At 37.0% G+C, this 72,089-nt stretch overlaps 4 protein-coding genes across 5 annotated transcripts; all 4 read left to right on the forward strand.

The window, feature by feature from the left end:
* The first annotated feature begins 25,201 nt into the window (after positions 1–25,201).
* On the forward strand, positions 25,202–27,534 carry LOC127097431 (cysteine synthase). Its single transcript, XM_051035926.1, has 11 exons — positions 25,202–25,355; positions 25,475–25,532; positions 25,626–25,735; positions 25,839–25,896; positions 26,001–26,264; positions 26,347–26,484; positions 26,579–26,630; positions 26,796–26,875; positions 26,982–27,041; positions 27,115–27,195; positions 27,337–27,534. The coding sequence occupies exons 2-11, from the start codon at positions 25,494–25,496 to the stop codon at positions 27,424–27,426; spliced, it is 972 nt and encodes a 323-aa protein (XP_050891883.1). The 5' UTR covers positions 25,202–25,355; positions 25,475–25,493; the 3' UTR covers positions 27,427–27,534.
* Positions 27,535–41,137: 13,603 nt separating this feature from the next.
* On the forward strand, positions 41,138–47,982 carry LOC127097433 (uncharacterized). Its single transcript, XM_051035927.1, has 3 exons — positions 41,138–46,591; positions 46,676–46,766; positions 46,851–47,982. The coding sequence occupies exon 1, from the start codon at positions 41,406–41,408 to the stop codon at positions 42,375–42,377; it is 972 nt and encodes a 323-aa protein (XP_050891884.1). The 5' UTR covers positions 41,138–41,405; the 3' UTR covers positions 42,378–46,591; positions 46,676–46,766; positions 46,851–47,982.
* Positions 47,983–48,652: 670 nt separating this feature from the next.
* LOC127097430 (cysteine synthase) lies at positions 48,653–50,853 on the forward strand. Its single transcript, XM_051035925.1, has 10 exons — positions 48,653–48,834; positions 48,926–49,035; positions 49,137–49,194; positions 49,299–49,562; positions 49,644–49,781; positions 49,876–49,927; positions 50,092–50,171; positions 50,276–50,335; positions 50,415–50,495; positions 50,620–50,853. The coding sequence occupies exons 1-10, from the start codon at positions 48,796–48,798 to the stop codon at positions 50,707–50,709; spliced, it is 972 nt and encodes a 323-aa protein (XP_050891882.1). The 5' UTR covers positions 48,653–48,795; the 3' UTR covers positions 50,710–50,853.
* Positions 50,854–53,732: 2,879 nt separating this feature from the next.
* Positions 53,733–58,316, forward strand: LOC127097434 (disease resistance protein RPP13). 2 transcript variants are annotated; one of them, XM_051035928.1, is made up of 2 exons: positions 53,733–57,958; positions 58,057–58,316. In XM_051035928.1, the coding sequence occupies exon 1, from the start codon at positions 53,914–53,916 to the stop codon at positions 57,922–57,924; it is 4,011 nt and encodes a 1,336-aa protein (XP_050891885.1). In that variant the 5' UTR covers positions 53,733–53,913; the 3' UTR covers positions 57,925–57,958; positions 58,057–58,316. The 2 variants fall into 2 exon arrangements, with proteins under 2 accessions (XP_050891885.1, XP_050891886.1); XM_051035929.1 differs by having other exon boundaries at positions 58,062–58,316.
* Positions 58,317–72,089: the final 13,773 nt, after the last annotated feature.

Consider the following 72,089-nt stretch of genomic DNA (forward strand, 5'->3'; position numbering starts at 1 on the left):
AGATTTTCACTTTGATGGTCTTCTATCCAACATTCTATAGATGTAATTCCTACTTTTTGTTCAGTTGGTTTATCCTTGATATGTTCATCTTAACCAATGACGGGTATCCTCCTTGGCAATCCCAGGCAAGTTTATCCTTGATATGTTCATCTTAACCGATGACTGATTTTCTTCCCTGTTGAGTTTATCCTTGATATGTTCATCCTAACCGATGACGGATATTCTCACCTTTGGTCTTCTTCCCAGTAACCGGTAGTTGTAAATCATATTTTTCTGCAGTTTTCCCCAGCAAGGCTATTCTTACCCAATAACCGATAATGAATACTCTCTCCTAGCATTTCTTAGCGAGTCATCCTTGATATGTTCATCCTAATCGATGACAGGTGTCCTCTCTGTCAGATCTTTATTATCTCCTCACCCGGTAACAGGTAGTAGATAATATATTTCTGCTCCTCCTGTGTTGAAGTTTATTTCTCCCCAGTTGAGTTGAGTGCGCATTTCCTTAGTGAAATTGCTTTTCCTGCATGATTCGAGTACTTCAGTGTTATCCTGATATACTCGGTTTCCCTGCAGATATTTTGTTTCCCCGACTGAGTCTTTCCATTTTATATGGAATTCCTCGAGTCCCTTAGCAGTTCTAAGTCGTAGCCTGGCCAACGCATAATTCCTTTTTTTCCCCAGAGTCTCTGTCTCCCCAGTGAGTTTTCCTTACGAAATGCATTATACTCCTGCGGACTTTCGGTCTCTGATTTCTTTTCCTTTGTGGCAATATTTCCCCACAAAGAATTTACTTTTGCATTCATATCATATGCATCATAAGCTCTATTAGGACCAAAATTTGTTTCTATGTTGTTATTTAAGCCAGTTCTACTGAGTCGACATGAAGATTCAAACCTTCGCCTCCTCAGTTAGAATGTCCTTAAATAGGGGCAGCTGTAAGACCCTAATTTTGACCCTAAGATCTCTCATGCAATTTCATCATAAGCATTAGCATTGGGATCATACCTTGACATCCTCCTTACCCCTCTTTCATTGGGTTTGTTTTGGGAGAGATCACCAAAAAATTTGTGATTGTATCATACTTGTATATCATCATTTTACTAACCAAAATACAAAAATATGTCTTTGCATTTGCCTAACTCTTTTGTAGGTAGGGCATGATCTCCATTGATCTATCAAGTTCATATCTAGGGTTTGAGACCCTCATGACAAATAACACAACCATGAATTGATCCAAGAATGGTTATGAGCATCATATATGAGTTCCATTGATTACTACATGTTATATTGATCAAGTTTTCTTCAAGAGTTTGAGGGTGATTTGCCTTGGAAACCCTACTTTGACTGGGTATCTTGAGTAACTTCTCCAACAAGCTATCTTACCAATTGATCAAATTTCTCAAGGGACACTTCAAAATTCCTCATCTTATTCCTATATGATTTACCATGAGCCAAGAAAGTCTAAAGAATTGAAGGTTAGCAAGTTGGTCGATGGTGGTTGTCCAAATGAATTCATCTGATCAAAACAGGGTCTCCCTAGACCCTGTCTCCTACAGTTTTCACCATATGAAAATGATTCCAAGATCAAAGCTACTCTAAATGACATTCCAAACAACTTTCATGTTGAGACCTAGAGCTAGTTTTGCTTGGAAAATCATTTTCTATGTTGAAACATTACAGGTCATTTTGTCTAAACCCTAATTTGAAAGTCGACTTCCCAAGACCATAACTTACTCAATTTTTATGAGATGAAAGATTTCCAAGTTGCACAATCAAGTTCAAGATGTCTACTTCAACTTTGATGTTTGGAGTGAGAGTTAATTCAACTTTTATGAGCATGTGATATGAGGTTACATTATAGGTCATTTTTGACCTATACCATTGAACAAGTGATTTTCCTCAACTTCAAAAAAGCCTAACTCTATCATTCTAAATCCAAATGACATGAAATCGATTACCATTTTGAAGGTATTTGAAAGAGATACAACTTTGATGAAGACACTTTTCTCATTTGAAGCTCACATAAAACGTTAAGCAAGGTGGAATATTGAGATATATGGCTTGACACTTAGAAAAAATTTCAACATGTTGAAATTTCCAAAGTTCCACCTTAAAATTCTCCATGTTCCAATCTCTAAATGAAAAAGTGTTAAACATCAAACTTGTTCCCCTTGATCCAAGCTTTCCAAAGAACCCAAGTTCATGCATTTTGGATGAGGTTTGCTAGGTCTACGCGTGGCTTTGACAGAGCTGCATAATTGGAAAGAATCAAACTTCAAAACTTCAGTTCACAATGCCTTGCAATTCAAGCTTCATTCAGACCTTAATTGGAATCATTTTGGACCTTTTTGCATTGCATCATGGGCCTGTACATGCCCATGCACTCGTGCCATCAACATTGCTAATTTTGGACAGATTTTGAAGTGTGCAAATGTCATTCATTCATGCAATAAATACATGATCTTTGTGCTCATTTGAATGACACTCTGCGCGCCAGCTTTTTCCCCCCATTGAAACCCTCACATTCTAAAGGAAAATCTGAGAAATTTCAATTTGAAATTTGAGTTTGAATCTCAACTGTTGGAGATTCAAGAACTCCAGGATCCAAAGCCTTGCAACCTCTCTAATCACTTCCTATTAGCTTCTCAAGTGTGATCAGATCGTGTTTGGAGCAAGCAACATCAAGAACTGCATATCATTGAAGGTAATTTTCAGAAAACTTCATCTCTTCGATTCTCACTCAATTCTACTCAATTCTCTTGGATCTTTGGTTGTCTGAAGTCCTACCAATGTAGGCAAGAAGATTGAGTTGCTTAAAGGTCAAATCGAAGCAACTCAGTTGACACACCTCAAATTTCAACTCCTCATATATTTCTATATATGTTGAGTTAGCTAAAATTGAGGTCAGATTCGTGCTCTACGCCATTTTTTCTTTCAGATCATGTCCTCCTTTTTTATTTTAGTGATGGTTGAGGGTGGACCAGTCCGGTGAGGTCCACCAGAAAAGAAGACCGGAGCTACAGCTCTGGCCGTGCGTTGGCACGTCTCCCAACCACATGATCTTGCCATTTTGTTTTAATCTGAGGCGTTGGTTTTGATTACCACGCGTGTGCATGCTGACTAGGTTCCAACATGGAACGCGCGTTGTAGTCCACTTGATCTGTCACCTCAATTAATGAGGGAGACCAAGTGGCTCACATTTTTTCATATTTTCTGATTTTTGTTTTATTCCTTTTATTTTCATTAATTCATATTAATTTTAATATTGGTCCTTAAAATATGAGAGTTTCACCAAAAAAATTCAAATAATTTCCTCTTTCATATTCTGAATTAAAATTATTTTTTGGATCATTATTAATATTTTTCATGATTTAATTGATTTTGTGATTATTTTTAATTGTTTAAAAATACTTTTAAGTCTTTAAAAATTCTAAAAAAAATTCTCCAAAGTCCTTTGACCTTGTTTGACCTATGATAAATCTCATGGCCATTTCTTTGGTGTTTTGATGAGGTTTTAGGAATTTGACAAATCATATTTAATTTAAATGTATTATTTTAGTTTTTTTAATTTGAATAAATGCCAAATAATTTTGTTGACCAATTGTAATGACTTGTTTGAGTTTGACTCTTATTGTTGGGTCTTGGTCAAGGTTGATTTGACTTTGTCAAGTTAATATCATTGGATTTAGGGGATTGATGGAATGTACATTCCATCTCCCAAAATGAATGGATGATATTAATTTGATAAAAGTCCTCCTTTGACCAATTTGAGTTTTGATCCATTCCCCCCCCCCCCCCCCCTCTTCATCTCATTCCCTTTCTTTATGAATTCCTATCATTTGGCCTATGATATCTCAATGTCCTAAGGCTAGTTGATTGAAAAATCAACATAAGTATGGATGAGATTAGGCCACCTCTTTTGCATATTCTTTTTGTGTGTGGTATGTTTCATGAGCATAGTCCATTATATTATGTCTCTAACATGCATTAACACCAAAATTCTATTGCCCGACCTCAAATAGTTGTGACTTCTACATAAGTCCAATTACGATTGCTTAACATAGCGCTAAATTTTTGACACAAAAGGCATATCATTCTAGTTAGTGAGATTGTAAGTCTCCCCTCTTTCATGATATTATGTGGAAACTTGGCATTTTTTCCTTTCTTTGGAAGATGTCTTGGCTCAAGGATCCATGCTTGTGATGAGTGGGTTGAGTGTTCTCCAAAGAATGACTAAAAAATGAAAAGCAAAAGCAAAACCATACTAAATTCTAACTCATTAACAACTAACTTTTAATTTCAAGCCATTTACTTTAATGTCATTCAATTTTAGCCTTTATTCATACCATTCTAATTGTTTATGTTTATGCAATTTTCACTTAATCCACTTGGACCATATTGTGTGATATATCTTGTTTGTGTATACTTTGCTTGTTTGTGTGGTCTTTGACCATTAATGTACATAATAACAACAAAAACCCTAAAAAAAATTGTGTGGACTGTTGGCTTGATCTTGGACAAATTGACTTAGAACTTAGGCAACATTCTTATGCTAAAGGACTTGGCCAATGCCAACTTTCTATGAAACCAAGTTCTTGCAATTTAAAAATTCATCTGATACATCATTCAAGATCCCTCTGAGTTCATCTGCAACATGATCATTGTGAAGTTGTTATTTTGAAACTGTGACTTGTGGAGTTCATCTGTTACATGGGCTAATTTGAAGAAGATCATGGAGTGGCTAAAGCTTGGATGTGGCTATCTTTATTTGATGCCCTTGCTCTTCAAGATAATATAATTGTGCATTTGTGTGTTGATTGATTCTAAATGTCCAAGGGAATTCTGGGTTTCTATTGACATTGTTGTCTATTGGATTGCTACCCATTTGGTCAGATCTTTTCAACTCTTAACTTTTAGTTTTATGCATAGGATTAGTCTCTTCATCTCCTCCCCATTTCTTTAATTTCAAAATCTCTCCCTCCCTTTTCAAAATCTTCTTTGATTGAACTTATTTTGTTCTAAACTTTAACCGCTTTTCAAAAAGATAGAAACTTTGGCCTTATGCCATTATATTTTCAAATTTCTTTTCTTAAATCAAACTTGTAAGTAAACTTAACTATACTTGACTTAAACTTTCAAAAAAGCCAAAAAGAACTAACTCATTCAAACCATTTTTATATATTCGTGCATTTCAAACTTAACTTTTGATAAAAGCAATGCATCCACTTTGAAATTTGTATCACGAACTACGAGATTTTGATCTCTCATTTTTATGTTGGTATGTAAGCACAAGTCCGAAGGTCTTGTCAAACACAAAAATATAATTAATAAATTCTTTTCTCATCCCCTCATTATATTTGTTTGTAAACATCATTTTTGTACCAAATACATATTCACACAAAAAAGGGCTCCCTAGGACACTTTGGGTGTTAACACCATCCCTCTGTGTAACCAACCCCCTTACCTGTAATCTCTGACATTTTATTAGTTTTGATTTGAAAACTTCTTACTTCTAGGTTTTGTTCGTACTTTTTCCATTTTCCCTTGGAAACAATAAAAGCACGGTGGCGACTCTTGTTATTTGATGTCTAGCTTATCCATAGCTTGATGATCATAAATTTACCGCTACAGGTGTAACATGAAATGTAGCACCACTGTCAAATATCCACATGCTCTCGTCTGATACAAGATTAACAGACTCATGATCACATAGAATAACAAGACCATGATTAGTAGTAGTAGTAGTAGTAGTAGCACGATCATCATGATCTTCATGGTATCTTTATTTAGACTTACATTTTTTGCCTTTGTTATCTCTTTTCCCTTTATAGTAATACTTATGTATGTGTCATGTTTTGTAACAATAATGACACTCTAGATTCTTGTATTGCGACTTGGACTTGCTTATGTTATTTGTAACACCCCGATAATAATATGTATTTATTTAAATTAAATTAATAATATGTTTATTAATTTAATTAGAATATTTGAATTATTATTATTATTTTGGAATAATAATTATTGGGATAATTATTTAGTGGAATAATATTATTGGAGTATATAAGTTGGAATAATAAAAAGTCCCAATTTTTTGGAAAAAGGTTTTCACGTGAAAGGGGAAAAGAGGCAGAAAGGGCAAAAAGAGAACCAGAGAACGAAGGTTGAAGGAAGGAGAAGCTTGGAGCTCAGAGGCTGCCGGATTAACTCAGGTAAGGGGGGTTTATCATCGGTTAAAGGGTATTATATGATAATATGTACTGGGTAGTAATAACCATTGGTTGTATCTCTGATTTGATTGATGCATGATGAATCTGTGAAATATTGGATGAATGAAATTGGATGATAATTGAAAAGAATTCGTAGGAATTAGAAGAGATAATGTTAGGATTGGTGAAGAGGAATAGGATATGGTTCGTGTAGATGATATGGACGATTATTTTGTGTAATTTGGACTGTGGAAGGTTGGATCGGATAGGTTTCGTAGCAGAGAAAGCCATTGCAGATCTGAGAGCTCTGGTCTCTGGTCATACGCGTATGGCAACAGGCAATACGCGTATGAGATGTTGGTACGCGTATGGGGGGAAGCCTTACGCGTATGGGTGGAAAAGATGGCATTTTGAACGTGAATTGGTCTCTGTTGGTACGCGTAATGGGAAGTTGTTACGCGTAGCGTACGCGTATGGGATAGGTGGTACGCGTACGAGTTGGGCGAGGAAATGCGCAATACGCGTATGAGAGTGGGCAATACGCGTATGGAGTTGGCCAGGTTTGGGCAATACGCGTATGGCATGGACAGTACGCGTATGGGCAGAGTTGGGATTTTCCTGAACTGTTGTTGTGCAGTTTTTGGTTGTTTAGGCTGAGTGATGTACTTAGCTGAGATATGATGTTGTAGGGATCATTTCCCGTTGTTTTGAGTGGTATAGGTATTAGTAGAGCGGGCTAATACTGAGGTTGATTATGTGGCATAATATGATGTGCTTTTGTGATTAATTATGTTGATAATGTGTGATGGTATACATGAGGATGTGAATGTATACGTTTGTGAATAGACTGTATTATGGCTTAGAGTGTGAACATGTGTCTATTCTTGATTATTGTTGATGTTGCATTGCTAGGTGATTAGCATGCATGTTGTGGCCCATTGGGGTGGTAGCTAATTCCCATGGTGAGGAATTAGTGAGTATATCATTTGATTGTTGTTGTTGATGTTTGCATGCTAGGTGATTAGCGTGCATTTCATGGCCCATTTGGGGTGGTAGCTAATTCCCATGGTGAGGAATTAGTGAGTGAGTCACTATGTCTCAAATGAGTGGGACTAGTGAGCTTGGTAGCCGTGCCTGGATTTGGACGGTGAGGTTGAACTATATGTTCACAAATAGTCGGTACCGCATGCATAGAGTCTCATTGCATAATGAATGTATGGCATCTGATATGAATGGATGTATTCCAGTATCATATGTGTGTTGTGTGTTGTGTTGTTAATGATTGAATATGATGGAGATTTGTACTGTTGAGTATGATGTTTGAATGGATATTACTGTTGCGGAATGCGTAGTCTAATTAGGGTGAATTAATGTGTTAATTACTTGGCATTACATGTTGTTCTATAATGCTTATTATATTGATTGAGGAACTCACCCTTACGCCTATTTTTCAGGTAACGAGAAATGAGTTGAGTAGAAGCTAATGCTTGGAGTCTAGAGTAGTTCTTATGGGTCATGCTCTGATAGATGTAACATCGGGAGGGGATGTCTTAATTGATTTGATATTGGTTGTTGATGATTTACATGTATTGTGTTACATGTTTTACATTGAGTTGAATTTTATTCCGCTGCGAATTATGCAAAAGAATCTTATTTTTGATTAAATAAATGAGCATGACAGGACATTTTGATAATTTTGTGAAATGATTGTGTGACACCCTTCGGGGCATAATTACTCTGATGAATATATGTGTATTTTAATTATAATAATTTGGGGTATTTAGAAGGGTGTTACATTATTCTCTCTACCACCCTTCGGTTTTGTTTTACAACTTCTCCCCATATTTTCAGTGACAAGTACCTCAAATTGAGATGAAGAACCACATGCCTTCCTTCTCATCTCCTTATTAAGAATACCACCCACTGTTGGTTCATCATGAGGAGCATCCACATTGGATCTAGAGCAACACACAAGTGAGAAAGACACCACATATTCACCCAAAATCTTAATGTGATAGGTTTATGGGTCCTCTCACTTATAAAATGCTCAACCTCTATTTTTCTAAGCAATGTGGAACTTGAAGGCAGAGAAAAACAAGAAAGGGGGTTTGAATTGTTTTCAGTGACAATAAAAACTTTTGCAAACACCACACGCACAAAAATCAAAGTAATCAACACATAAGTTTATCCTGGTTCGCTTGAAACTCAAAGTTACTCCAGTCCACCTGGCCAAGTTGATCTCGCCTTCAATAAGGACTTAATCCAATAATCTAGAAAGATTATAACAAAGTCTAAGAGTACAGTGATCTCTTAGCCCTCTCAAGTCTATAGACTTCACAAGTCACTTGAGTAAATATACAACAACTATTTTAGAAATGCAAGAAGGTGTTAAGTGCTTCTAAGTAAGCAATATGAACACAGTAAGAACTATATAATTTCATACTAAGAGCAACAACTCATGTAAAAAAATATAGAACAAGAATTAGTGAATAATTTAATTTGATGTGCAGTATTCTTGTGTAATAGCTTCGTATTTTATAAGATGATAGTTTGACCTTTTTATAGTGCTTGGAGATGATACCGTTGGATGAAGCATAGATGCTGATATATTTTCAATGATGGGACTTAAATGACATTAAGTTTATTGTCCTTTCCATAACAATTTAGGAGAGTATTCAATTTTATCCATATATAGATTAGTACCATATTTGGAATACTTCGTTGTCAAGTCTTGATCTGATCTGTTAGGCGTGACTCAGAGTGTGCGGAATTCAGATACTTCTCTTAGACCTTGTATTCTTCAGATAGTTGTCTGATGTATTTTTCTTTAGAGGTTCTTGATTGGTCTCCAGTTAGACCTTTGTCAGATGTAAGGATTATCAGAGTAATCATGTGTGGGATCCTTCAGATGCAGAATATTAGAGTCTTTAGATGTCAGATGTTGTGGACATCGTTGTCTTCAGAATTAGAACGAATTCCTTTGACTCTAAGTCAGTTGTTCTAGACTATTGTTATCATCTAAACTTAGAGATAAATTGTAGACCCAAAATCTTGTTCTAACAATCTCCCCCTTTTCGGTGATGACAAAACTTCAGACTGTTGATGAAACAATGATACTTCATAATAATTAAAGGAGAATAATTTCAAAGTCAAATATATTATGACTCCCTATGAGATTAACAATCTCCCCTTAAATCTGTTCTTTAGAAGGTTTAGAGGTTCTTACCAGATCTTCTTATGTTGCTTAGCTTGTTTCTTAGTTGTTTTACTCAGAAACTTCCTGCAAGAACTTAGACTGCGTAATATTTTTAGAATGTAAGCAGTGCATTATGAGGCTTAGATATTAATTTAATCAGAAGGTTGTTTAATTATTTCTCCCCCTTTTTATCAGACTTAAAAAGACATAATCAAGAAACAAATATAGCAAGATAAAACTTCATTGGATAATGAAAACAGGTACAGAGAAGGAAAAAAACATAGAAGCTAAAATCACTTAGAAGAACAAAAACACAACATAAATTCTAAGGTGCCTAAGGGTTTGGAGGAGGCGGCATCCTCTGAAGCAGCTGAGTTAGTAGATTCTGAATACTGGAGTTGATAGAGTCCTGTTGATCCAGTCTGGCTCTTACAATCTGTTGTTCCTTCTGGAGTTTCTCCAGAGTCTTGAGCACCAACAGATCAAGGTCAGAGTAAGATGACTCATCCTGAGTCAAAGCCACTTCCTTTGCTTTGGAAGCTTCTTCTGCAGTAATGCATGTTGCTTCTTCAGCGCCAACCTTGGCTTTGCCTTTAGCTTCAACAGCAACAGCAGCCTCAACGGAGATTTTTTCTTCGACTTCTTTTCTTGCTTTCTCTTCAGCTTCTTTGGCCAGACGAGCCTCTAGCCTCTCCTCAGCTTCTATGATGTAGTCATTTCTGACTTGTTCAGAGATGCCTTTCAACTTGAATACCTCATATGTCATCCATATGAGAAATCTATTATAGTGATTCCTCATTTCATAGGGAATATCACTTAGTTTGGACTATTCAGACAGTGATCTGAGCTTCACAGCTGAGGACTCAGAAAATAAAGCAACTGACTCTTCCAGGGTGGGGAAGGTTGGTTCGGGTTCAGAAGATGGATTGATGGGTTCTAGTGAGGTGTGGGTGGTTTCAGTGGGAGGTTCAGAGGGTTGTCCAGTTAGGGGTTTAGATGGTTGTTCAGTTTGGGGTTCAGATGAAGTTTTAGAGGGTAGTTCTATATGGGGTTCAGGGAGTGATTCTGTTTGAGGTACAGAAGGAGAAGGTTCATTGGTATCTAGGATAGACGGAGGTGGGTTAGGTAATTCAATGGCTTGTAGTTGGGCCAGAGTTAGGGATGAGGGATCGGGGTTAGATGGTTGTTCGAAGTCGGAGGATATATCGTAGTATGGTGGTGAAGAGGGATTTGGTGAGAGAGATGAAAGGGATTCACTCATAGTTGAAAGGTCAGATGTGGGGAGTGTTGTGGTAGTGAGGTTGATTTGTCATGGAGAGGGTGAGGAAGGGTTATAGTTGTAATGTTCAAAGTTAGGTGGATTCCATATAGTAGGTTTGGAGTGGGTATACGTGGAAGAAGGTTGAGGTAAAGAGGAAGATATTTGCTTTAAATTCGAAGTAGAAGGAGTTTCATATGGATGAGACTTACTTGAGATAGAAGATTCCAGAGGCGCAGGCGATCTGGCTGTAGACAGTTCTCCCAGCTTCAAAGTTTTTGACTTCTTGGACTTCTCAGAAGGCTCTCTTTTCCTCTTCATAAAGTTTGGTGGTTGATCTTCCACTAAGAACTCTGAGATATCCACCCCTTGAGATATCAGGTCCTGAAGATAATGGGTGATGACCTTTGGAGGATCTATCTTGCAGAACAGATAGAGACCATTAGGTATCTTTCTCTGATCCTTCAGAGCTTCCCAGGAGGTGTCTAGAGTTATCTTGACCAGGACTGTTTCAATGATTCCAATACTTTTCATATTTCTTGCGTTTATAGGCTTTCCAATATCTACCGTCACATCTTCCATCAGATTGTAGGATATCAATTGATCCACCAACCCGTTTTTGCTCAGAACATCAGAGATGAATCTTCCCAGAGGAGTGTAGTTTCTGGGCTTCATGTGATTTTTGGTATCCCGGATTGAATCCCTCAGATACTTGAACAGTAGTGCTGGCAGATTCATCTTGAGTCCTTTGTGGAGGCAGTACAAAATACACTTCTGATCTATGTTGATGTAGTCAGAAGATTTTGAGGTTGGACAGTGGTGGATGGTACCCAAAATGATCTTCAACCAGACTCTCAGATTCTGGTGAAGTTCCTTGTTCTTAGAGGATCTGCCTTCAGCGCTTTGTTTGAAGATAGTGGAGATAATCTCCTGGGACATGTATCTTGCCCTAGGGTTTATGTTGTAAATCCTTTTGCCCCCAGTTTTCTCCATGTTCAGAAGTTTGGCAATAGATTTTTCAGTGATGACCATCTTCACACCCAGAACATATAAGACAATACAATGCTCATCGTAGTTTGTGAATCTCCAGAACTCGTTGAGGAGGAAAGTGTAGATGGGACCATAGAGTCTCTGAAAGTAGTTTTCCCATCCTTGTTTCTTTAGTTCCTCAGTGAGATCAACATCATTGCATTTCATGTTCTCGAAATCCACGAGAGACTCACAAAGAACTTCCAGTTTCTCAAAGGGTGTTGCAAGGTCGATGTGAGTTGGACGATCAAGGACGTGGGGTTCCTTGTAGACAGCGGTTGATGTTGTACTAGTTTAAGTAGTGGTTTGCTAGGAAGAATTAGCAAGTTGTTCAGTTGCTTCCATCTGTTGGAAGTAGTTGTATACTTATTGTTATTGGGAGTCCATTTGAAGAAGATGAAAATTTTGTTGAATGTTGATGAAGATTTGAAGAAAGTTGATGAACTTGAAGATCGTTGAAGAACTTGGAGAGAGTTTGTGCACAAATGGTTTGTGTAGGTTTATGAGCGAAAGTGTGAAAGTAAGAATTGTGAAAAGTATATATACATAACATGTAACATGCAAAACGACAACGTTATAGGGAATAGGAAATAACAAAATTAATTAGCATAGAATCTGAGTTGACACGCTAGAGAGAGAGTTAATTGTTGCTAATGATGGATGTCTAATCCCAAAATTATGCACACTACTCGAGGAGATCACAATGGTCTAGCTCTTGAGTTCTATGCTAGACAACTATCTAGAAGATTCAAGGTCATATGCTAGAGAGGCCACGTGTTGATGTTACTGACATCAAGAATACCAAGAGATTTTTGATTAAGAGGGTTTCTAATTTAGATTACATCTAATTGGTAGAAGCATCAAAATCAAAACCCGATGCCAGAGATAGATTTAAGTTAGAGGCTATTTTAACACGTCAAAGGAGAAACACAAGTTCATAATCATTTTGCGCAATCTGTCATGTTTAAATGTTTCTGAATGAGGGAGAATCTATCTTCGACTAAGGGTTTGGTGAAGATATCAACCCATTGGTGGTCTGTATCTATGAATTTTAAAGTTATTACCCCTTTCTGAACATAGTCTGTGATAAAATGATGTTTAATTTCTATGTGTTTCGCTCTGGAATGCAAAATAGGGTTCTTACTTAAACATATGGCAACAATATTGTCACAAAAGATAGGGATGTTACTCTCATATGTTTGAAAGTCCTCTAGTTGATTCTTCACCCAAAGCATCTGAGTGTTGCATAGTGAAGCTGAAATATATTCTGCTTTTGTAGTTGAGAGTGCAATGGTTGATTGTCTTTTGCTAGCCCATGAGATGAGGTTTCCTCCCAGAAATTGACACTTTACAAATGTACTTTTGCGATCAAGTCTATCTCCAGCGTAATTTGCATCACAATAACCAGAAAGCCTATACTCTGATGTTTTCTTATACATCATGCCAAGGTTAGGTGTTCCCCTCAGATACCTTGGGATTCTCTTAATAGCAGTTAAGTGAGATTCCCTTGGATCTGATTGAAATCTGGCGCAAAGACACACGCTGAATAGAATGTCTGGACGCATAGTAGTCAGATAGAGAAGAGAGTCTATCATACCACGATAGAGTTTCTGACAAACCTTTTGACTTACCTCTTCTTTCTCTAGAAGGCAGGTAGAATGCATGAGAGTCCTTCCTGGTTTACTTTCTAACATTTCAAATTTTTTCAGAATGTCTTTTATGTAATTGCTTTGATATACATAGGTAGCATCTGAAGCTTGATTGATTTCAATTCCTAGAAAGAATTTTAGTTCTTGCATCAGACTCATTTCAAATTCTGACTGTATTAACTCAGAAAACTCTTGACAAACAGATGGGTTAGCAGAACCAAAAATTATATCATCAACGTATATCTCACAGATCATAAGTTCGTTTCTGATGTTTTTATAGAAGAGAGTGGAATCGACTTTGCCTCTGGTAAAATTGTTTTCCAAAAGGAAAGAACTTAGTCTTTCATACCAAGCTCTAGCTCTAAGAGCTTGTTTCAGACCATAAAGAGATTTTTTCAGTTTAAACACATATTCTGGACATTTTGAGTTTTCAAAAACAGGAGGCTGATGAACATACACCTCTTCAGAAATGTATCCATTCAAAAATGCACTTTTGACATCCATCTAATATAGTTTGATAGAGTAATTTACAACAAAAGGTACAAGTAAGCGAATAGATTCTAACCTGGCGACTGGAGCAAAGGTTTCATTGTAGTCAATACCTTCTAGTTGACTGTAACCTTGTGCCACCAGTCGTGCTTTGTTTCTGACCACTTCGCCTTTCTCACTGAGTTTATTTCTGTACACCCATTTGGTTCTAATCACATGAGTTCCCTTGGGTCTCAGTACAAGATCCCAGACATCATTCTTTACAAATTGATCAATTTCTTTCTTCATTGCCATAATCCATTCTTTGTCTTGAAGAGCTTCTTCACAGGATGTTGGTTCTATCAGAGATACTAGTCCCAAAGGTGTTTCCTCAGAGATCTTGAATGTAGATCTTGTTCTGACAGGTTCAACCTTGTTTCCCAGAATCAATTCTTCAGAAACATTTTGTCTATTTCTTGATTTCTTCTGATTGATTGACTTTCCAGGTGCATCTGACGTTTCTTTTTCTGCTTCTTCAGGTTCTTTAGTTCTTTCGTCAGAACCTACAAGTGTTATCTCCAAATATGCAAATTTCTCAACTAGCTTTGACTTTTCAGAGTCAAGCTTATTATCAAATCTGATATGTATTGATTCTTCCACAATTAATGTTTATGTATTATATACTCTATAGCCTTTAGAGTGTCCTGAGTATCCCAACATAATACATTTTTGTGCTTTATAATCAAACTTGTTCATATTATCTTTAGTATTTAGGATAAACCAAGAACATCCAAAAGGATGAAAATAGGAAATGTTGGGTATTCTTCCCTTACACAGTTCATTAGGAGTCTTCTCCATAATAGGTCTTATAGAGATTCTATTTTGAATATAACATGTTGTATTCACTGCTTCATCCTAGAAGTGTTTAACTACATTTGTTTCATTGACCATGGTTCTGGCGATTTCTTGGAGAGTCTTATTCTTCCTTTCTACAACTTCATTTTGTTGTGGAGTTCTAGGACAAGAGAAATCATGGGATATTCCATTAGAATCAAAAATTTCTTCAAAAAGTCTGTTTTCAAATTCACCACCATGATCACTTCTGACTCTGATGATTTTAGAGTCAAATTCATTTTGCACTTTTGAGCAGAAACTAGTAAACACAGAGTATGACTCATTCTTGTGTCTTAGAAATTTTACCCATGTCCAACGACTATAATCATCAACAATGACAAGTTCATACTTCTTACCATTGACTGAAGTTGTCTTAACAGGTCCAAACAAGCCAATATGAAGAAGTTCCAGAGGCTTAGAGGTAGATACACCATTTTATTTTTGAAAGTTGTTTTAGAAAAATTTCCTTTCTGACATGCCTCACAAAGAGCATATGAAGAAAACTTCAGCTTAGGTAGGCATCTAACTAACTCAAGTTTATTTAGCTGAGAAATCCTCTTCAGGCTAATGTGACTCAAGCGTCTATGCCACACCCATTGCTCTTCATTTATAGACATTAAACATTTTACATTTTGATCTTTTAGATCTGAAAGATTAATTTTGTAAATGTTGTTCTTCCTCTTACCAATGAAAAGAATTGTCCCATTATTCTGATTGATGGCTTTGCACGTTCTTTGATTGAAGATTATATCATAATCGTTGTCACTTAATTGACTTATGGATAACAGGTTATGCATTAATCCGTCTACGTAGAGAACATCAGAAATAGAGGGAAGAAATCCATTACCAATCGTTCCACATCCTATGATTCTTCCTTTCTGATTTCCTCTAAAGCCTACGAAGCCAGCGTCTTTAAGTTCCAGGCTTTGGAACATATGCTTTCTTCCCGTCATGTGTTGCGAGCATCCAGAGTCCAGGTACCATGATTGGTGTCTTAATTCTGTTGCACAAGATATCTATAACATATACTATTTTATCTTTTGGTACCCAGAATCTTTTGGGTCCTTTATGATTAGTTCTCCCAAAGTTTCTGGAAATTTTGGGTTTTTTAGCATTATTAAAACTTTGTGTTTGTGCATGTGTGTAATGATAAGAAAAAGGAGATTTAGGTTTATCATATGCAGAAGGTATTTGCTCATCTTCATCAAAGTCATATCCAATTCCTCTTTTCTTATTGTGACTAACACCATAAATCATAGAAGCCATTTTACTTCTTTCAAGTCCATTTTTTCAGAAATTTTTGAAAAGCTTTTTCATATTTATATATGATGGTATCAGAAGTTTGTGGAGCTTTGGAAATAGTTTCTTCAAGTTTTAAGCATTTTTTGGTTGAAAATTCATTTTATTTTTCTAAGACAAAAATGTTTCCTTCAAGTTCAGAAACTTTTGTTTCAAGATTATCACATTCTTCAACAGTTTCTTCATGGACACTTTTTAGGATCTTGAATTTCTGCCGAAGCTTCTGATAGGAGCTTAGAGATTATGATAAACAAGCTTCTAAGTCATAGCGAGAGAGATCAGAAAATACCTCTTCAGAGTTAGATTCTCTTTCGGATGTACTTCTAGATGTGGTAGCCATGAATGCAACATTTGCCTGTTCCTCTTCAGAATCTGATTCTGAGGTGTCAGGTTCATAGTCGTCCCAGGTAGCCACCAGTGCCTTCTTGGTTTTGAAGGAGTTTTTCTTGAATCCTTCTTTTCTGGAACTATCTTTCTTGAGCTTTGGACATTCGTTTCTGTAGTGTCCTGGTTCTTTGCATTCATACCAGGTTACCTCTTTGTTTTGTTTGCTTCTGGAAGTTGACTCTGAATGATATCCCTTATGTATGGGTCTTCTAAAGTTGTTGTTCCTTTTTCTCCAAAGTTGTTTAACTCTTCTAGTTAGAAGAGATAAATCTTCTTCATCATCAGAATCATCCTTTTCAGAGTCATCATCGTCTTCTTCAGCTTGAAAGGCTTTGTCCATTTTTGGCTTTCGTCTTCCTCTAGCTCTATCTCATGACTCCTGAGGGAGCTGATGAGCTCTTCCAGGCTTATGTTATTCAAATCTTTTGATAGCTTTAAGGCAGTGACCATAGGTTCCCACTTCTTTGGAAGACTTCTGATAATCTTTTTGACATGATATGTAGTTGTGTAGCCTTTGTCCAGAACCTTGAGTCATGTAATTAAAGTTTGAAATCTAGAAAACATTACCTCTACAGCTTCATCATCCTCCATTTTGAAGGCTTCATATTTTTGGATTAGGGTCAGAGCCTTAGTCTCTTTGACTTGATTGTTGCCTTCGTGAGTCATCTTTAGGGAATCAAGTATTTCTTTAGTTGTTTCCCTGTTGGTGATCTTTTCATATTCATTGTAGGATATTGCATTCAACAAAGTTGTTTTGGCTTTGTGGTGATTTTTGAAATCACACTTCTGATCATCGGTCATTTTACTTCTGGTAATAACGATACCAGCATCAGATACAGGTGGTTCATAGGCATTTGTAACTATGTCCCATAGGTCAGCCTCATAGCCTAGGAAGAAACTTTCGATTATGTCATTCCAATAATCAAATTTCTCTCCATCAAAAACTAGAGATTTAGCGTTGTATCTATCTCTTTCATTTATGTTAGTCATTATGTTTTTATCACACTAGATCTCTCTACATTGATAAGTGTTTGATTTGAAAATCAATAACAAAGCCGAAGTTCTCCTACCAGTTAAAGGTAGAGAAAAATAAGAAATGGGGGTTTGAATTGTTTTCACTGACAATACAAACTTTTTCAAACACACACACACAAAAATCAAAGCAATCGACGCAGAAGTTTATCTTGGTTCGCTTGAAATTCAAAGCTACTCTAGTCCACCCGACCAAGGTGATTTCGCCTTCAATAAGGACTTAATCTAATAATCTAGAAAGATTACAACAAACGTCTAAGAGTATAGTGATCTCTTAGCCATCTCAAGTCTACAGACTTCACAAGTCACTTGAGAAAATATACATCAACTATTTTAGAAATACAAGAAGGTGTTTAGTGCTTCTAAGTAAGCAATATGAACATAGTAAGAACAATAGAATTTCACACTAAGAGCAACAACTCGTGTGAAAAATATAGAACAAGAATTAGTGAATGATTGAATTTGATGTGCAGTATTCTTGTCTAATAACTTCGTATTTCGTAAGATGATAGTTAGGCCTTTTTATAGTGCTTGGAGATGATACAGTTGGATGAAGCATTGATGCTGATATCTTGCCAATGATGGGACTTAAATGACATTAAGTTTATTGTCCTTTCCATAGCAGTTTAAGAGAGTATTCAATTTTCTCCATATATAGATTCATACCATATTTGGAATACTTTGTTCTCAAGTCTTGATCTGATCTCTTAGGCGTGACTCAGAGTGAGCAAAATTCAGACACTTCTCTTAGATCTTGTATTCTTTAGATAGTTGCCTGATGTATTTTTCTTTAGAGGTTCTTGATTGATCTCCAGTTAGACCTTCGTCAGATGTAAGGATCATCAGAGTAATCATGTATGGGATCCTTCAGATGCAGAATATCAGAGTCTTCAGATGTCAAATGATGTGGACATCGTTGTCTTTAGAGTCAGAACGAATGCCTTTGACTCTAAGTCAGTTGTTCTAGACTATTGTGACGTTAGATGTTGTTTTGTAAGATTCATTTACCGTTAGAGTCCTTCACACTTAGATAATTTCATTAGGGTACTAAGATGTTTCATCCTTTGTTATCATCAAAACTTAAGAGATAAACTATAGACCCAAAATCTTGTTCTAACAGGACTTCCAACTCACACTTGTACACGACAGTTTTATTATGAACTACATGTTTCAAGTGAATAAGCTATAGAAACTACTAAGTTACTTGCTTTGAAAGAAGGTTTATCGGTAATGACATTATAACTTATGCTTCTTATTATTTGGTTATGCAAATATGATGATATTATGAATGTATCTTTCAAATGGTAATTTCATCAGGTGTTGCTGCTGCAGTTGCAATAGAGTTAGAGAAGAGTCCAGAAAATGCAGGAAAGCTCATCGTTATAAGCTTACAATCTTAAATAAGTTTTTTCGATGCAAAATTATAAGATGATTATGGTTTATATTGACTTATACCAATATAACTACTTAATTTTTGATGTGAATAACAAGTTATTATTTGTTAATAAATAATTCTTAGTCGCTGTTGTGCAGGTGGTTTTTCCTAGTTTTGGATAACATTACTTATCTTCACCACTTTTTGAATCTATAAGGCATGAAGTTGAACAAATAACATTTGATTGAAGTGCATAAATCGCTAAAATAAATTGTCATATTCTCATTCAAACTATTATATAATAAGTTGAATATCATTTTGATAAACACTTTGTCGAATAATATTTCGGTGAGGAATAGAAGATCGGTGACATGTAGACACAAAGATCTTTCGGTTCAGTGGTGCAGGCATCTGATGTGATGAAACAAAAGTATATCTGCAAAGTTAACACTCCAATGCCAAAGTCATTAAGGTAAGAGAGGTGTAACTTTACAAGAGTGAATGAAAAATACTTGTTATGACATACAAAAGAGATTTTATATGATAGGCGATTAAAACCGCTTCCGCTTGGCCAGATGTAAAAGTTGGGAAATTGTATGATTAGATCCAACGACCGATGATTGGAAAGCAACCCCGTTCTAATGTGCGGTCCTCTAGGTGGGTCTACCTGTCTTCCAGTCTGCACGAGAGTATTATTGATTGGACCTTCGGTATTGGACCGTTTGGTCGTCCCAAAATAATTCCCCCCAAGTTTTTGCTATCATTTATGATGTTAAATGTGTGGTGAAAATTTTGAGACTGGGCTCTACACCAGCTATCTTACTCGACTTAATGCACCTATGAGGATCCCCACCTTAGAACCAGGAACGGAGACGTGTCGAATGGGAGTATGTGGTCTCGGGAACACACGCCTTAAATGTCTGTCTTGTATCCAAAATGTTTCGTAGTTCAACATTTCCACGTGGCCCTAGGATTCAAGGGGTGGAAGTGATACTTTTTGGAGTGCTCTAGTGTAGTGATAATATTGAGGCCAAATCTAAATTGTTATTTTTGTGATAGTACATTTTCCTAGATCTATGGTTATAGATCATGGGGATGTCTATTGCCAATATATAAAGGTTAAAGGGCGAATTTGATTTCCTTTTTACTCTTATCGCTTGTTAACCCCTAAGGATCTTTGTTTTCCTTTTATTCTGCTCGACCTCACGTCTCCCTGTTATTCTTCTTCCCAGTCTTTCTTTCTTTTGTCCCAATAACATACTTAACGTTCAGTCGATTGAACCTCATTGCAGATTAGACATTGTCCCTCTTGAAGACAATGATTTTGACTTTCTTTGTAGTGCTCTGTTTGTCATTTTCTAGGATTCTTGGGGCAATTGTCACGAAAGGCTCAAAGGATAACGTTGTTGTCCAAGGATAATGTTTTATTGGTGACATTAGTCTCAAGGAAGTCGCTATGGGCTTTGCTTTTCCAACTCTTTCTTTAACCAACCTAGAGTTCACGGAGGTTGGATCACATGGAAACCATCAGACCGACATGGAATTGTCCCTTCACAACTACATCATGTGAGTTGGACTTATGTCAAAGTATTTCAATATTGGTGTGAATATAAAAGGGGAGTGTCGACTATGACGCTCTTATTTCACCTTTTCAATATCCAACGTACCTCGGGTGATTCGAAACAGGATCAAAGTTTGCCCTCCCTTAGGCAAGGTAAAAAGATGTTTGACATGTTTATTGATAATATAAATTTTTTTAAGTGTCGATACTATCTAGTTACGCCTCTTATTGAGGCTTCCCATGTGAGTATATATGAGGATAAATCCAACCTTCCCCCAAGATATATTTATAAATTTCTCAAGTTTTACCGCCAAAACCATTTCTTGGCTAGACTAGAAACCTATAAATACCCACACGATGATTTGCCTCAAGAGGAGACATATTTAAAGAATAAGTTTACAATTTTCTAGGAATGTGTCGACTTTGTTGACGGTGTTAAATCATTTACTATTGTGTATGGGAAGTGGAATAAGTGGTATATGGAGACCTGTTTGTTAGTGCATAAGGCTACTATAATGCATATGAGTAACATATTTGGTAAAGGTCCAAAGAACTTCATATTTTTTTCATTGTTCATTCAAAAAGGCTAGACGGTTAGTGTTCTTATATTTTTAATTTCCCCCTTTCACATGCAAATATGATGAGTTGCCCTAAGACGATGCTCCAAATGGGGAGGGTGTTGAGACATAAATCCTCGTCATTCGATGCTAGGACCCCTCTAATTTCAAAAGAGACTCGTCACTTAGGCTACTTGGTTGCTCTGGCTTATCCAACTTGTCCTCGTCAATAATGGGCTAAAATAATAGGTTTTCCCTTGCTCGAAGTTATTCCAACTTCGACACGACGGTCTTTTAGCTAATTGATGTGTGAGATTGTTCCTAGGTTATTGCGAAGAGTAACTAGTGAGGGTTCCCAAATGAGGAGTGATGTCGGTGGTTCTTTACTTTGAGAACTTGTCTTCAAGAGGCCTTGAGACAAAGATCCAAGTTCTGGGGAGGTTGGATCACATGGAAAGTTTGTTGTTATGCTCGACAAACATGTTTTCGTCGTTTCTTGCTCGTCCTGGTCCCAAAACAGTTAAAGAGCTTCGATCTTTTAATTTCAAAGAAGACTGCAAAAATTTTACGAGCAAGAATACGTTAAAAAGAGATGACATAAATTTCGTACCATATGCGTAACGCCTATACTATCTTGGCTTTAGAGCCGCATGTAAGAGTGAAGTCTTGGTGTCATGGTGCTTCTGAAAAGAAAAAGAGAAACTCAAAGAGTGTTTTGCCTCACTTATTATCAAGGGGGAAAGCTTCTTCGTGAACTTACATGGTCGACCACCCTCTTGAGGGAAATGGGTGATGAGGTGGAAGCATTTGGGTAAGGGTGGAAAAGGGGCATGCTTGCCCTACAAAATCCCCAAAAATAGGACAGGTTGGACATTGTAAAGGATGTGGGCCTGGAACCTTGGTCTGCCTTACAAGAAATGAGGATGGAGCGGGGCATGCCTTACACCCATAAAACTTGAAAGTTACACCACCACTACAAAAGCCCTCCAAAAAATGGGGCGAGGGCGGGCCTAAAACCTTGACTCGACTCGTGAAAAATGCAACAAAAAAATGACCATCCCTATAGAGTCGACCATGTTTTTCCACCCCTACATTTGGGTACCCTCATTTGTTTGATGAGAAGGTGGAAGTGTTGAGTCTAAGGATAAAGACGAGGGATACCACCTTAATGTTGGAATATAAATTGCACAAATATAAAAAGAGAAGAGTTAGTGATAAAAATTAGAGTTAGATCAATCACACTAGGGTTCTTGGAGTTGTTGAGGTTTGAAAGACGAAGAAGACGGGTGTTCTTTGTGTTTCCCCTTTTCAATCCATTAATTAAAATTTTAGTAAAATATTTATATTAATTAAAATTTTATAAAATGTATATATTGGTTTAAAAATGTTATGCAAAACAAAATATAAATAATTTCTATTAAAAGTTCAATAAATATGAATTGGCTCCACAATACCAAAGCCACGTTATTAATGAGCATGCCACATATGCAAAATTGTAGGGGGCCATGAAAATCTTAAGGGATATAAAATTCAATTACCAAAAGCTAGTTTTTAAAATGGGGACTAAAAGTTAAACAACATTAAACTATGGGGACCAAAAGTGCATTTAAGTCAATAATTTATTATAGATTTCATAAATTATAATTAGGTAATCCTCACAACTATCATTTAATTTCGATAATGCCATGTCATAGTTATGGACATTGATGATAAAAAAATTATGTCATTCTTATGAAACATAATATCCTATTCTTGATAATGATTTGATAGCCATTGGAATTATTCACGCATTAATGAGAAAGACTAAAGGAAATAAAGGCGAGTTAGCTCTCAAAATAGACATCAATAAAAAATATGATAAAGTGGACTGGAGCTTTCTAAGAGGTGTGTTTAGTCGTATGGGTTTTACAGAGAAGTTGATTCATTGAGTGATGATGTGTGTTACATCGATTAATTATTTTATTCTAGTTAATGCAGATAGATTCAGACCTATTTAGCACGGGAGAGAATTGAGACAAGGGGATCCACTGTCCCCTTATCTTTTCATTCTAGTGGTAGAAGGATTGTCCGCTCTTATTAATAGAGCTATGGATATATGAGCTATCCATGGAGTACATATTTGTAGAGGGGTACCTAAAGTGCCCCATCTACTTCTTGCTGGCGATTGTTTTTTGTTTTGTAGGGCTAATTTAACAGAGGTGACAAATCTTACGAAGTTGCTTAAAAGTCTATGCAGAAGCGTGAGGTCAGGAGATAAATATGACTAAGTCTGGAGTCTTTTTCTGTCGTAACATTAGTAGGCCGACACAAGAATATATAACTCATATTATGGGAGTCTGTCAAGTGTTAGGTATGGGTATGTATTTAGGATTACCATCTATGATTGGAAGAAGTAAAAAGGCTACTTTTGCTTTCATCAAGGATCGTATTTGGAAGACAATAAACTCATAGAGGGGTAGTTCGTTATCAAAGGTGAGGAATGTGGTTATGATAAAGCCAGTGTTTCAAGTTATACCATCTTATATCATGAGTGTTTTTATCATCCCAGATGCTACAATGAATGATATTGAGAAGATGTTAAATTCTTTCTAGTAGGAGGATGTAATAATAATAAAGCAATAAGGTGGCTTGCGTGAAACAAGTTAACATGTACTAAGAAGGATGGTGGGATTGTCTTAAAAGATTTCAAAGATTTAAACATGGATATGGTGGCTAAACAAGGTTGGCGTATGATGATAAAACCGGAGATGTTGGTAGCTAGAGTCTTCAAAGCAAGGTATTATCATATATCCTCTTTTTTTAACCTAATCTTGGTAACAATTTGAGTTTTGTGTGGAGAAGCTTATGGAAAGCAAGGAAAGTATTGACCCTTGGTTGTAGGTGGAGTATTAGGGATGGGATTAAGGTTAAAGGCATGGCCAAGCCATGGCTAAGAGGTATATAATAAGGTTGCTTAGGAGGTCCACAAGGTCAATGTGTCTACGATATTACTGTTAATGATCTTATGATGACAAATGTTAAACAATGGGATGTTTAGAAAATAAGACATTTGTTTATCCATGAAGTTGCAAATGAAATCCTAGAGGTATCGCTTGTGGAAGATGTGTTAGAAGATTGTATGGGAGGTTATAGCGCCACTAAAAGCCAAACATCTGTTGTGGCAGATTTGCAGGGGCCACCTTCCAACTCAGATTAAGCTTCATCAACATTTTTTCCAGTGTCCTCCAAATTGTCAATTGTGAGAATATTGAGGAAGATGAATGATGTGTGTTCTTTGAGTGTATAACTACTAAGCAAAGTTGGAGGACAACAAGTCTGTCTTCTATTATTGAACCTCGCTTGCAGACTTTTATTGATGTTAAGACCCTTATTATTAATATTTGTAGTAAAGACGATATGATAACTGTGGGAGAGCTGCAATTTTGATTTGGGTGCTTGGAATAGTAGAAATAATGTGATGTGGGACAATGAAAGAGATGAGGTGTCAAAGTTAGGTATGTATCCTATCATACTTGACATGATTGGTTCAAATCTCAAGATCGCCAAGTGAGTGATAATGGTGCCCACACCTTCCAAACTATTTGTAGCTTGCCGAATGAAGGATGTGTGAAATGTAACGTTGATGCGAGGTTCAATAAGCAAAGAGAGACCACAAATGAGGTTGATGTGTTAGAGATTGCTTTGGTAGATTAATCATTGGTGGTATCTCGTGAGATTTTGGTCTTTACTTGATCATAGAAGCGATGACCATGAAAGAAGCGATTCAAGCAGCCATCCAGATGCAATTGGATTGCGTGATATTTGAAAGTGACTCTCAAATGGTGGTTCAAGCAATTCATACCAGCTATGGTGATAACTCTGAATTTAGTTTAATCATTAGGTCTATTAAAAGTTTTCTACATTGTATTCTCAACTTTGAGATGAAGTTTGTTAATCATCAAGTGAATTCGATTGTCCATTTATTTACTAAAACGAAAAAAATTTAGATTAGACATAATATATTTTATTTAATTCCTCCTTATATTGAATAATCTTTATTTGATAAATGAAATGCATTAAGTTTGTTTGTGTTAAAACAATATGATGGATTATTTCGATGGAGTGATGTTTTTTTTTTATGTATTAGTTGATAAAAAGAAATAAGTAGTTTTTCTATTGCTACGAGAGTTTAACTAAAGTTTCTTAATAAATTATGTGTGTAAAATTAAAGAAATATAGTTAGAAAATAAAAGTTGGTCGCCAAATGTGTATATAAATTTCTTTAATATGAATATTTTTAATAAAAACACAACCAACACTTTTTTAAAATACTTTTCCACAAAACATGATAACAAGATCTTATCTAAAAAAATTCTAAAAAATTCTAATAGCTCTTAAATACACATACGCTCAAGCTTAAATTTCCTGCTTTTTCAACAATCCAAAACCGCCTTTGAAGACATTGGTTAGTATAACATTTTCAATCTCCTTTGTTTTCTCATTTTTAGAGTTTTATGTGCCCAGCAATTATGCGTTCTTTTTCTGCTGATTTCTAAAAGACACTCAACTATCAAGCTTTTGCAGGCTTTCTTCATCAGATATCATGGAGACACAGTTTGCAATCAAGAAAGATGCTACTGAAGTAATATTTTCTCTTAATAATAACTATTTTTCTGTTTCATATCTTTTTTTATCTTTATTTTTGTTTGTAAAATAATCATAATTTTTTGTGAAGTTAATAGGGAATACTCCATTGGTATATCTTAACAACATTACTGAAGGCTGTGTTGCTCGAATCGCTGCTAAGCTAGAATACTTGCAATCCTGCTGCAGTGTTAAAGATAGGCATGGAATTATTTGTTTTCACAAACTTGAACTTTTTTGAAATTTTATGTTTTAAGATTCTAATATAAGAATTTGTAATGATAGTCTTTTTTTTTTCACTCAGAATATCATTAAGCATGATTGAAGATGCTGAAAACAAAGGCCTCATTACACCTGGAAAGGTAACTTGATATCTAGGTTTTCTTCATGAGCTTGTATAGTATTATTCATATTGTTGAATGTCGAATCTAAGTGAGTTTAATTTTTTTCAACAATGGTTGAAAAGACTGTCCTTGTTGAGGCTACAGGTGGTAACACCGGCATAGGACTGGCATCGATAGCAGCGCTGAGAGGCTATAAACTTATAGTGGCTATGCCATCTAATATGAGTCTTGAGAGAAGAATTATACTGCGAGCATTTGGAGCTGAGGTATATTTGACAGATCCTGCCAAAGGATTTGTTGGTGTTTTTGAGAAAGCGGAAGAGCTATTAGCGAAGACGCCTAATAGTTATAAGCTCAATCAATTTGAAAACCCTGTCAATGCGAAGGTATTCTTAGAATTCGTATTTCGTAATTTGGTTGATGAGATGAAAGAAAACGGTAGTCAATAGTTTTTTTTCGTTGTTTTAGATTCATTATGAGACAACTGGCCCTGAGATTTGGAGAGACTCTGGAGGGAAAATTGATGCTTTGGTTGCAGGGATAGGAACCGGGGGAACTGTAACAGGTACAGGGAAGTTCCTCAAGGAGAAAAACTCAGAAATCAAGGTTGATTTGTTTACCCTGCATACTTTGAACAAGTTTTTGTAATGATTTATTTATATCTATGCTAACTATGATTTATGTCGCGATTCGCCCCTAGGTGTATGGTGTGGAACCAGCTGAAAGTGCGGTTCTGAATGGAGGAAAGCCAGGTGATTTTATGATTCTGAATATAAATATCATTGTTATTCATTTGAATTGTTCTAATTTGTATGTTGTTTAGATGTCATATATAAACTGTCAAAGTTTTATTCTTTGATAAGCAAGTCCTTAGAGGGCGATTAGTGATGTATTTTCTACTTGTAAACATTTCAAAGGCGAACATCTAATCCAAGGGCTCGGTGCCGGTATCGTTCCCCCTATTCTGGAATTTGATTTTCTAGATGAAGTTATTCAGGTAGTTTGCAACACTAATACATTGTATTCTGTTCTCAAATTTGATCTAGAATCTGGTCTTTTCGTTCATTTAAAATGAGACTCTTTTGTTTTATTATGAATTACAGATTTCAAGTGAAGAAGCTATAGAAACTGCTAAGTTGCTTGCTTTGAAAGAAGGTTTACTGGTATGACATGATAACTTGCGATTCTTGTTATTTGGTTCTGCAAATATGATGATAATATGAATGTCTTTTGCAGATGGGAATTTCATCCGGTGCTGCTGCTGCAGCTGCAATAAAATTGGGGAAGAGACCAGAAAATGCAGGAAAGCTTATCGTTGTAAGTTTACAATTCTTAATATGTTTATTCGCAGAATTATGAAATGATTATGGTATATATTGACGCATAATGTTTGCGGTGAATAGCAGTTTATTAGTCGTTAATGTGAATGTTGAATAGTTCTGAATTGATGCTGTGCAGGCGATTTTTCCCAGTTTTGGAGAACGTTATCTGTCTTCAGAACTTTTTGAATCAATCCGGCATGAAGCTGAACAAATGACATTTGATTGAAGTGCATAAATTGCTTAATTGAAAAGTCATTCTCATTCAAACTCTACCTGTGGTCTAAAACAATTTGAACAGCATTTGAATAATGGCGTTTGGATAGCCCTTCAATAAGTGTCCACACCCACATGATTAGACATGAATAGGGTTGTGAAAAAAATCGATTATCCATAATCAAATTATATTTTTAAAAAATCAAATCAAATGATAAAATAAAAATTTGGATATCCATTTTGTTATTATAAAAATTTTGTTTTGTTATTGGGTATCCAAATTTTACTATTAGTTAAATTTTTATATTTGTCTATTTTCATGTTTTATCACATTATAAATCAATTTTATATTTTATATTTTCTAAAATTTTATAAAAAATTATTTTAAAAATAAAATTCAGAATTTTTTTTCTTTTCCCGAAAAATATTATATTTGGATCTTTTTAAAAAAAAAATTATATTTGATATTTTTTTTCAAATAAAATTATTATTTTCTTCTAAATAAAAGAGATATTTTTTAACAAAAATATTTTGTATTTTTTTCCAGTAAAAAAATGTTTTAAAAAAATTATTATTTTATTTTCAAAAAATAAATATTTTCGATTTTCATTTTTTTAAAATAATTTTTTTTCAGTTATTATTATTTTTTGGAATAATTTTTTTAAGATTTTTTTTTCAGAATATAATTTTATTATTTTTAATTTTTTTTCTTTTTTCTGAATATTTATTATTTTTTTAAAAATAAATTGTTTTTTATGTTTTTTAAATTTTAAAAAAAATATTTTAAAATCTCATAAAATTTGTTTATGAACAATTATGAGAGATTTTAGAAGTTTGAACAATTTTTTTGATAAATTATTTATTTTATGAATAATTATGATTTAAAGAGATATGATTCATAATTATTTTATTTTATGACCGTTTTTAAAATAAATATTTTTTTATATAAAATAATTTTATAACTAGTAAAAATAAAAAAGTTAGTTAAAAGAAAATAAAATTATTTTTGATATAAAATTACTTTTTTAAAAATATAGTTTTAAAAACTGTTTTTTTTATAAAATTGAAATTGATTTTTTTAAGAAAATAAAAAATTGGTTTTAAAGAAATTGATTTTAAATTATTATTTTTTAATTTATTTTTTTTTGTTAAAAAACGGTTTAAAACCGAACCGATCCACTTATAAACCGATTTTAAGAAAATAAATTGATTTTCTGAAAATGGTTTTAAGATCCAAACTGAACCATATATATGGTTCAGTTTGGTTTGGTTTATGATCCATGCACACCCCTAGACATGACTTATTAACATCTATTGTCTTAGTTGATTTTAGTCTTTCAAATGGCTTATTTTCTAAAGCAATTAAGCTTCAATTTCTAGCTCATTTTTTTCCAACAATATTTAAATAATGTATCAACTAATTTGGTAAAAGGGCGAAGAACTTCACATTTTTTTCATCGTTCATTCAGAAAGGCCAGACTGTTAGTGTTCTTATATTTTAATTTTACCCTTTCACATGCAGATATGATGAGTTGCCCTAAGACGATGCTCCAAATGGGGAGGGTGTTGAGACATACATCACCGTCATTCGATGCTAGGACCCCTCTAATTTCAAAAGAGACTCGTCACTTAGGCTACTTTGTTGCTCTGGTTTATCCAACTTTCCCTCGTCAATAATGGGCTGAAATAATAGGTTTTCCCTTGTCCGAAGTTATTCCAACTTCGATACGAGGGTCTTTTAGCTAATTCATGTGTGAGACTATCCCTAGGTAATTGCCAAGAGTAAATAGTGAGGGTTCCCGAAAGAGGAGTGATGTGGTGGTTCTTTACTTGAAGAACCCGTTTTCAAGAGGCCTTGAGACAAAGATCAATGTTCTAGGGAGGCTGGATCACATGGAAAGTTTATTGTTATGCTCGATAAACATGTTTTCACCGTAAGTTAAAGAGCTTCGATATTTTATTTTCAAAGAAGACTACATAAATTTTACGAGCAAGTATGAAACAAATTTTAAGAAGAGATGACATAAATTTTGTACCATATGCGCAACGCCTCTACTACCTTGGCTCTAGAGCCGCATGTAAGAGTGAAGTCTTGGCGCCATGGTGCTTCTGAAAAGAAAAAGAGAAACTCGGAGAATATTTTGCCTCACTTGTTATCATGGCACAAGCTTATTCGTTAACTTACATGATTGACAACCCTCTTGAGGGAAATGGGTGATGAGGTGGAAGCATTTGGGTAAGGGTGGAAAAGGGGTATGCCTGCCCTACAAAATCCTAAAAAATAGGACAAGGTGGACATTGTAAAGGTTGTGGGTCTGGAACTTGGTTTGCCTCACAAAAAATAAGGGTGGAGCGGGGCATGTCTTACACCCATAAAACTTGAAAGTTATACCGCCACTACAAAAGCCCTCCAAAAAATGGGGCGAGGGAAGGCCTAAAACTTTGGCTCGACTCGTGAAAAATACAAAAAAAAAAACAATCATCCCTATAAAGTCGGCCATGTTTTTCCACCCCTACATTTGGATACCCTCATTTGTTTGATGAGAATGTGGAGGTGTTGACTCTAAGGATAAAGAGGAGGGATACCACCTTGATGTTGGAATATAAATTGCACAAATATAAAAGAGAAGAGTTAATGATAAAAGTTAAGAGTTAGATAAATCACACCAGGGTTCTTGGAGTTGCTGAGGTTTGAAAGACGAAGAAGACGAGTGTTCTTCGTGTTTCCCCTTTTCAATCCATTAATTAAAATTTTAGTAAAATATTTATATTAAGTAAAATTTTATAAAATGTGTATATTAGTTTAAAAATGTTATACAAAATAAAATATAAATAATTTCTATTAAAAATTCAATAAATATGAATTGGCTCCACAATACCAAAGCCACGTTATTAATGAGCATGTCACATATGCAAAATTGTAGGGGGCTATGAAAATCTCAAGGGATGTAAAATTCAGTTACCAAAAACTAGTTTTTTAAATGGGGACTAAAAGTTAAATAACACTAAACTAGAGGACCAAAAATGCATTTAAGTCAAGAATTTAGTATAGATTTCATAAATTATAATTAGGTAATCCTCACAACTATCGTTTAATTTAGATAATGTCATGTCATAGTTATGGACATTGATGGTAAAGAAAACCATGTCATTCTTATGAAACATAATATCCTATTCTTGATAATGCTTTGATAGTCATTGGAATTATTCACGCATTAAAGAGAAAGATTAAAGGAAATAAAGTCGAGTTAGCTCTCAAAATAAACATCAATAAAAAATATGATAAAATGGATTGGAGCTTTCTAAGAGGTGTGTTTAGTCGTATGGGTTTTGCAGAAAAGTTGATTCATTGGGTGATGATGTGTGTTACATCGATTAATTATTTTGTTCTAGTTAATGCAGATAGAGTCAGACCTATTCAGCCCGGGAGAGGATTAAGACAAGGGGATCCACTGTCCCCTTATCTTTTCATTCTAGTAGTAGAAGGATTGTTTGTTCTTATCAATAGAGCTATGGATATATGAGATATCCATGGAGTATTGATTTGTAAAGGAGTACCTAATATGTCTCATTTACTTCTTGCTGACAATTATTTTTTGTTTTGCAAGGCTAATTTAATAGAGGTGATAAATCTTATGAAGTTGTTCAAAGTCTATGCAGAAACGTCAGGTAAGGAGATAAATGTGATTAAGTCTGAAGTGTTTTTCTGTCGTAACATTAATAGACTGACACAAGAAGATATAACTCGTATTATGCGAGTTCGTCAAGTGTTAGGTACGGGTATGTATTTGGGATTACCATGTATGATTGGAAGAAGTAAAAAAGCTACTTTTGCTTTCATCAAGGATCGTATTTGGAAGAAAATAAACTCATAGATGGGTAGTTGGTTATCAAAGGTAAGGAAGGTGGTTATGATAAAGTCAGTGTTTCAAGCTATACCATCTTATATCATGAGTGTGTTTGTCATCCCAGATGCTACGGTGAATGATATTGAGAAGATGTTAGGTTCTTTCTAGTGGGGAGGATGTAATAATAATAAAGCAATAAGGTGGCTTGCATGAGATAAGTGAACGTGTACTAAGAAGGATGGTGGGCTTGGCTTAAAAGAGTTTAAAGCGTTAAACATGGCTATGGTGGCTCAAATTATTATACAATGTTCTTAATGCTTTATTTTATCGGACAAATGAAATTTTGATCTCTGGTTAAGGTTTAGGTCGTACAAACCGCCTTATCGCTTGTTGTATAATAATACTTCGGTTTAATCACTTAGGAATAAAGATCAAACCGTAGTAGCCGTTAATTCTTAATCAATTACATATTTCGTAACGTCAATTTGAATAACTAAGGAATTAGGATTGAAATTGACTGTTAATGGTTTTCGGCTAAGGAATTAGAGAAAATAATTCTTGAGAATCGGTTTTGAATAATTACAACGTAGATGTTATATAATATGGAAGAAGTGTATTACAAAGCAATTCACACATCTGGCCCTAGCATGCTTTCTCATATTGGTTAACAGTTTTTATACGCTTTGTATAATTGTTTCTCGTTCTTATTATTTTTGAAAACAATCATCAAACCCCCTATGATCTTTTGTTCAATAGAATTATTATAAAGATTGGTACTTATTACGCAGTCCTCGAGATCGATACTCAGGATAACTCCCATTTTATTACTACATTGGTGCAAATAGTAAATTGTTGCATGTCATATACTATGCTAGTCATGTTTTGACCCCTGCACAGATGAACTACGCGACTACCGGGAAGAAGTTGCTAGCGGTGGTTTATGCCTTTGATAAATTCAGGCAATATCTGTTAGGTTCTAGAGTTATTGTTTATACTGACCATGCTGCTTTGAAGTATTTATTTGCTAAGCAGGACTCTAAGCCAAGACTGTTGAGATGAATCCTACTCCTTCAAGAGTTTGATGTGGAGATTCGTGACAAAAGAGGGTGTGAAAATATTGTGGCATATCACCTCTCTCGGATGTCCCCCATAGAGGAGAATGAGGAAAAACGTCCAATAAATGATGAGTTTGCTGACGAACACATCCTTGCGATTATTAGAATGCCATGGTTCGTAGACTACGCGAACTATCTAGTAGGCAGGATGATCCCTAGCGAATTTGACTCTAACCGAAAGAAAAAGTTTGTGCATGATTGCAGGTTTTACTTGTGGGATGACCCATTCTTGTACAAGAAAGGAGTAGACGGATTGGTCAGAAGACGTGTTCCCGAAGAAGAACAGAGAGATGTCCTGAAAGCATGTCATGACTCTGACTATGGTGGACACTTTAGTGGTGATAAAACCACTGCCAAAGTCCTTCAGTCAGGCTTATACTGGCCTACACTTTTCAAAGATGCTCAGCAGGTAATCAAAGAGTCCGATAAGTGTCAAAGGATGGGAAACATCTCAAAAAGAAATCAGATGTCGCAAAACCCCATGTTGGAAGTTGAACTCTTCGATGTTTGGGGTATTGACTTTATGGGACCATTTCCACCGTCATTTGGAAAGAATTACATTTTGGTGGCGGTGGATTATGTATCCAAGTGGGTAGAAGCAGTTTCTCTACCAACGAACGATGCAAAAGTGGTATTAGAGTTTCTGAAACAAACATATTTGTCAGGTTTGGAGTGCCAAGAGCTCTAATAAGTGATGAAGGAACTCACTTCTTAAATCACCTACTGGAGAAGCTACTCTTGAAGTATAATGTAAAACATCGGATAGCCACTCCATACCACCCGCAAACAAGTGGTCAAGTTGAAGTGTCGAATAGACAGCTGAAACAAATCCTGGAGAAGACGGTTAGCGCTTCTCGCAAAGATTGGACAAGTAAGCTTGATGATGCGCTTTGGGCATACCAAACTGCTTTCAAAACACCGATTGGTATGTCCCCTTATCAATTGGTATATGGTAAGGCATGTCACTTACCCTTAGAACTTGAACACAAAGCTTTGTGGGCTTCAAAATTCCTTAACTTGGATCTTGTGAAAGCGGGAGAATCCTGAATCCTTCAACTCCATGAGTTAGAAGAATTTAGGAACCGGGCATATGAAAATGCCAAAATCTACAAAGATCAAACAAAGAAATGGCATGATAGAAGGATCCAAAGGAAGGAATTTGGGGAAGGATAAATGGTACACAAGGTATGAAGTTGTTCTCGGGAAAACTGAGATCGAAATGGTCAGGTCCGTTTATGGTACACAAGGTATATCCCCATGGAGCAATCGAAATAAAAAATCCATTCAATGGGGACATTTTTAAAGTGAATGGACAAAGATTAAAGCCTTACAATTTGGAGCAAGAAGTTGGCCAAATTGATGTTGTTCATCTTGTCTGATATAAGATGCACAACCGTCAAGCCAAGCGACGTTAAACGAAGCGCTACGTGGGAGGCAACCCACGCTTTTGTGTCTAATTATTTTCTTTGTTTGGTTGTGTGTTATTTACTTGTAGGTGTGAACAATGTTTGCTAGAGGAGTTAAAAATTTCGTGCGCAAAAAGTCTCTAGAAAATTTGGAAGCAGAAGATTGGCACAGCTCGAGAACGCAATGAAGGAAATTGAAAAATCAGGGGCCTGACACGGGTGCATGTGTCAGCTGACACGGCCCGTGTCAGGAAGTGTTCAGGAAGTGTTCAGGAAGGGGGTTTCCAGGGGCCTGACACGGGTGCCCGTGTCAGGTGACACGGCCCGTGTCAGCCCCTGCGTGGAGAAGCTGTAATTTGGCAGGACACGACCCGTGTCAAGGAGGTCTTATGCGTTGACACGGTCGCCCGTGTCAGGTGACATGGCCGTGTCAGCAAGCGTAATGTGATTTTTTTCAAAAAAATTTACCGTTGGCACATGGGCCCACCACCGAATTTCCCCCACTAAATCCATTTTATCACCCATTCTCTCCTCGTTAACCTATTCTCTCACCTCCATCTCTCTTTCTCTCCAAAATACCTAAAAACCTCCATTTTTCTCACTTAAAGCTCCATACTTTCAATTCATAACTCCATCATATCTCCATCCGTCTTCACAAAAATTCTTCCATTTTCCATCCTCTACCTTCCTACGGTAATATATTTGCCTAATATCTCTTTTCAATTTCTAGTTTCTTTTTGTTGTGTGCAGGTAAGAACATGTCTCGCCGAGTAGACAAAAGCAAAAATGTGGCGGAATCATCCCGGCCACGTCAAAGGGCGAGATGAACCCCGAATGAGCACGACATTGTGTTCGAAAACTTGGAGCAACAAAAGAGGTATGCGGTCCATCTTAAAAGAAAATTAACCCCCACCAGGTACATGTGTAATGGCACTTTGCAGGAATTGGGATTGCAAGCTGAGGTTCACCGTATGTTCCACACCTTAGGAATGTTGGAATTCATGCAGTTAGAAGCGTCAACTTTCGTGCGCATTACTCTTGAATTTTTGAGTACCATTGAATTTAAGCTGGAAAATAGGTGGAATGGAACGGAGAAAGAATACTACGGTACCTTGCATTTTCGATTATTTTATACTGATATGGAATTGTCTGTGGATGAATTAGGGAGTATCCTAAAACTCCCAATCGTAGGCCCCGGAACGGTGCCCGATACTTTTGTCCCGACGAAATTCTGGACCGCTATAACAGGTAACACTAAATATGTTTCCAAAGGGGGAAAAGCATCGGGTATCCATAACCCGTGTTTCAGGTACGCGCAGAAGGCTTTGGCGTACACCATGTTTGGTCGCGGAGATAGCACCGGTGTCGCCACCTAAAGGGAGTTATTCTTTCTGTACAATATGGCGGCACAAACTCATATCAACGTAGCAGCATTTGCAGCTGACTACCTAGGTAGAGTTGGTCGCGCTACTTCAGGCGACATTTCGGTTGGTGGTATGATCACACAGATTGTCGGTCATTTTGGATTTGGTGTTGCGCTTGCTGACTCTCCACAGGTGTCGATAAAAATAAATTGGACATGGCCGCGTTGATCCAACAAGGCATGATTGCGGTAAAATAAGATTATTATTCTCTTATTTTCCAAAAAGTCCATGTTCTTGCTTTACCCGCTTATGATTTCATCAGTATTACTAACAGAGCCAACTGGCTTTATGACTGTCCCGACCTGGATGAGGGGGACGAAGATTTTCATCGTCGTGCAGATCCATATTTGTCATATGTTGAGGCGGGTTGTAGACATGACTAGGAGGTATTGGTGGTGGTTGATCATCATATTTATCGTCGTTGTTCATCATGTGATCAACCTATATCTCGGTTTCCTCTTCTTCATCAACGACGTCCACTTCTGCTTCTGCTTCTGGGTTGATGTCATCTGACCATTGTGGATCAAATCCACCAGATTCATCCTGACTGGTTAGTTAAGACTGTTGAGATGGTATACATGTGTCGCATTACGCGAAAAACCGGCGGGAAAACAAGAACAACAGAGCCGCCACCGTGCGTTATTTATCCCAAAAGAGGGAAAGGAAACGCTCAGAGTAAACCTGGAAAAAGCATGGTCTCGCGACCAAAGAGAATGGGATCGGGAGTCGGTTATGCGAAGGGAAGGTATTAGCACCCCTACGCATCTGTCGTACTCGACGGGATCCACGCACAAAAGGAAGGATAAATGGTTGCTAAAACACTGCTCACACACACACACACTGGCTGAAAGAGACACAAGAGACAAACAAGACTGAAACGGACTCGGCAGGATATCGCATCCTGGGCCTACTTAGTCTATCAGGCATAGACATCAGAGTCAAAGTAGTTCGGACTGGGGAAACGACACATGCTCGCTAGGATATCGCATCCTATGCATACGTATCTCCTTTGGACGAAGGAGAATCAGAGCATTCGTAGCTCGGCTGACACGCACACAAACAAACACAGGAAAAAGCAAACGTGGAGCCCGAATGCCAATCACTGGACTTACATCAGCATCCGAACCAAAACACACACAAGGGTGATTAAGACACAAAGGGTTGAAAAAGAAAAAGGGCGCCCAGAGAGATCAGCTCATCTCCTGCCTACGTACCTCATCTGGTATGAGGATCAGGGCGACGTAGTTCCCCTACGCAGGGACACAGGACTAGCCTAACCAGATAACAGAGGGAGACACAACTAGGGAGACTACGACTCGAGCCTAGATGTTATCATGCAAAATCATCCCTAAGTTAAGGTTTCTAGCTAACTTGCACAGGAAGCAAGCCTATCCTAAACATGACTTGGACAGGAAGCAAGCCACACCTAACTTGCACAGGAAGCAAGTCTAAACTAAACCTAACTTGCACAGGAGACAAGTCAAACAAACACACAAGCACAAGTAGCACACACTATACACAAACAATGGGCTCACACAAGGTTAGGTTTTAGTCGAGGGGTCATATCAACCTTAACAAACAAACCACTGGAACTGGGTAGTGTTAGCTCTTAACCTTGCCATTGAGGGGCTAAGGTGAAGCAGATGAAAGGTGAGTGAAGATAAGACTTCACAGCTCTTATCCCTGGCCTGGGAGAGCTTAAGACAAGAATGTGTGGGTTCAGAAAGTGGGAACCCTTCTACACATTTAAAACTGACTCAACTGTACAATTGTACAAGATCTTGGGTTTGTATCTGCAATGCATCAACACAGGGGTGTGAGCAAAGCAGATGACACACAGAATAGCAGGGGATAGATTGCATATCCCTTGGGTTCTGCCAATTGCCTCTTCACTTAGGAGGTCTTTGAATATGTACAGGCACAAATTGTAAACATACACAAGCATTGCCTCTTAAGGAGGACTTCAGACAGTTGCCTGGCCAAGTAACAGGCCAGGTCTTCCAGACTACATGAAGTAAAGAAGTTATACCTCAATGCAAATTGCTTTTAAGCAAAGCAAAGAAAAGTTCACAAGGAACTAAAAGCAACTAAAAGTACCTGAAACCAGTCAGACAACATTAGTACACAAGTCAAAGTTAAATCAAAATGAAGCAAAGGTCAACAGTCAACACAACCAGATAAATGTGCAATGCACAAGGTTCAAGGCATGTGAGCCAAGCAACCTACAAAACAAATAGATTAGTCATGATAAACAAGCACACTCAATCAATTTGTATTGGTCTCATTGGATATTTGTTGGTTAACCTGAAAACATGAACTCAAATGTGAGCAACAGGACCACTAGGGCAAGCCTAGGGTCAAAAGGGGATGAGAAAGTCAAAACAGCAAGTGGCAAGTGTCCAAAATCAATTTCAAACAATCAAGAAACAAACTCAATTGGTTCCACAATCATATCAATCATCATCATCATTTCATAAGCAAAAGAAGTCAAAGCATGGCATATGGAAGCTCATAGAAGTCAACAGCAAGACTCAACTCAAAACCAATCATAAACAATTCCAAAAATCATCAAATAAATCATGGTCAAACATAATCCATAGCATGGTAATCATGTCAAATTTCAACTCAATTGGATCATGGGAAGTAGGGAAATGAAAATCAGAAAGGCAAGGCAATTCCAAACATGCTCAAAGAAGTCAACCAAACATGCATCAACTTGAAAAAATCATAAATCAGTGATAGCATATGAGAAATGAATGGGATCAAAACCATGGCAAAGCTTAAGATGTCTAATAATCACATATAAAATTTCATGTCCATCCAATAAAGTATGAGAATTTTACAAAACAAATGGCATCAAGTGTCACAAAAGGTCAACATATGACCAACCAGGGGAGAAAAATCTCAAACAATTAGGAAATTCCACAAATAATTCCAAGAAAAATCAAATGTAAACTAGACATACATAAGCTCAATCATGCAAAAATTCAAAGCAATTTGAGGTTCAGAAGCATGGTATTGAAAATCATGAAGTTGCACATCAATGGTGTGACACAAATTGTCACACCCTAATTCAAAAAATCATAACTCACAAACCAGAGATGATAAATTCACAAACTCTATACCAAAATCACCATGAATGTGTCTAGTTTAAGCACAAAGAATTTCAGAGACAATGGATAAAGCATCATCATTTCACAAATGTTTTGGCAAAGTGTACAAGATATGAGCACATGTCACAAACCCTAACACAATTAAAAATCCATCCATGCCAAAAATCTGGAAAATATATGATAAAAAACTAGAGATCAATATGAGCATTTGGCAAAAAACCCCATGAATTTTGGATGAAAATTGAGAGCTCTATGATTTTTGGAAGATTGGTCACAAAATGAAATAAAAATTGAAAAATAAAAATGATTTAATTGGAATTGTAACACGGCAGTGGCATTTTTGAAATTTTCTGGAACTTTTAATGAAACGGTGCGTGCTGATTAGATGCGTGTCACACTGTGACTGGCTCATGGCAATGGTATAGTGTCTGGCCATGCAAAGCTAAACAAAACGCGAAAATCTGGAAATGGCTAGGGTTCTTGTGTACAGTACAACACTCATCTTCATCATCCAACTCGTGAAAATATTTTGTGCCCAGAAATTCAAATTGAGCACATCATTGTAACCAGCAAACATCAAGCATTCATAATCTAAACTTCATTTTCACTAAATCAACTCAAAATGAGAGAATCATGCAAAAACATAATCATCAACACAACTTAAAAATCAGATTTCTCATTCATCATTCAACCATTTTCAAAACCATGACCACCATTGAACTCAGCATACAAAGACCTATCTAATGCATATCATAGTTTTTGGAAATGAGAGAATCGAGTTCTTACCAAAATTGGAGTGCAGTTGAGCTACAGTGGTTGTTTGGTGGTTTTGGCTCGAAACAGATGAAACTCCAAGCTCCAGATGATGAATGGTTGAAGGAAATTGGCCCAACAACTTTGTTCTCAGCTCAAATCGTGGACTGCCATTGAAATGCCCTTGATGCAACAGTGTGTTTTTGCTTGCTTACAGTTACCAAATGAGGCTTGGAAATGCTTCAAAAGTGCTGTTAAATGATGGACAAACCAACCCAAACTCGTGTGCTTTGAGGCTTTTTTCAGAAAAAATGCAAGGTGAAAGAATGAGAATTTGAGAGGAAATGAATTTCTGTTTGTTTAGAGTGGCTGCTAGGGTTGGTTTCAGAAAGAAAATGATCTATTTGTATGCTGTTTTGTGTTGGTTAAGTGTGTTTAGTTGAAATGTAATCACAATTTGGTTAATGACATATTTGACCATTTTTGCTAAAACCATGCCATTTCACAAAGGGTGTATGAAAGTGCACGAATTGGGCCTTGAACATGTTCCAAATGTCATTTTAGAACTCTTCCAATTGGTAAAAGTGACTGAAAATGGTTATTTTAAAATCTCAATTTTTCACTTCACTTAAAACAATTCAAGTTACCTCCAAAAGTGCCATTTTGATTGGTGATGTTTTGGTGAATGATGATGACATATTTGGAAAGAGGGGATCAAATGTGACTTGTTGCAAAAAACCCCACCCAATTTGGCCAAAATGGTTTGAGAGATATGGCCTTTTGAAGTTCAAATATTTTTGAGAATGATTTGATCATAACTTGCCAACCATACATGGGAATTGAGTGTTCTTGGACTTTTTGGAAATGGGAGAACAAGATCTTCAACTTTCATGTTGGGAAAAAATTCATTTGAAGCTTGTATCATGATGTAAGTTTAGGATCAAGAAGTTTCCATTTTTGGCAAATTCCAAATACAGGTCAACTTTCTATTTTTGGAAATTTCTTGTTTGACTTCAAATTCTTCCATGATGATGTTTGACATGTTAAATTAGGCCTATATGGACATGAATGAGCCCTCTCAAACCAAATCCCACCTTGAAATCCATAAAATCAAGCCCAGTTGACCAAGGTTGACTTTTTAGGGTTTCTGGTAAACTGTGCATTGACTGATGACTTCTGAACATCCAATCCTTGATCAAAACACTTCCAAAGGACCCCTAGGTCATGTGAACATGTTGGACCAACCCTAGGGCCTTGCCTCAATGGAGAATGCACTTGCTTGCTTGATTGACTGATCTCTTGACCAGTTTGACCTAATTCTTCTGATGATCTTGCACTTGAGGCAAAGGGACAATGCAATGCTATGCAGTGGACCATATTAATGCTATGACCTAATGTGAGAATGTATGTACAATGATAGGTGCAAATTTGAGGTGCTACAACATGGTTGAAGAGTAATGTACAACTTAATACAGTTGCAGCCTGAATGTTCATGACTAACAAACATGTATTCAACATCTTCATTGTCTCGTACCTTAAGGGGGAAATACTTGCATTGACTATTCTAAAAAAATATTGGATTTTGATATGTGATCTTTGACACAATACCCGATCCTATACAGGATTGTATTCTTTTTTTCAAATGCAAGAAGGTTGCATTTCTCTTGGTCGTGAGTCTAATGGTATCGGTGTTTCGAAAACAAAAACCATATAGCTCAAACTCGTATGTTTCACCGTTGTAGTGAACGTTGACATTGTATAATGATGAAGATGACATTGTGCATATGAAAACTATTTTCTTACTGCAGATGAATGTGAGTGAAGTGTCTTGTATGTTGATAGTAAGACACTTAAATAGAGGAGTGAAGTGTCTCACATGCTAGCTAGTTTGAAGTGACGTGTCGCACATGCAAGCTACTCCGAAGTGACGTGTCGCACATGCAAGCTACTCTGAAATGATGTGTGATCGGTAAAATAGCAAGTGTACTATTTGCACCAATGTAGTAATAAAATGGGAGTTATCCCAATTAAGTTTTTGGCGTCGTTGCTGGGGACTGCCAAAGTATAAGTTGAAAAATAATTCAATTGGAATTTTGTTGCTCTGCAACCAAAAAATTTCTGTGCTATTGTTTATTCTAATATTGTCTAATCTGTGTATGTGAGGTAAGGCCTCAGCTGAATTTCTTTTTGACGCAGAACCAGAAAGATTATTGCGTGCAAGACAACGAAAAGCTAGGCTGGAACTTTTAGAAGCAACCCCCATTGGTTCTGAGTCTGAAAAACAAGAAGCTGCTTCAGTTCATTCGGAAGACTCCGAAGCCGTTTCTGAACCAATGGCTGAAGCTCCACCTCCCATGGAAAGACTTCTGGGTGACTATGGAGGTGTAAATGCTCCTACTGGAAGGTTAATAATTGTGAACCAACCGGTAAATGTTGATCATTTTCAGCAACACCCTTCAACGATTCGTCAACTCGAAAGGAGACTGTTCTTCAGAAAAATCAATGAAGATGCCAACAAGCATTTACAAAGGTTTATAACCATGACGACATCGTTGAAAATTGAGGGGCACTCAGAGGAAGCTAAAAAGTTGGTGATGTTTCTGTTTACACTATCGGAAGATGCCAAAGAGTGGTTTTACTCTTTACCCGCGGGAAGCATAACAGCTTGGCAACAAATGGAGACAACATTTTTGAATGAGTACTTCCCTGCTTCTGTGTATATCCGCAAGAGATATGATATTGTTAATTTCAAACATAAGGAAGGAGAGTCACTCAGAGACGCTTACAAGAGGTTTAAGCGATTGTTGGTTGCATGTCCTACTCATAACATGGATGCAACTGAACAGATGCAAAATTTTGTGAATGGCCTTAGAATGAAGACTAAGCAACTCATATACACAGTTGCCGGTGGCTCAACAAATTTTACAACAGCCACTGGAATAAAGAAAATCATTGAAGCCATTGCAGCAAATGAGCATCTGGAGCTCTATGACCACAGTGTAAGTCAACCTGAAGGTATCATTGATCTCAAGCTAGCAAATCAAGTTGTGAAGATGGAAGATCAAATAACAGCTGAAGTAGAGAGAAGAATCAAGAAAATGACTCTTGACACTCAAACGGTGGCACAAGTTCAACCGGTTCAACCTATTCAAGCAGTTAGTTGTGAAATTTGTGGGGGACCTCACTTCGCCATGCATTGTGTGGAAACTGCACAGCATGTAAAAGAGATTAGTTTTCTGAAGCAGAATAATCCTTACTCCAATACGTATAATCCTGGATGGAAAAATCATCCAAATTTTTCCTAGAAGGACCAGCAAGGAAATGCTCAGAAGCAAGCGCCCACCCAATATCAAAGCCAACCACAACAACAACAACCTTACCAGCAGCAGTTTCACCAATCCCAACAACAATTTCAACAACAGGTTCCAAGAAAAGCAGATTGAGAAATTGCCATTGAAAAAATGGCGGCTCAAAGTTCACAATTTCAAGAGGAGACTAGAGGTAATTTGAGAAACACTGGTGCTTCAATAAAAATCTGAAAGTGCAAATGAGTCAGATTGCTCAACAACTCGCGGGTTCGCAAACACCGGGTGCATTACCGAGTGCTATAGTTACAAATCCATGAGAGTATAATAATATGAGTGTTGTAACCACAAGGAGTGGTAAATCGAAAGAAGTCCCTGAGAAAGATGATGACCAAGAAGACCAATTGCTTGAAGTTGAGTTGGAAATAAAAGAAAATGAGGTTGTTAGTGAAGAGGCGATGGTACCTAAACTGGTGGTTAAAGAAAAAGTTAGTGAATCAAAGTCGGTTGTCAAACTCCCTTTCCCCACAAGAAATAAGAAGAAAGAGCAACATGAGAAGAACTTCGAGAAATTCTTGGAGATGCTCAAAAAGCTTGAGATTAACATTCCATTCTTGGAGGCACTTGAGCAAATGCCCTCTTATGCTAAATTTATGAAGGATATTATTTCAAAAAAAAAGGAGCACTGACACTGACTCTATTGTACTAACCGAAACTTGTAGTGCAATTTTGTAGGGTATGAAGATTCCAGTGAAGAAGAAAGATCGAGGCTCGGTAACTATCCCTTGCACTATCAGGGATAGATCTTTTAAAAAGGCCCTTATAGACTTGGGGGCAAGTGTGAGTCTCATGCCGTTATCCATTTACAAGAGGTTGGGGATTGGAAAAGTGCAAGATACCAGAAAGACACTTCAATTTGCTGACCACTTTGTGAAGAGACCTTATGGAGTGGTGGAAGATGTTCTTGTGAAGATTGATAAGTTTGTATTTCCGGTGGACTTTGTCATCTTAGAAATGCCGGAAGATGAAGAGATACCACTCATTCTTGGTAGACCATTTTTGGAGACCGGAAGATGTTTGATAGATATAGAAGAGGGCACCATGACTCTAAAAGTTTACGACGAAGAGTTAAAAATTGATGTGTGTAACACCATGAAATACAAAGATGATGTGGCCACCCGTCAACACATAGAGGTGATTGATCAAATGGTTCTGAAAGAAAATCCTTTAGGTGAACAAAAATTTCCCTTGGAGAGAGTTCTAAGTCTATCAATTTTTGACGACACTCAAGAAGTTGATGAAAAGGAGAGGGACGTGTTAACCATGATGGCAACACAACCATCCTTTAAGGGATCCCGATCACTCCGATGGGAAAACTAGAGGGAACCCCAGATTGAGGAAAAGAAAGATGAGACCAAGAAAGTGGCTGAGCTGAAACAATTGCCTAAAAATCTCAAGTATGTTTTTCTAGATCCTGAAAGGTTCAAAATGGGAGTTATCCCGAGTATCGATCTCGAGGACTGCGTAATGAGTATCAATCTTTATAATAATTCTATTGAACAAAAGATCATAGGGGGTTTGATGATTGTTTTCAAAAATAATAAGAACGAGAAACAATTATATAAAGCCTATAAAAACTGTTAACCGATATGAGAAAGCATGCTAGGGCCAGATGTGTGAATTGCTTTGTAATACACTTCTTCCATATTATATAACGTCTACGTTGTAATTATTCAAAACTGATTCTCAAGAATTGTTTTCTCTAATTCCTTAGCCGAAAACCATTAACAGTCAATTTCAATCCTAATTCCTTAGTTATTCAAATTGACGTTACGAAATATGTAATTGATCAAGAATTAACGACTACTACAGTTTGATCCTTATTCCTAAGTGATTAAACCGAAGTATTATTATACAACAAGCGATAAGGCGGTTTGTCCGACCTAAACCTTAACCAGAGATCAAAATTTCATTTGTCCAATAAAATAAAGCATTAAGAACATTGTATAATAATTTAAATAAAGAAAACATCGATGATCATAAAAACATAGAAAAAGTATTCATACAGTAGCAATTCAGGAACACCCCCTAGCATTGGGGGGTTTAGCTTCTCATAATATTCAAAGACAGTAAATTACAAAGTAGAGACATTACAATTTTTTGTTGATGAAGGTTGATCTTCAATCTCTTCCGATCTTGAAGATCTCTTCTCCTCTAAACACCTTGCAAGCTTGCTTCTCCTTTCTTCTACGATCAAAAAAGTCCTCTCTCTATACCAAAATCCAGACTAAATAGTTTCCAATCAACTAAAAATATCGCGAAATACCCAGACTGCCTTCCGGACGTACACAGGGGTCAACACACTAAAAATCAGCACACGGGGCAAATTGGCCAACACGGGTCGTGTCAGGTGACTCGACCGCCCGTGTTGGCTCTCTGTAAATCTCAAATCTTCAGCCCTTGCTGACACGGGCAACCGTCTCATCCCCCTGGATTCTTGATTCCAACATCTCTCTTCTGCACATGCTGACACGGGCCGTGTCAGCTGACAGGGATCGTGTCAACTGACAGGGGCCGTGTCAGCTGACAGGGGCACCCGTGTCAGCCCCCTGTTCTTGTCTTTTTTTCGCTTTGCATGATGTCCTTGACTTCCGTTCTTTCGGTACGCATCTTTCGGGCTTATTGTTGGACCTGGAAACCAAACAGTGTTACACAGAAACGCATAAAACGCGACAAAAAGAGATGAACTACTAATGTAACATAAACAAGCAGAAATTTATAAAATGCGATAAACTTAAGAAATCAACTAAAATAAAGAACAAAATGTTACTGATTCTTGAAGATTCATGCTGGATGGATGATGAAAACTAAGTGCAAATGGTGACCGATCAATGTGTCAACCATGCAAGCTTCTAAGAAGTGACATGTTCAGCATGCAAGAGAGAGGACAGCCACATGTCAGACATGCAGACACACACTCCAAATGAACTGGCACCCCCACTCATTCCTTGCACATGGGCGCCAATTCAAGTGGAGACACCTTGTCAAAACATGCATTCAGACCTCGAAACCAAGGAATCAGACCTAGGTCTTGCATGCATGTCCCTATGGAGGCGCCAATTTGAATGGCGACCCCTCTTAAAGGTTGTACATGGTCGCCAATTCAAGTGGAGACACCATGCAAGTACAATTTTTCATGCTCCCATCCATTTGCCTATAAATACATCGACTCCATCAACATTTCTTCCACGCCATCACTCTCACTACTTCTTCTATAATACTTCTTCTACAATTTTATCTGCAACAACTTCTTGTAGTTTCATCTACACCAACCCCCCGGCAAAATGTCTATCCTCACAATGGGCGAATCACATAGAGGAACGGTTGCAAACATCGTAACATATGTAAGTTTTTTCTTTTGTTAACTTTTTATCTTTCATCTTCACCAACCCCTTTTTATTTTAACATACCAACTTAGTCAAGTTTTTTGTTCTTTCTTTTATATGATGTATCAAGGTTCCGAACTCGGGTCCACGAATATGTCCATATGGACCCAATGATTCACCCTATGTTGAACTCGTCGGTTTTGGTCATATAAGCAAGATTTTGTCTTGGTCCATAGATAACAAATTCATTCTAGCTTTATGCGAAAGATGGAGACCAGAGACACACACATTTTGGTTCCCAACCGGTGAGTGTACCGTGACGTTAGAAGACGTCTACATGCTTTTGGGACTACACATTGAAGGTAAGACTGTTAATGGTAAAACCAACTATGCGAATTCAATTTGCATGGATCTCTTGGAGACTGATTTGTTAGATGATAACGCAAGAGGTCAAGGTATACTACTTTCACGCCTTAAGTCGTACTATAATAGTTTATACTTAGATGAGCATTCTACCGAAGATGCTCGAATAATAAAAACTAGGTGTTACATTATGTTGTTAATTGGCTCGTTTTTATTTCCTGAAGGTAGTGGTTCTAGCATGCATATTATGTATTTACCTTTACTTAGACATGTACACTGAATAGGAAGTTACAGTTGGGGATCTGCTTGTCTAGCCTATCTCTATAGCTCCTTGTGCAAAAACTCACACAAAGGCACATCTACATTTTCTGGATGTGCTGTTTTGCTACAAGCATGGGGTTGGTCAAGACTACCGTCCCTAGCACCCGTCAACAACAACCCTTTCACATTTTCGTATGCACAAAAGTAAATTGTTTAAATTGCTATATCTTTACTTACTTTTTTAAAGATTATTACCTCTAACTAATATTTTTTGACTTTTTCGTGTAGATGGTTTGCACGTGGTATGAGTTACAACAGATGTCCAAGACACTGTATTACTCAGTATCGCAACCTGTTGGATCACCTTCGACCGACAAACGTAAGGAAAATAACTTAATTATTTTGTTATATTTTGTTAACTTCTTCTAACTTGACTATAATCCAATCTTCTTTTACATTTCAGTTTATTTGGCGTCCATACCTTAATTTGGATCATGACCATCAAGTCAACGCTGAAGACGCGGCCGTATGGACTGCATGCACACCGATAACACGGTTCACAACTGTGGAGATGCACAACAATGATCATGTGAAGCTGTAGTTCGGTATGCCCCAAAATATCCCAGATCCCCCAGCTAGCCTAGGAGAATGGCATCTGCGCAAAGTTAACGACCAATGGAACTTCAATCCATGGCAAAGCTTCGCAAGATCGGAGTGTCGCAAATGGAAGCATCGTCATGACCATGTGTTAACTGACGCAGTCATGCCAACTGAAGAAAAACCAAGTCCTACTTATATGGCTTGGTACAGATCGATTGGTTTTCAGTTCATCGCCGAGGATATGTACTTGTACGACCCACGCCAGATGACTTACACACCTGACACCTCAACATCAAACCCCCAACAATAGTGTCAGACCGGATACACACAACCCCCTATCCATCAAACGTTTCGTTCAACCAACACACAAACATACAACCAAAACATTCCATACACCCAACCCCAATACCAAGAGCATACCCCATACCACCACCAACAAATTGACCATCAACCTGAGACTCAACATCGCTTTGCACCCACCCCATCACCCTACCAAAGCCAGAACACCCAACGATCATTCAACACCAACCGCCCCTCCTCCTACCGTAGCCAAGAAGCTCAAACCTCACAAAACCAAAACATCCAACAACCCTATCTCTACCAAACACCCCCAACAACCTTTCCTCGACGCATCGTTCACACCCATGTCTCCCTTCAACCGTCCCAGTCGCCCATCAATGAGTCAACCACATTCCAACTTCTCTGGCATGGGTCATGAGCTCAGCTACGGCGGTACCCCATTGATGCATACTGAAGACTATGCCGACTTGTCTGACTACCTCAACAGACCTTCTCCTGTAGTTGGTAGTGACGCTCCTAGCCCCTCAGATGCTCAAACACCGGTACCGAATCATCAACGTGGATTAGGGTCACGGGTTAGGGTAGCTAGAGGATGTGGGACCGGAGGTCGGTTAGGTGATCCCGGTCATCACCATTAGGTTTCTTTGTGTAAACGGAAAATTTTATTAATATCAATTGGTCCTATATCAAATTTATTTATCACGTATACCATTTACAAAAAAAAATTGCATTTTAGGAGGAGTCTCCAATTGAATTGGCGCCTCCTCTTAAACCCTACGCAGGGGCGCCAATTGGATTGGCTAGGGCACCTGCCCTAGCCAATACAATTGGCGCCTCCATTCAATTTTTAAGAGGAGTCTCCAATTCAATTGGCGACTCCTCCTAAAAGTGGGGTAGTTTGGGATTTTTTTTGAAATCAAAGATATTTTGGGAATTTCCATTAAAAAGTGGGTTATTTTCGTAAAAAATTCATGGAATGATGTTTTTTTTTTTAATGTATTAGTTGATAAAAAGAAATAAAGTAATGTTTCTATTGCCACGAGAGTTTAACTAAAGTTTCTTAATAAATTATGTAAAACTCGTATAGTCACTTCAAATTCTTTCAATGATAAAAGAAAAATAAGAATAATTAGAATTAAATATAAAATTAAAGAAATATAGTTAGAAAATAAAAGTTGGTCGCCAAATGTGTATATAAATTTCTGTAATATGAATATTTTTAATAAAAACAAAACATGATAATAACTTTTGGATCTTAGCTAAAAAAACTAAAAAATTCTAATAGCTCTTCAATACACATACGGTCAAGCTAAAATTCCCTGCTTTTTCAACAATCCAAAACCGTCATTGAAGACATTGGTTAGTACAACATTTTCAATCTCCTTTGTTTACTCATTTTTAGAGTTTTATGGTGCCCAGCAATTATTGAGATGTTTGCTTTCTTTTTCTGCTAGTTTCTAAAAGAGACTCAACTATCAAGCTTCTGCAGGCTTTCTTCATCAGATATCATGGAGACACAGTTTGCAATCAAGAAAGATGCCACTGAAGTAATATTTTCTCTTAATAATAACTATTTTTCTGTTTCATATCTTTTATCTTTATTTTTGTTTTGTAAAATAATCATAATTTTTTGTGAAGTTAATAGGGAATACTCCATTGGTATATCTTAACAATATTACTGAAGGCTGTGTTGCTCGAATCGCTGCTAAGCTAGAATACTTGCAATCCTGCTGCAGTGTTAAAGATAGGCATGTAATTATTTGTTTTCACAAACTTGAACTTTTTTGAAATTTATGTTTTAGGATTCTAATATAAGAATTTGTAATGATAGTCTTTTTTTTTCACTCAGAATATCATTAAGCATGATTGAAGATGCTGAAAACAAAGGCCTCATTACACCTGGAAAGGTAACTTGATATCTAGGTTTTCTTCATGAGCTTGTATAGTATTATTCATATTGTTGAATGTCGAATCTAAGTGAGTTTAATCTTTTTAAACAATGGTTGAAAAGACTGTCCTTGTTGAGCCTACAAGTGGTAACACCGGCATAGGATTGGCGTCTATAGCAGCGCTGAGAGGCTATAAGCTTTTAGTGACTATGCCATCTTATGTGAGTCTTGAGAGAAAAATTATACTGCTAGCTTTTGGAGCTGAGGTGTATTTGACAGATCCTGCCAAAGGAATTGATGGTGTTTTTGAGAAAGCGGAAGAGCTATTAGCGAAGACGCCTAATAGTTATAAGCTCAATCAATTTGAAAACCCTGCCAATGCAAAGGTATTCTTAAAATTCATATTTCGGAATTTGGTTGATGAGATGAAAGAAAACGGTAGCCAATAGTTTTTTTCGTTGTTTTAGATTCATTATGAGACAACTGGCCCTGAGATTTGGAGAGACTCTGGAGGGAAAATTGATGCTTTGGTTGCAGGGATAGGAACCGGGGGAACTGTAACAGGTACAGGGAAGTTCCTCAAGGAGAAAAACTCAGAAATCAAGGTTGATTTGTTTACCCTGCATACTTTGAACAAGTTTTTGTAATGATTTATTTATATCTATGCTAACTATGATTTATGTCGCGATTCGCCCCTAGGTGTATGGTGTGGAACCAGCTGAAAGTGCGGTTCTGAATGGAGGAAAGCCAGGTGATTTTATGATTCTGAATATAAATATCATTGTTATTCATTTGAATTGTTCTAATTTGTATTTGTTTAGATGTCATATATAAACTGTCAAAATTTTATTCTTTGATAAGCAAGTCCTTAGAGGGCGACTAGTGATGTATTTTCTACTTGTAAACATTTCAAAGGCAAACATCTAATCCAAGGGCTCGGTGCCGGTATCGTTCCCCCTATTCTGGAATTTGATTTTCTAGATGAAGTTATTCAGGTAGTTTGCAACGAATACATTGTATTCTGTTATCAAATTTGATCTAGAATTTGGTCTTTTCCTTCATTTAAAATGAGACTCTTTTGTTTTATTATGAACTACAGGTTTCAAGTGAAGATGCTATAGAAACTGCTAAGTTGCTTGCTTTGAAAGAAGGTTTACTGGTATGACATGATAACTTATCGTTGCGGTTCTTGTTATTTGGTTCTGCAAATATGATGATAATATGAATGTCTTTCGCAGATGGGAATTTCATCCGGTGCTGCTGCTGCAGCTGCAATAAAACTAGGAAAGAGACCAGAAAATGCAGGAAAGCTTATCGTTGTAAGTTTACAATCCAGAATTATGAAATGATTATGGTCTATATTGACGCATAATGTTTGCGGTGAATAGCAGTTTATTAGTTGTTAATGTGAATGTTGAATAGTTCTGAATTGATGTTGTGCAGGCGATTTTTCCCAGTTTTGGAGAACGTTATCTGTCTTCAGCACTTTTCGAATCAATCCGGCATGAAGCTGAACAAATGACATTTGATTGAAATGCATAAATTGCTTAATTAAAAAGTCATTCACATTCAAACTCTACTGTCACAAGCTGTGGTTTATAATAATTTGAACAGCATTTGAATAATGGCGTTTGGATAGCACTTCAATAAGTGTCCACAAGACATGACTTATTAACATCTATCGTCTTAGTTGATTTTAGTCCTTCAAATGGCTTATTTTCTAAAGCAGTTAAGCTTCAATTTCTAGCTCATTTTTTTCCAACAATATTTAAAAAATTTATCAACTAATTTAAGCAATATTAATTTCAATTGTTTTTTATATTTTGAAGGGCCTTGCTAATATGATTTAGATTAGCTTTTAATTAGCTTCTGTAGCAGGTTTTAGGTTGAAATAGATTTATAACTTTACTTGCAAAAAAAATCCCTTTTAAGTTTTTAGATGTTAGCATGTTGAATGAGAACTTCTGAGAAGCTGTCATACCTAAGAAATATCACATTTTTGTTTAATATTTCTATTGAATTGACAATTTCTGCTCCAAACAATTTTCCCAATATTTTTAATTATGAAAGTAAATTAAAATAATCAATATCACACTGTACATTAAATCCTAAAAACTCTTTTTAAGATTGATACAATGTTTTTCAATTTACCTCATTAAAGTTTTAAGTTTTTGGGATTCATTTCAAAACAGTAAACTAAATTATGAAGAAGCTCCGTCAAATAAGAACGATATTCTGGTGAAATTCCATCAAAAAGCCGAGCACCTGATCTTAATCATGCAAGTATCGTTTATCATTAGATCTGATCAAATGACTCCCCACATCACACGTCGGGTTAGATATAGAGATAGTTCCAATTGTTTGTCATATATAAACACTACCACACATATCTCTAATTATACAAACTTTGGCGTTGAATTGCAAACCTTGAGGGTCTTCTCTGCTCTATTGTACTTGAAACTCTCGTTGCCGCACTAGAAGAGTTCATTCTCTCAACACCTCATTTTTCTCGCTCCACCACAAACAGTGGAGCCGCTGTTGGGAAAAATCGACAAAGATAAAATAAAAGAACACAATCACAACACAAGGACATAATAAGGAAACTCTAAAATCGAAGAAAAAACCATGATCATTGTCATATAACAATAAATAATAATACTATGTGAAAATTATTAGAATACATAATTTATCCTCAACAACCCTAGGGTCCAGTACACTCATATCACTAAAGCAAATATTAAACTACATCTTATAATACTCTAACACCATAGTATACGAGAAAAAAATAATCAAATACAAATTTAAAGTGTTTTTTATAGATGTATTTTTTAATGAAGAACTTGAATCCTTTATATAGTTTTAGACTCTCTTTTTACAAAACTAAATGATGTATAACCTAATCAACATATATATTTTCAACCAATACCAACAATCTCCACCTTGATTGAAAATAACACATCAACTTTCATTGTCTTAACCAACAATCATAGTTCAAAGAGAACTATCATACTTCGTCGTAAAAAGTATAGTCAATTAAAGCGTCAGGGTGCACCATATCTAAGGTCAATCATAACAAAAAAAAATTCACCAAATTCAACATTGCACTAATTTGAAAATGCAGTTCCGTATGACATTCAACAACAATCAGGAAATACAGTTTCAAACTCAACATTTGTGTTTTCAGAGCAAACATCATATTCTAGCAAGTAACGAGGAAGGAAATACATGTACATTACCTTAATTTCTAGTTCTTTTACTCTTTTTGATGTGAAAAAATAGAGAAATGTTGTTTTGAAATAGAAAACTTGATTGAGTGTGGAAGAAGATTTTGATAAGATTTGAAGAAGAAATAGTTGTATGATCATGAGTGAAGCATATGTAAGGTAGTGTTTTATTAAATTTTGCGCTTGAAAAATCTGAAAATGCTCTTTCGAAATAGTCATTGAGTTGTCAAATAAACAAAATCATTGTATGACCGAGTCTAGAAATCCACTTTTAAACTAATTTTTGAAAAAATAGGAGAGTGTCTCACTTAGAACATATTTGGGTATAGAATAGGTGTGTCCAAAGATATAATTCAGGAATTATAGAAGGATATTTTTCGTGTTTCATTAGAGTAGATCTTCACTAGTGAGGGTTGGAAGAACAACCCTCGTGACTTTTCATTACCTATTATGTCATTTAGCTTAGAAATTAATACAAAATTAGAAACAATACTATGTTATCATTCGGGATACCATTGATTCCAATTTTGCTACATGATCCTGACCGATTATATCCAATTGAAACCAATATTTTTACTTGACTTAACCGAAAACCCAGATAAATCGATTCATTTAACCAAACTAACATTCGAATAGTGCAGATTCTGACAAGTCTCATGTCTTTGTCCACCTTTACTTTACACACCACATCTTGGTTGTCAAGTTTAACTTTTGAAACCTCAAACTTTGTTTTGATGTGATTCGAGAGAGGTTAAAAAAAAGTGTGTTTTTTTATGAGTATAGTGACACCTAAAATTGACATTACATCATATTTCCATACTATACAATTAACTTCTTTTATTTTATTTTTTATTTTTATGAAAATTAAAATTTGTGAAGTTATCAAAATGAAGTTGAGGAACTACGGTGTAAGTAGATTAGTGTAAGCATAACACATCTCATTTTTTATTTCTATTTTGTAAGAGGTAAAACAATTTTAAAAATTTATAATTGATTTTAGAATGATTTTAATATATTTAATATTTCTAAAATAAAATTGATTATCTCAAAGAATAATTTTATTTGAAGATAAAGTTCGTAGATTTTGAATGTAAATGTAATTTTTACAGTAATATTTAAAAATAGATATAAGTTCAAATCAATTTTGTATAAAAATATTTAAAAAGTAGATGACTTTGCCATTAACTCATTTTAAATTAGGATCAAGTCTATAAAATGAGTTTACTTAAAATCATTTTAGTCCATTGTCCACCGTAGTAATCAAACATAGGCTAAAAGCTTCTCCCAAGACAGTGAAAAATTACAGCAATTTTGAAAAACTGAAAGTCAAAGCAAGCCAACAGTAGTGTGAAATAACAAATAGCACCGACATCTTCTTTAGCCTCTTCCATATCCAAACACTGACTTTATCTAAATGTGTGTGAACAAAAATACATTCCAAAAGCAAGAGTTATAATTCCTTACTCATTTTTTAAAATTAAGCAATCATCATCATCATCATCATCACTTTAGCATGGATAACATGTTCATAAAAAATCCTGTGTTATCACAAGTTGCAAACAGACTATCTGCATACCTGATTGATGAGTATGCAGTGTTGACCGGGGATGTGAGGCAAGTAGAATGGATTGAAAAAGAGCTGAGGTCGATGCAGGGATGGTTGGAACATGTTGAACAGCACGGGTACAGCAGACAGGAACAAGCCTTGAATGAGTGGGCAGATAAGTTGAAGGACATTGCCCTTGACGCCGAGGATGTCATAGAAACTTTCGTGATGAAATCAGTGAAGAGGAGGAGGTGGGGATTTTTGTATTGGAATGATAAATACAAGGTTGGAAGAGAGCTGCTGCAGATTCGCAAGAGGATGAGAGACATCTCTCATGTTGGAATCAACTTTAACATCAATTTCGTCAACATCTCCATTGAAACAACTCCGCCAGGAGAAGAGGTGTCGTCATCAGCCACCTCAGGAGTAGTGGCCACAGCAATGCAGAAGCTTGATCACATTCTGAGTCAAACTATAGTTACGGGCGATGAGGTGATCGGAATGGTGGAGCAAGTAAAAGGCGAACTCTTGTACCTGCAAAATATTGTGTATAGTTTGAAGTCAATAAGTGAAAGAGAAAATGTGTGGTTGAAAGACGTGGAGAAGGTTTGTAACGATATGAAAAGTATTGCACAGAATTTCATTGTTGCCAGGGAAAGAGGGTCTAAAGGGGGTAAGCTTGAGAAGGTGCTTTATTTTGGAGAGAGTTATGCTTCTGAACATGAATTCAAGAAGAGGATGAAGTATATTAGGACACAAATTGGAGATGCATTTCGGAGAAGTTTGACCTACGGAGTTGGGGAGCAACTAGATAAACATACAACACCGAGATCAGCAGCCTTACCAGACTTGTCACTAGATAGTTTGATAATAGATGGGCAGGTCTTTTCTAATGCCGTGGACATGGGGTTCTTGTTTGTGAAGTTGTGGAGGTCCGTGGACAAGAATTTGGAGTGCGTGCAAAGAGATTTAGATCTAATGCGTGCATTTCTTAGGGATACTACTGCTGAAAGTGAACAAGGGCTGAATCTGAATGAAAGACAAAGAGTATGGATATGCCAAGTAAAACGTGCGGCTCAAAATGCCCACTCCCTTGTTGATGCATATGCAAAGGCCGGGTTTCTTTGGGGGTTTATCAGCAGAAGAATTAAGTATGCCAAGGACATTAACTGCTTGTTGAAGGAGATTCTTAGTATCTCACACAACAAGAACATTTACGGAGTAGCAAATATTCAAGGAACACGGCAAGAGTTTGCTCTAGCTACAAGTAGGAGCCCAAGCATACAAGAACCTCAGCCAGTTCCAGCTGCTGCCTCGTATATTCCGTTGACAGGGCTGAAAGAGAAAGTCCAATCAATGAGAGCAGGATTGGAATTGATGGATGCACTGGTTCAGGATGTACAAGATATGGGAGGAGAACTAGACAGAAGATCTAGAATCTGGGTGGACCAAATGGAAGGCATTGCCATTGAAGCTAGATCTATCATAGAGGACTACGAAACTAAATTGGAGCATAAGTCATTAATTTTCTGGGCACTTGTCAAGAACAAGACCTGGATTTCTATACGTAACAAGATAGATAATATCAAGAAAAAAATTGACGAAACATGGAGAAGAAGAAAGACATACGGTTTGGTGCAAATTCAAAGCCGAGCCATGCCATCAGCAACGGTTCAAATATTACATGGAAGGACGCAACCGCCTGTAGCCGTTGCAGCAGAAAAACAATCCAGTATCATTGGATTTGATGAAGACGCTCAAGTTCTGATAGCTCAGTTACTGTCGGGTGAGAGACATCACTGCATTACTTGGATTGTTGGAATTGGAGGCACGGGCAAGACAACATTAGCCAAGTTGCTATTTGAAGACAAAGCTGTTGTCGAACATTTTGTCTGCCGAGTATGGGTGTCGGTACCTTCAACTTCTAACTCAAATTCAAATTATATGGCACAACATCTTCTTGAAGAAATTGCCAAGGAGTCTGCAAAGCAAATTAAGGGAACCTTGTCGAGTGGTCATGTGCTCGAAATGGCGTATAAAAGGTATCTAATAGTTGTTGATGGCATAGAAGAAACTAATTCCCAAGTGTACTTGTTGGATACCTTGAAGGAGGCCATACCAGATATGTTAACGGGCAGCAGACTTCTTCTTACCGCTCGCAATGCAAATGTAGACCAACATACTGCTGGTACTATGACTTTTATTCACCCACTACAGTTATTAGATGATGAAAGTAGTTGGTTGCTGTTTAGGAGACATTTGAAGGTGGACAATATTCTCCAAGAAGAACTCATGAAGGTTGGAAAAAAAATTGTGGTGAAATGTGGGGGTCTTCCATCTCAAATATTAAAAATGAGTGATTCCCTTTCACATAAAGAAAACGCCATACTTACACATGAGAGCTCAAGCGTACTTAATCAAATTCAAGATCAAATACAAAGTTGGTCTGAAACACTTAAAACAATCAATACAGACTTGCCTTTGTATCTAAGGAGATGTTTATCTTACTTTGGCCTATTCCCAGATGAATTTGGGATTCCTGTTAGAAGACTAGTTATTTTATGGGTCGCGGAGAGTCTGGTTTATCATTCAGAAGAAGACGAAGTGACCCCGGAGATAGTTGCAGAAAGGTACTTGACAGAATTGATACATCGAAACATGGTTCAAGTAGTAGCAAGAAAGCGTAATGGCAAGGTCAAAACATGTCGTCTCCCCAGTGCTTTGAGGCAACTCTGGTTAACAGACTCCCGATCTCTAGACCCAAAAAACTCCATCATTCGCCGGGTGGCAGATCATTTAAATAGTGAAGATGTCTGGCACAATCATATTCATGGTGACACAACAAGTCTCAGGTCATCTTCCCTGAGAACCAGCTACAAGGATGTTCTCTCTTTTATGTCCTTTGATCCTCAAGAAGGAAGTAAACCTGGGCAGCAAATTGGTAACTTTTTCAAGGTTTGTATTTCAAGCGATTGCTTCTTACTCCTTCGGGTGCTTGATCTTGAACGCGTTTACAAGCCCAAATTGCCTAAACGCATAGCAAGACTTACCCGGCTAAGGTATCTTGGCTTAAGATGGACCTACTTAGAGTCACTTCCATCATCAATAAGCAAGTTGTTGAAGCTACAGACACTTGATCTGAAACATACTTACATACATACTCTACCTAACTCCATTTGGAAGATGGAACTCAGACACTTGTTCTTGAGTGAAACGTACCGCACCAGATTTCCACCTCAACCTAAAGGCAATTCACTATCTAACCTCCAAACTTTGTCAGGACTGTTTGTAGATGAGGAGACTTCGGTCCAGGGTGGATTGGACAATTTGGTCAACGTCAAAAAATTGGGATTAGCATGCCAATCAATGTCATTACAGGAAGAGGCAATGAAAAAACAACTTGAAGCCGTGGCTGATTGGATCACAAAACTAGAACATCTTCAATCACTGAGACTAAAATCAAGGGATGAACAAGGGAAACCTTGGATTTTACACTTGAACTCTTTTGTAAATCATACAAATCTCACCGACATATATTTGCTGGGAAGCTTGAACAGTTCATATGTTCTGTCCCAGTTTCCACTTAGCCTTATGGAACTAACCCTATCACACTCAAAACTAGAGGATGATCCCATGACACTTTTGAAAGATTTTCCAAATCTTCGAACATTGTGTTTACTCGCAGAGTCCTATGTAGGAACAACTATGGTTTGTGAATCTCAAAGCTTTCCTCAGCTTCGTGTATTAAAATTGTGGATGCTAGAGCAACTAGATGAATGGATTATAGGGCCGGGAACACTCCCGTGTCTCAGACAACTGGAAATCAGATCATGTCCGCGCCTAAAAATGCTTCCTGATGGACTAAAACATGTCAACACTCTACTTGAGTTGAAGTTAACAAACATGCCAATGGAAATCAACGCTGACGTGCATAACATTCCACCTAATTGCCATATCGTCCAAAGCAATTTTCAGTAGAATTTTATCATTGCATGGAAATTAATACGGAATGGTGAGTACTGAATTGCCTCATTTTTTGCATGATAGTTGCCTTTCTTTCCTTTTTAACTTAAACTTACTAGTTTAATCATGCAAAATAATTCTTGGCAGTGAAGGAAGCCTTACTCAGATGCTTTGCGCGTAAATTGAACTGTTCCTTGCGCTGTGGATGAATTAAAAGATGGTAACCTTAGGTTTTTAGTTTAATCACGTTGCTTTCCTTGATTGGGTTATGAAATTTAAATCTTGTGTAACATTAATTAGTACTTTCCTATATTGCATTGTGCTGTGTAATTCAAAACTTGATCGGAGGCAGGAGTATCTAAGTGTTCTGATTTGTTTACCAGCAATGGAATTTAAATTTAAATTAATCAATGTTAAACCAGCTCAGTTAATAGCTATAGAATGACATATGTAGGTTGGAACCAACCACATGCCGGTTATTCACCTTAAAAACAACAGTGAATTTCAATCACTTAAAAACAAATTTATGTTATCATGCTATTGAAATTAAACTTTTCTTTAAACTTAAATGTATTTTTTATCTCTTTATTTTCATAAAAATGAAATATTGATCTATCTATTTTAAAAACAATTTTTTTTCAATTTTATTTGTGACCTTTTAATCCATTTTAAAATCACTTTTGTTGACGTTGCAATTACTCATTGAACCAGGAAGCTGCGACATACGTCAACAAAATTAACTTAAAATTTGAGCAAGAGATCAATATTCATAAAAAATTGAATTGGAGGATAAAAAACCTAATTTTAAAAATAAAGAGATCAAATTTTTTTAAAATAATAGGAAGATCAAAGTGAATTTAAATTTTTAAGTGAAGTTCATAAGATATTTAATATGTTTTTAATTCTTTCAAATTAGGAGTACACATATTCAAATCGATTAAAAAATTGAAAATCACACAAAATTCAATTTTATTGTATGTTTTTTTCTTCTGAAAACCAATTGGAAAATCAAATTTTAGATTCATTTTTGAAAAATAAAATAGCATACATATTTTTAAATACTCATTTATTTTTTCTAATTAATTATTATATATTACATTAATTTATTATTTATTGATATTTATTTTTAAATAATTTTCATTAGTTTAATGAAATTTGTTTTTACAATTTTATATATTTCAAACATAATCAATTATATAAATATTAATTTTAACTTGTTATATTTAAATTTATCATGAAACCTAACAATTTTTTTTTGCGTATTAATAATATTAATAAAGTATATAATGGTATAAATTTACTAGTCCTTAAGAAGGACAACTTACGCGAAGTAAGATAGGCAATATATTCTACCAAGAGACATGTTGCCTTAATTGAGCTAACAAGTCGCTCATCGAAGTTGGACTATCTAAACTCGTGTTTACTATCCACTCACTAAGAATGATATGTTCCTATAATAGTTGACTAAGGGTCGATCAAAAGGAGAAAATTGATCTTCCCATAATCCAAGGAAACTAAGTCCTCTCATGACCACGTTCCTTGGTCATAAAGTTATGGCAAACTATTATATGGATCTCTAACACAAACTTAAGAAGCCTCTATAAATACCTATTTTCTAGAATGAGGAGGACATTTTGATTTTCCCATAAAATACCTCATAATATAGAGTTTCTCACTCTTGTGAGCTTACTCTAACCTCATAGGAAACACCATCAAAACAGGGTTTCTCACAACTGTGAACTTTCCCTAATACCATAAACTCTAAAGTCTCTAGGCACCCCTACCAGCATGGCCCACACATTTGTACTTTTTTTAACAAGTACATTGGTGTCCACCACGAGGCTCCAGTAAAATTAACCTAGGCCACACCTTCCATTATTCCACCACTTTAACACTCACCAAAGTCTATATTTGTAGCCCTAACCGTCGCTTAATATGATTGTTTGGAGAGCACAATCTCCCACATAGAAGAATACTTTTTCTATTTCAAAATTTGGACATGCATATATATTGGTTCAACCTTCCGAGAAAGTGATCCGAGAAAGTTTCAACCTCTCTGTGAAATGTGTCACCCAATTCGGTGACGTCTTTGGTATATGACACCCCATTTTCAAATAAACATGAACAAAATGTTATGTTTGTGAAAGCCATCAATAGACATGAAGCATCTGGATAGATTTTGAGGGGGTCTACTTCGAAGTTGAAAAATGTTTCTGAGGAACCGTGTCAAATCAGTACATACATCATAAGCACTTGCTATAAGATGTCGCATTTCAGGGAAGCGCGTCCATTTTTTCAAACGGTGTTGAACCACTAATAGAAGGAACAAGAGCATTGAGAATTACATCTAATTTTCTTTTTTTTCTGTATAGTGACATGTACGATTCTCTATGCGTCGTCAATTATTGTATAAGTTGATAGAGGAAATATCGGTGGTCCTCATCTCCTTTACCGAGATGACTCAAAATAGCTCAAATCCATAATTATTGCCACCTTTAACATCTATAATCTGCTCAATGTAGTTGTGCATAAAAAATATCATCTATTTAATGTGGATGATTTTTTGTAATGACGGTGGGGGAGATGGTTTGCTAATGCGAGCATCCTTGATTTTTGTTTGGATTTAGGAGTTGGAGACTCTGGAAAATGTGAGTCAACATGTTCAAAGTAAGAAGGAGACCGCTTTGTAGAATTTTCATTCTCGGTCAATTTGACCTTTTTAGGGGCACCTTCGTTTTAACTGGTTTCAATGGTGGTTTCAGGATATGCAATCTTCTTTAACTACTCTTTGATGTGAATTTCAAGTTGTCATCATCTTTCATGAATGTCTCTTGGATCACTTTCCACTCGATCATGATATATGTGTTTGATTTATCATCCTTCATCACATCATCATCATTATCAAACCAAGGCCTTTTCGAGTGAGTGTAAATCTCATCCATATGTATCAGTGTATCAAACTTCATTTTCTTTGCAATTAAACAAGCACATGGAACACCACACATATTCCTAAGTGTACAACCACACTTTGAACCACCTGATCCTATGTTGTTTGCTCGCTTGACTTCGTAATAAATAAAATTCAATCTCGCCCGAGAGATGCGGCCAACCAACTATGAATAAATGATATTGTCTTTGAATCAGTGTTCTAACACAGTATTACTTCGACCACATGATGTTTGTATCTCATTATATTGGTTTCAGAGCATTTGACTCACGGTGTTCCAATCTTGACAAAAATCACCTTTACTCCAACCAGTTCTTCAGTGTAGCATGTGCATATTCAACTCTGTCAGTTGTTGTATTGTCAAAGTGTCTAACCATATCGGTCCAGACACAAAAAAAAATCTCCTTCACTTGGTCCAAATCAGTACTCTTAACATATTTCAGGAAATCTATATACCTTGCACACGCACCCTAAAATGTATTACATATTCGACATATAACTCTTTATTGAAGAAATTACTACACCATTCAGGCATCCATTATCTTTTTCAACTCCACACGAGGTTTGACCATTTTTCCATCTTCACCCTTGATTTGCTTGGTGCCTAACACAGGTTTTATTCGACTTCTCACATTTTTGGTTTTGTGATACTTACAAAGTAATGCATACGATGTAGAAAACACATTTGCAGCCGAATTTATTAATATGGTGTCGCAATCGGTGACAGTTACATTTGATATGTTTTCTTGGTCCTTCAACATAGTCTTGCACATTTTCAAAGCCCATGTAACATTGTCCTCTTTTTCGAATTCCAAACATGAAAAACCCATTGAAATGTATTTTCAGTAGAAATAACACCAATAATTTCCCGAAGTGAAAGCCTATACTTATTGGTCTTATATGTTGAAACAATTGTGAGCATAATGGGAAATGTGTTAAACACATTGATTGAATCAGGATTAGACCAAAATATATCTTGAACCGTGACTTTATCCTCACAATTTTTATACTTAGAATCATAATGGAATCATCCAAAAGCTTCAAGAGTTGTTGCATTCTTGTTGAAAGAGTATATCTTTGGCAAATATTTTTGTATCGTATCCACAGAGATTAGGTGATATTACCGCCGTTCGATAATTCAAATGTTTTAAGTTTAGAAAGTAACAGGTTTGTTTTGTTTGGAAAAATATCTTGTTAATCAATTTTAACATAAACTATTAAGTGGTTTTAGACAAATATAAAAGCTTGGCAAGATTGGAGTTCACTATTTCAAATATCTATGATTCACTATGATAAATAATTAGATTCAAGATTATTGATGATGTTCAAATATCCTCTCAAAGTCATTTATGTCTAAATGATATCGTGATAGTTACTATATTGATCCTTAGACGATCTCTCCACCTAACTATCAATATAGTAACCTTGAATGTTCAATATCAATGAATAGTAATGGATAAATCTACCTCTACAACTTATTCACTACTTGAAAATCTGTTTTATGTCTAAACTCAAGTAATCTCTCTCGACAACTACTCAAATCTGGTTTTCAAAGTAAAGCAAAAACAGTTCCAATACATCAACAATCTTTATCTCATATATAAATCAAAGTGAATACATAGATAGATGAGAATAGCTACTACCTCCAATCTTGACAAAAAGGGAGTTTAGCTCCTCATCACCATTGTTACCAAACAGAAGGATTTAGAAGAAAAACTCTGGTTTTCTCTATTACAAAAGTTCTACAGCCCAATGTGTGAATGAATGGAATAATCCCTCAATACCCTTAGGTTAAACTATTTTGTCTCTACCAAAAAGGTTGACATTTCCCCATTTGGACATTGTCATCAGCAGCAGAAAAGCACTTTCCAGGCAGACATCAAAATGGCAATTACTTTTTCTGCACAGCAGCACATTTGACCCTTGGTCAGCTTGCTGGATTCGCAGCCTTCGCGGCGCGAAGGGAGTTCGCGGCGCGAACTGTTGCTTTCCCAGCTTCCTTGTTTGGCAAGCTTCCTCCAAAATGCCATGTTGAAACCAAAGTCTTGCTTATCCAAAATTCTACACAACTAACAAAAATGTGAAATAACTATTCAAAACAAAATAAATTAAACCTAATTGCATTTATACAAATAAATGAAGATAAAAGTGTGTAATTACATCAAAACTTGGTAAAAGGGACCAATAAAAAGGTATAAAAAGTAGTACAAATTGGTCCCTAACAACTCTCCCCAACTTAGCATTTTGTTTGTCCCTAAACAAAAGTTTCCACCCTCACAACCAAGATCATGACACAAAAGATTTAAACAAGCATTTATCAAGGACATTCAAATGGTTCAAAAGTGTTTGGCCTCTTCTCAATTCACCTCTCTCAATTCTAGACAAACATGAATAAGGGAAATGGTAAAGTGCAAAAATCATTCCAAGTATCTCAAAGCTATACATGTCAAAATTGAATCAAACTTACGCACACATCAATGTTGATGAATAACATGAAGGGTTACTTTCACTCATCCAAGCAGTTAAATCAACAACAAATCGAATCATGCGGCTATCACAACAAGTACCAAATCATGTGAAAAATGAGAATCAAGAGGTCTTTAAGGTTGTAATTTGGCTTAGGTTGCAAGAAAGGATATGATTAAGAGAATTCAAAAAGGTTGTCTATCCTAAGGGAGCATTCCCAAAGATTCAACTCTACCAATTTCCTTTTCCTTGGTTCCTATCTTTTCTTTTCAAATCCACACAACCATTAGCATATTTTATTTTATTTTATTTTTTTCTTTTTTTCTTTTTTTCTTTTTTTTTTTTTATATGCTCTATGGTTTCAAGGGTGATTTCTTTTTCTTGTTTCTTTTCATATTCTTACCCTTCCAAAGAACTCACTATTCCAAGTTCCCTATCAACTCTTCACTTTACTCTCCCCAACTTTAGATTCCACAACCGATTTATTCAATAATGCTCCCTACTTAAGAATAAGCAAAAGGCAAAAATTTTTTTGCAAACAACTCGGTTTGAGGTTTCAACTGATGCGAAAGAAATTAGGATTCATTTATTCCACAATTTTCAATTGATTTTACAATGATCAATCAAATGAATCCTAACAAGCTCAAAGGGGGTTAACTAAGGATTACTCCTCACAAGGTTCGTTGATTTAAGCTTTTTGGTCAAGTGGTTTTTCTCACAAAAATTGCCTCTATCATTTTCAAAAATTTCACACAACATTAGATTGATGCATGATTTAGCATGATAAGAATGAGTCAAAATAATGCTCGGTTTCCCGCTTTTTTAGTGCACAATGGAAAGTTTCCTCACAAATGGTTAAGTCCTATTTTGATTCAAAACTGACATATACTTCAATGAATTTATGAAATGGAATTTGCACACAACATCAACCTACTCATGTTAAGTCTAGAAAGCGATAAAGTGTACCTTGAAATTGCCGACACTAATTCTCATCATCACCACTCGAAGTATCCTATGCTTCTTTCTTTGCGAACAACTCTTGGTTGCTTTAGGCTTGACTTAAGCGTAAGAACAATTAACTAGAACTGTTGGTAAACCAATTTGATTAAAAACACACTTAAATTTCACAAAGTACTCATGCAATTATAAAAAGACTAAAGAAAAATTAAAGTGCTAAGATAAAGTCACGGTGAACTAGAGCCACCAAAAAGTACATTACAAAATTCCCAAAACAAAAACAGAATTAGTCAAACGAAATTCAAACAAACAATTCTCTTCAAAACTCCACAAATTCAATTCTCTTCCTCTTCATCACCACTACACCTCCGAGAACATCTTCCATCTCCTCATTTGGGTCAGCACTACCTCCTGCACCCCCCATAAAATTTGGCCTGCCCACAGGCCAATTAGCATAAGCTGCATAGTCAGCTTGCGATGGAAAAGTACGGGCCTCTGGTGCCAGAAACGTGTTCTGGAACTGCTGCTGCATGGCATCAAAAAGAAATGATTGAGACCTCCTGGAGGCCTCAAAGTTCTCACAGCAGTAGTTGGCAAAAGCCATCTGATCAAAACCTGGGGTACTCTGAGGTTGAGGTTGAGAACGGGACCTGGCTCGGGACCGAGAGGAAGAAGTACCAGATGCATCAGTCTTCTCATTCGGGTTCTGCAGAAACCTGTTCAAATAAGCGTCACTGATCACACTGGTGATCGAGTAGTGCACTTCCTCAGGAATGTGAACATTGGCCCTACGGCACAATCCCATGATGAGTCCTGGATAAGCTAGCACACCAGCTTTGCCCCCGAAATTTGTTCCACTTAACACAATCTTTCTCATCTCGCATGAAATGAGGGCTGCAACATCCACCGTCTTCCCGATCATGATGCAGTACAAGAGACACCCGACATCCATAGGAATTGTGGTGGTGTGGCTTCTTGGTCTGATATTGGTTAACAGTAGCACCAAAAAAGCTCTAGCTTCCAAATTGAAATTTTCCCTCTTCCACAATTTCGGGTGCCCTTGGTCATTCACTTCAAACGATTTTCCTCTGAGACAAAGGGTGGCATTGACTGCTTCTAGGTTCCACCTGTCAGCTGCCACCATGGTATTGTACTCACAACTCTCCCCCTCTCCAAGAGTTAAGGGGTGACCTAGATAAGAATTAATGTCATTCCTTCCAAATGACACAATCTTTCCCCTTACCCTGGACTGGTGAATGAAGGTCGTACCTTCCTCACGATGCATCGCATTCGCGTAGAATTCTCGGACAAGGTCGTAGTTGATTGCGGCTTCCGGCTCACACAACTTCATCCATTTTCTTTGCTCGAAAACCTCAACCACTCTGTGATACACTCCAGTTGGAGCCAGGCGGATAAACCTTTCCGGTAGAATAGTCCTCTTGACAAGACTCTCAAAGCGTGCTTCGTGCTCCTCACTGATGAACCTTCGGGTAGCACGGGCCTGAGGAGGTGCTGTGGTCTTAGTTCTCTTAGACATCTGCAATCAAAACCAGCACAACCACAAAACAAACATTACAGCATTAGTCAATAATCAAAAAGAAAATGGCTGCTGGAATTCACAGTTCGCGGCGCGAAGGGAGGTTCGCGGCGCGAACCCTGCGATTTCAGGAAATCCCCAATTGCTTTCTAGGGTTTCACCAAAGAGGGATTTAACATACCCAAACAGTCAAACTGCATAACCCTAGCCTAATCCTATTCTATTTCACACAAGCATAGCAATTCCAAAAGCATTCACAGAAAAATACATCTCTAACCAACCCTAAATTGAAAAACCCCAAAAAGGGATTGGAAAAGAGGAAATGAAGATTACATACCTTTAGAATCTCTACACTTGCAAAAAGAAGAAGATTGGAAGAGTGAAATACTGAAAAAATGTTGAGAATTGGTGGAATTTGGGGGTTGGGATGAAAGCGCGGCAAAAGGGTTTGAAAAGAGGAAGTTTGAAATGAAACTGAATTGACCTAAACAGTATTTAAATGAATTCTGTCACGCAAAGTTCGCGGCGCGAACAGGGGGTCGCGGCGCGAACTGCAGAAAACAGAACCAATTAAAATTTTTTCATTCAGTTCGCGGCGCGAACAGGGGGTCGCGGCGCGAACTGCAAAAAACAGAAAGCACTCAAATTTATTCAATCAGTTCGCGGCGCGAACAGGAGGTCGCGGTGCGAACTGCAAAAAAACAGAACTTCAAAAAAAAATTTTTAAAACTTCAATCAAAGCTAAGAATCACACAACAGAGAAATTTAAATTGCACACAAACAACGTTGGGTTGCCTCCCAACCAGCGCTTTGTTTAACGTCGTTAAGAGCTCGACGGTACCTCAATTAACTTGATCCAGATAATGAAAGGACACACACATCACGGGTTATGTCACCGCTATGATAGACCTTCAGTCTTTGCCCATTGACAGTCCAGCTTTCTTGCGACTTTGGGTCCTCTATCACAATGGCACCATAATTCCGTACTTCTTTGACAACAAATGGTCCAGACCATTTGGACTTCAATTTACCCGGAAACAACTTTAACCTTGAATTAAAAAGCAATACCATCTGGCCAACATGAAACTCTTTTGGGCGGACCTTCCCATCATGGTAGGCTTTTGTCTTCTCCTTGTACAACTTATTGGAATGATATGCATTGTTCCTTAGTTCCTCCAACTCATGGAGTTGACCTTTCCTTCTCTCTCCAGCTAGAGTGGAGTCGAAGTTCAAGAACTTAAGAGCCCATAATGCTCTATGCTCCATTTCAACTGGAAGATGACAAGTCTTCCCATACACCAGTTGAAACGGAGTCAGCCCAATAGGTGCTTTGTAAGCAGTGCGATATGCCCACAAAGCCTCATCAAGTTTTAAGGACCAATCCTTTCTTGAGTTTGAAACAGTCTTCTCAAGTATCCGTTTGATTTCCCGGTTTGAGACCTCAGTTTGACCGTTCGCTTGTGGGTGGTAGGGAGTGGTCACTTTATGCTTTACACCATAATGTTGCAAAACTTTTTCTAATGGTGTATTGCAGAAGTGTGAGCCTCCATCACTCACCAACACTCGAGGCACACCAAAACGTGAAAATATGTTCTTCTTTAAAAATTTGATCACGGTTTTGGCATCGGCCTTGGGTGAGGCAATTGCTTCCACCCACTTCGAAACATAATCGACAGCTACTAAAATGTACTCATTAGAGAAAGAAGAGGGGAATGGGCCAACGAAATCAATACCCCAACAGTCAAAAACTTCTACTTCTAGCATGTTGGTTAGAGGCATTTCATCCCGTTTTCCTATTCCGCCACTCCGTTGACATGCATCACAACTCTTCGCATGTTCGTGCGCATCTTTGAATAAAGATGGCCAATAAAAACCCGATTGGAGTACTTTAGTGGCTGTTCTCAAACCACTATAGTGACCTCCATACGGAGAGTTGTGACAGTGCCACAGAATGTCTCTTGATTCCTCCATTGTTACACACCTTCTCAAAATATTGTCTGCCCCCACTTTAAAAAGATAAGGGTCATCCCAGACATAATATTTTGCATCAGCTAAGAATTTCCTTCTTTGATTGCAAGTGAGGTCTTCCGGTGTTAAACCAGTTGCTTTGTAGTTAGCAAAATCAGCAAACCAAGGCCTCACTTGAATCGCATAGAGTTTTTCATCTGGAAATTCTTCTCTCACCTCTTCTTCTTTGTTTGTAATTTCTACATTGACCAATCGAGACAGATGATCTGCTACCAAGTTCTCGGAACCTTTTTTATCCCTAATCTCTAGATCAAACTCTTGTAATAAAAGGATCCAACGAATAAGCCTTTGTTTTGAATCCGGCTTGGTAAGCAGATATTTGATTGCAGAATGGTCAGTGTAAATTACAACTCTTGAACCAATCAAATAAGCTCTAAATTTTTCCAATGCATATACTATGGCTAGCAATTCTTTTTCAGTTGTTGCGTAATTAACTTGGGCGTCATTCAACACCTTACTAGCATAGTGTATGGCATGGAAAACTTTATCGCTTCTTTGTCCTAACACCGCACCCACTGCATAATCGCTAGCATCACACATGAGTTCAAAATCAAGATTCCAGTTTGGTGCTACGATTATTGGTGCGGTGATCAACTTTTGTTTCAAATCTAAGAAGGCTTTAAGACATGACTCATCAAAAAGAAAAGGCGTACCTTTGTTGAGTAAATTACTCAGTGGCTTTGCGATCTTTGAGAAGTCTTGTATGAATCTCCGGTAGAAACCGGCATGTCCTAGAAAGCTTCTTATTCCTTTGATGTTGGTTGGAGGTGGCAGCTTTTCAATAATTTCCACCTTGGCCTTGTCCACCTCTAGCCCTTCAGAAGAAATCTTGTGACCAAGCACTATACCCTCAGTTACCATAAAATTGCATTTTTCCCAGTTGAGCACTAGGTTGGTCTCCACGCATCTCTCTAGAACTACATCAAGATGCTTCAAGCACACTTCAAAAGATGATCCATAAACAGAAAAATCGTCCATGAACACCTCGATGCATTCTTCTATCAGGTCTGAAAAGATAGCTTGCATACACCGTTGAAACGTGGCCGGTGCGTTACATAATCCAAAAGGCATTCTTCGGTAAGCAAAAATGCCGAAGGGACATGTAAAAGCTGTTTTCTCATGGTCTGCCGGATTTACTGAAATTTGATTATACCCCGAATATCCGTCCAAGAAACAGTAGAAGTTTTTGCCGGCGAGCCGCTCCAACATTTGATCCATGAAAGGTAGTGGGAAATGATCTTTTCTTGTGGCTTGGTTCAACCTTCTATAATCGATGCACATCCTCCACCCTGTCACTGTTCTCGTCGGAATCAACTCGTTTTTATCGTTTTTAATCACCGTCATTCCACCTTTCTTGGGGACCACTTGTACCGGACTCACCCATGCACTATCAGATATGGGATAAATCATTCCTGCTTCTAAAAGTTTAACAACTTCTTTCCGAACCACCTCTTTCATTGATGGATTCAAACGCCTCTGAGGTTGTGCAACCGGTTTGAAGTTTTCCTCCATCATTATCTTGTGCATGCAATATGCTGGACTAATACCCTTCAAATCGGATAAAACCCACCCTATCGCACCTTGGTTCTTTTTCAAAACTCGAATCAACTTATCTTCCTCCTGCGTGGACAATGTGTTGCTTATAATCACCGGTTTGGTACACTCATCTCCAAGAAACACATACTTCAAATGCGACGGAAGCATCTTCAATTCTAACTTTTGCTCTTCAGTTTCCTTCTTTGCATTCAAATCTTCCACTAATTCTTCTTGATAGGCCAGTTCACCACAAGATTCTAACTCACGCAACATCGCTTCGATCTCTCGTTCCTCATTGTCAGTTAACACATTGTATGCTCCAATAAGGGATCTTTCCAAAGGGTTAGAAATATGGATTTGATTCACGACCTCCACTACTTCCTCTTCACTTGCATCAATTCGAAAAGAATCATGCTTGTCAGTTGGATGTTTCATTGCTTCGAAAAGGTTAAAAGTCACCTCTTCATCTTGCACTCTAACCTTCATAAGCCCATCATCTATGTCGATCATCATTCGAGCGGTCTTCATAAAAGGTCTTCCAAGGATTAGGGGTACATCGCAGTCCTCATCCATCTCTACTATTACAAAATCCACAGGAAATAGAAATTTGTCCACTTTTACGAGCATGTCTTGGGCAATTCCGTATGGTGAGGTTGTAGACTTGTCTGCTAGTTGTAAGGTCATTCTTGTTGATTTAATCTCCACATTTCCCAATCGTTTGACAATGGAAAGGGGAATTAAATTTATACTAGAGCCCAAATCTATCAAACCATTCCCAACGTATGTGCTTCCAATGGTTACCGGTAGAACAACCCGTCCCGGGTCGGACTCCTTCCGAGGTAAAGTCTTCTGAATGATTGCGCTACACCGTGCATCAAGAATGATGGTCTCATCTTCCACATGTCGCCTTTTCTTGGTAAGAATGTCTTTCATAAATTTAGCATATCGTGGCATTTGTTCTAGTGCATCAGAAAATGGAATGTTGATTTGGAGTTGCTTGAAAATGTCCATGAATCGTGCATAGTGCCTAGCATTGTCTTTCCTTGATGGAGCATGTGGGTAGGGTAGATGTTGAGTTGGGATGACATTCACTCCCTTCTCAGATTTCTTCTTTTTCTTCGATTCAGCATCTTTTTTCTCCTCACAATCAGTCTGTACAGCAGTGGGCAGAACCTGCTCTTTTCGCGGCGCGAAGGTGGTTCGCGGCGCGAACTGAGCATTTCCAGAATCATTTTTTCTCTCACCAACTATATCTGTTTCTTCCAGAATCCCCTCAGTGGTGTTCTCTTCTACAATTTCTTTACCTTTTTCACTTACCAACGCTTTACCGCTCCTTGTGACAACTGCTTTGCAATGCTCCTTTGGATTTGGTTGAGTGTTAGCAGAAAAAGAAGGCCCTGCATTTTGTTCCGACAGCTGCTTCGCGAGTTGGCCTACTTGATTTTCCAGATTTTTTATTGCCGCCTCGTTACTTTTCTGATTTGCCATAGAAGCTTGCATGAATTGTTGAAGAGTGTCTTCTAGCTTGGAATTTCCTCCTTGCGACTGCTGACCTTGAGAGTTTGGTTGTTGGTAAGGGCTTTGCTGTTGATAATTCTGATTGTTGAACCTTGACGGTTGATACCCTTGATTGTTTCTTGGTTGATAGCCTTGATTGTTAGGCTGTTGTCTTTGATATCCCTGGTTTTGGTTGTTCACATAACTGACTTCTTCTTGAGGTGGAGGACAAAAACCAGTAGGATGATCCCCTTGACACAACTCACAACATGCGACTTGATGCTGAACTTGAAAACCTTGAATCTCTTTTATTTGCTGTGGAAGCTTGGCCATTTGTTGAGTAAGAAGCTCCACTTGCTGAGAGAGTAGCTTATTCTGTGCAAGGATGGCATCATTGGTATTCAACTCCAAAACTCCGGGCTTACGTTGTGAAGGGCTACGATCATGTTGACCTTGATGATCATTACGGGCCATCCGTTCAATAATGACTTTAGCTTCCTCCGCAGTTTTTGATATAAGCGAACCACCCGCGGTGGCGTCCAGAAGTGTCTTATGGGTTGATTGGAGACCATTCAAAAAGATGTGGATTTGAGTAAGCTCATCAAAACCATGTCCCTTACACTTCCTCAACATTGATTTGAATCTCTCCCAAGCTTCATTTAGAGATTCGTTTCCTCCTTGAGTAAATACAGCTATAGCCGTCTTGGCTTCCATGAATCGGGATTGAGGGAAGTATCTTTCTAAGAACTTTTCTTCTAATAGATTCCAATCCGTCATCACTCTTGATTCTTGATCAAGGTACCACTCCTTTGCTTTTCCCACTAATGAGTGTGGGAACATCCTCTTGAATAACGTCTCTTCACCCGCCTCGTCTATTCCCGTAGAACCCGCAATCTCATAGAATTTGATGAGATGGGTATACGGATCTTCGTGATCCATTCCGGTGAATGGAGTTGCATAGAGAAGTTGGAGGATTCCGGTCTTCATCTCCGTATTTCTTCCTCCACGGGCAAATTGAGCATTCCTTCTTGGACTATTAGCGGACATTTCAGTACGATTATCCTCCGCCATGTTTCCTTCACAAGCTTCTACAACCACTTCTTCGATTGGAACAAGTGCGGAAGTAGATGCTTCTTCTCTCCGGTTCCTCTCTTCGGCTAGTTTCCTTCTTCTTCGTGTTTTGCTATTGAGCTTCCGAAGTGTTCTTTCAAT

This window comes from Lathyrus oleraceus, chromosome 6 (genome assembly GCF_024323335.1).
Source record: "Lathyrus oleraceus cultivar Zhongwan6 chromosome 6, CAAS_Psat_ZW6_1.0, whole genome shotgun sequence".
NCBI lineage: Eukaryota > Viridiplantae > Streptophyta > Magnoliopsida > Fabales > Fabaceae > Lathyrus > Lathyrus oleraceus.

Coding starts and splice junctions, on each gene's coding strand:
- LOC127097431 (XM_051035926.1), top strand. CDS start 25,494: ATGGAGACACAGTTTGCAATCAAGAAAGATGCTACTGAA. Junction 27,042..27,114: donor CTTTGAAAGAAGGTTTACTG/GTATGACATGAT, acceptor TGTCTTTTGCAG/ATGGGAATTTCATCCGGTGC. Junction 27,196..27,336: donor ATGCAGGAAAGCTTATCGTT/GTAAGTTTACAA, acceptor GATGCTGTGCAG/GCGATTTTTCCCAGTTTTGG.
- LOC127097433 (XM_051035927.1), top strand. CDS start 41,406: ATGGCTGAAGCTCCACCTCCCATGGAAAGACTTCTGGGTGACTATGGA.
- LOC127097430 (XM_051035925.1), top strand. CDS start 48,796: ATGGAGACACAGTTTGCAATCAAGAAAGATGCCACTGAA. Junction 49,195..49,298: donor GCCTCATTACACCTGGAAAG/GTAACTTGATAT, acceptor ATGGTTGAAAAG/ACTGTCCTTGTTGAGCCTAC. Junction 50,172..50,275: donor TTCTAGATGAAGTTATTCAG/GTAGTTTGCAAC, acceptor TATGAACTACAG/GTTTCAAGTGAAGATGCTAT.
- LOC127097434 (XM_051035928.1), top strand. CDS start 53,914: ATGGATAACATGTTCATAAAAAATCCTGTGTTATCACAAGTTGCAAAC.